This window comes from Corvus moneduloides, chromosome 12 (genome assembly GCF_009650955.1).
Source record: "Corvus moneduloides isolate bCorMon1 chromosome 12, bCorMon1.pri, whole genome shotgun sequence".
Classification (NCBI taxonomy): Eukaryota; Metazoa; Chordata; class Aves; order Passeriformes; family Corvidae; genus Corvus; species Corvus moneduloides.
The window spans coordinates 17,045,653-17,117,741 of record NC_045487.1 but is presented as its reverse complement, the minus strand read 5'-3'; positions in this window follow the sequence as shown (position 1 = coordinate 17,117,741).

Sequence of the window (72,089 nt, the reverse complement as noted above, 5' to 3'; positions counted from 1 at the left end):
TATCAGCCCTAATATGTGTTACACTACAAGCATATAGTTCTGATACGAAATATTTTTAACATCAAAACTAAATAATGCAGTGTTTCTGCATTTTTTGGCAGCAACACTATGTTTTTATAGCATTTTCAGCATCATGTTCAGAGAGAATTTTGAAGCAGAAACAATTTTTTAAAATTATAGGATATGAATCAGTATCAGCCCAACTACACATAAACACATCAGAGGAGCTGAACTAGCAGCTTTCTCTTGTATTAAAAAGGAGGAAATCCAGCAGGATGAAGCTGGATACACCACCCCCTTTTCACTGCTGCTCACACTCATGTTTACTTTCCATCAGGCACTGCTGACAGACTCAACACTTTTGGTTTTGAGGCAGAATTTCGACTCAGAACAATGACTTCCATCCATGGAGCAGCTGATTTGGGCCATAAGTGCGTTGCTCACGAGGGGAAATTAATCATTACCAGAGAACACTCCACCACAATGTTCACTCAGCTATAAAGCTGCTCCACTGGAGATGGGCTGGCATTTTCCAAGTCCTCATTAATACCAGTCAGAACAGAAATGCTTTTCAGCTTCTCCTATTTCAAATATATTTATTCTGAAATTATGAAAAGTACCTTTGAAGCAGCAATTGTGTGAAGTGAGTGACCAGAACAACTTAAATGGAGAAGTATCATCATTTTGATTTATTACATTTCAAAACACCGTACCTTGGGCAATACCTCACATGAGGATGTTACTGCACATTAATTTTGAGAATGTTAGGATCTGCCCACCACTATTTCAGCAGTAAATGCCATGGCAATAAAGAATAATCGCTGCAGTAGTCACACTATTATAGTTAGAGCTCTGTTGGAGTTTCCATTATAAGTTGTAAATGCTCTTTTTGAAGGATTTGCAACTTGGTGCTTTTGAATTCACATTGGGCTGCAACTTCACACGGGGAAGGATTAGTGTATATAATTGCTTCGGTTTTGTGTGATGTTTGGGTATACTGGCTGACAGAAAAATAGACCAGCTCATTGAAACACCAGCCTTGCCTGCACACTGCTTTTTGCCCTAACTTTTAGATTACAGTGCAATTTTACCCGAGCATAATTACACTGGAACAGCCTCTCAGTAGCTCCAATGTAAAGGTGTTACACCAGTACTGCTGATTTCTTTAAATTTAGTGGAATGAACTGGGTTTTATGTCATGCCATTACATTCTTAAATCCTAATTATAGATCTTTTTCTACTGTATTTTAGCTATGCTGGCTTCTACATAAGCAGGATTAGAATAAAGCAGAACCCATGGAGAAAAGCCCTAAGATGCTGCATTTGTTTACAGTAAGGAACCAAACTGATACCTTTTCTCAAGTTGTTTCATCATGAAAAAAATTATGCTTTTATAGCTTCATGTTTTCATTGGTTTATTTTAGAGGGTTATTTGGGAAAAGCAGCTTTTCGTATTTTTACTTTTCTTCATTTTCCATTTGCAGTGCTGTAGTCCTAAAGCTTGAGAGTGTTCTGCTGAGAATTACTTGTGCCTTAACAGAGCTTCAGCACTTTGAGTGATATATTAAATTGTTGGTACTTAAAATCACACGGGGTCCTGCAATGTGAAAGAACTCTGTATAATATTTGGCAATGAGGATCAGCAGGTATTGGAAACAATGAAAAATACCAGTAACTGGCCCAGGGATTCACATTTCTCTTAATGGTTCAACTGTTAATAATTCCAAGTAAAGTGAAAAACATTAATAGAAGAGTTTGTAGCAGAATTGCTGTGAAACAAAAAGGATTCAGAAGTACCCTGTGATTATGAAAGTCCAGACATAGAAACAAATAATGAGAAAGAAATGGGTGAAAAGATTCTAATTTTTGGTAAATTGCACCAAAATAGGAGAAGAGCGGTATCATTACTGTATGAACAGAACTCCAGCTTCAGTGCAAAACTTGTCACATCTAATACATTCAGCTCGAAACCTGATGCAGGGAATCATGACCCCACATCCCTACTGCCACACTAGACTCCTCTCACCCAAAAGAACATAATTAATTAATTTCAGCTGGAGGATGTTCTGCAGTTTCATAATTAATAACATGCACATCCACCACATTAACCCACTGCAACTGAAACTGTATGTAAAGTGATTAGTAAAGGTAAATTAAGATTTCCTTCCAAGAATGGGCCGGTATCAGTTGTAGTCAACTTTTAAAAGATCAAAACTACGTCAAAACTTATTTATGGACTGAAACACAAAGAGCAGTGCATGGATTGCCAATAGATATGTAGCATTTAAAACTAGATAAAAATGATATAGAAAAAATAAACATAATATTAATCTGTTATACTGCATTCTGTATCTGATATGGCTGAAGCAGCATGGTGTGATTTTCTATAGAATTTAGTGTACTGAGCTTTATACACTAAGGAGACCTGAACCGAAAAAAAACCCCAAAAAACCCAAGAAAACAAACCACAACCAAAAAATCAAAACTCCCAGACCAAACACCGCCAGTGAATTTTGCTGTGCCTTCAGGTGGGCCACAGTTTGTTGGTTCATTACCTTTCCCATGTACAACAGGAGAGGGCCTGGGAATCCAGACATTTCTCAGCAAAGCTATAATTGCTTTTGCCAGACTCATTGGAGACAGTGCCAGTTTTCCTGTTGGACTCCCTGGGAGCAGGAAGGGGGATCATCAGCCTTGAACTGGCAGAGGAGATGAGCATCTCCTCTGAAACTGCTTTTATTGAGAGACCTGATTCACAAATTCCATAATTCAACGTCCCTCCCACCTACCTCCTCACAATCACACCAGGTTATATTAGCACATACTAAGCTTTAAGAGGCAAGCCTTCAGCAAATTGCTGGTGTAATTGGAAAAGAAAAAAAAAAAAGAGGTTTTAGGGACTAAAGTGTTAACAAAAGGTGAATCATTAGAAAGCTGAGAGAGCTGCAAGATCCTATTCTGTTAAAAAAGTTACCAGATGAGCCTGGTCTACTGCAGGATTGCAGAAGAAAAATTGATGTATTAGCAGTAGAGGCTAGAAATGAGACACAAATAGGAAACAATCATTTTTAACCAGAGGTAAGAAAGTATAGGGTATATGAGATCATTTTATTGAGTTCCGTTATTCTGACTAAAATATTAATTTGGGGACCTACAGTGCTAGAGAAGCATTGTGCTGGAAAATGCCTGTCTACGACTTTTCAAAGTTCATCCTCAAGGAGAAAACTGATTCTCTGTGCATCATTCTTGGAGAAATGAAGCTGCCTAAAGCATTTTATGTTCCCACCATTAACACCCCATATGCTTATACTGGCACATGTTCAAACTGTCACTCTCTGTTGTACATGCTGCTCACAGAAGAAAAATTATTAAAAAGGCATTTAACATATTTTAGCTTTGACCATATTTTAGCAGGTGTAATAAAAATTAAGAGAAAGTTGCAGGTACCATAATGTTCCTAAAACTTAGCAAATATTCTGCTCAAGAGCGGCTGCTCTACAGTATCTCCAGGATAGCTCTGTTTTGAAAATCAACCTCCAGTATGCGTAGTTTGTCACACTGTGAATGCTGCCTACCCGACTGTGCATGTTCCTGCTTCTTCTGGTGCTCTTTTGGAAATATCAAAACATATCACAGGTGAAAAATATGAAAAGAGGAGACTTTACACTTAGAAGTCAAAAAAAAATATTTTTTTTTTAAATTCAGATCCCAAAATGTACACGTTTGATTTGGGTTAAACACATTAAGAAGTTATTAAATCTATTTACAAATGTCTAAAGATTGTTCTAAAAGCAGAAATTTTTCAACATTAAAACTCATTTTAGAACATTGAACATTTTTCTTCATATACTTCCAAATTCTTCCCCTTACTACCATCAACATGGTTATCTGAATGCAATCTACTGCCCGTGTTCTTTCCTCCACAAAATTCCATGAATATTTATGCATAGCTAGTCCTAGATTCGTACTAAAAAATCTTTGTTTTCTCATGTTGTCACAGCTTACCATAGAGCCATGCATTGCATATGTACCACTGCTGTGTCTGAACAGATAATAAACCTATGATACTTTAAAGAAGGTTTGAATATTTCAGATGTAACCAAAATCTAAAGCTGTGGTATTTAACTAAACATTATGAAAGAGCACTGAAGCCCTTCCTACATGAAGAAAAAAACAAAGGAAGGGCTTGTGCTTGCGGAGATACACAGGACAATCCCAAGGAGAGGGAAATTAGAATGAAAGGTTCTGCCTCGAATCTCACTCAAAACACTGGGATATTCCAAAACTCCTCTTCTTATCTGCAAAGCAGGTGGTGTTTTAACAGTCTCTGTATTCCCCACTGGTGTGTTTTCCACGTATAGCTTCCAATGATAAATTGCATTTCATTGACAGAGTTATTTCACAAAGCAGAGCACTAAAGGAAGATTTCTGAACAAGATGAGCCCGTATAAACATTCTGCCTTCATGGCACTCGTGTGGAGCCTCTCTCTGCTCATCATTTTGTTTATCCACATTCTGTACGTGGCAATCCATCAGCGAATGTTGCACAGGAAGACTTCAAAACAGAAACAGCAGTACCCTATTTACTGCAGAGTCAAACTTTGGCAAATAAACCCCACCAGGCTTCTCTTGGAAAAGCTATCAGAATTACTTCTGTTTTCTTGCTTGAGATGAAAAGCCCCCTATTGGCTGCCAATATTTGTATATTTTTACATTTGGATTATCCGTGCGGGATTCAGTAGGCAGAGTTGGTCCAGGAGAAATAACAGATTTGTGTGCCCAGAAACACACATTTGGAGCACTGATAGCCTTTTTCTACACTACTGTGGGAACTTTCCTGAGAAAGGAGGCCCTAAAAATGCTGTAAAGATTTCGTAAGTATGATGCTCCCTATGGAAGGGTAAAAGCTGCAAAGATTGGGAAGGTCTGTATATCTGTATTCCGTGGTTTCAAAGGATCCGGTCACATCCTGCTGTGTCTGAGGCTGTGTTCATTGTCTGCCTTTCAAGATGGCATTGCAGGGGCTTCCCAGCAAACATTCCCTACATCACACCAGCGCTGCTGTCTGCCCTTCAATCAGCCCAGGCAGGGAAAGGTGCTGCTGGAGATGCAAGTGCTTTACAAGAGCTTTAACTCTCAGCATTGCTCTGCTAAGCCCTCCTCTGACAGACTGTGGGGCACAGAGTGGAGAACAGGGGCTGAGTAGGACACTTGATGCTCCTCTGATCTGTTTGTGTCCCTGCTTCAGCTAAGTTTGCTCATATTTGATGTTTTAGTGGCAGGGAGGATCATGCTGCACTCAGAGGCAGATAAGCTACCTGGCTCATGTTGCTGGAAAGGCCCAGGAGGAAAGTGGGAAAAAATTACCAATAAAAATCCAGCAAAACAGCTGAATTTTCATTCTGATTTGATGTTAATTAACTCCAGTCTTACAAGATTGGGCTAACTAGACAGGTGAGCAGTAATTTACCCTGTGCTCATTTGAAGGATCAGGATATCAAAGTCCTTGCTGTGAGGTTTTCCCTTATATAAATTATCACACTGGTTCTGAAAGGCCAGCTCATGTCAGTAAGAATTGATAGGTCTGGCCCTAAATTGATATTCTCCGAATGCTTTTGACATGATTAAGATTTTCACGTTATCGTTTGATCAATTGATTGATGCATACACACATATTTTCTTCCCAAGAGAAAATGAGATAATAAAGAATTACTGATGAATGAGTGATTACACATCTTTTTTGCACCAGGAATTTTTATCAAGCACTTAGAGATGAATATAAGCCAATAGTAGTAATAAACAGTCTTCATAAAAAGTATGTTGCTGCAAATGCACTTAACTTATCAACACTATCATATCTAATTTTAGCAATGCTATTTAGATTATTATACATACTCTGGACAACATATTACATTAGATCAGATGCTCAGAAAGACTTTTATAATAAATGGATGGCAGCAGAATTTCCATCTTAACATAAAGACTTATTGCTTGGCATTCAGATGGATTCTGTAATCCCAAGCTAATTGTTATACATTGAATTACCATATTTAATCATTAATGCTGCAGGGAGGCAGACATAAACAGATCATTGAGACTGGGATATGACTGTGGATTATTAACACTGCTATCTATTTTATTTTTCTAGATATGTCTTTCAGTGTTGGTGCAGTGTATGCTATACAGAAATAGTATTTTGTTTCCATGCTGCTGCAGGACAAGATACCACAGAACCCCAGGATGGGTGAGGCTGGAGGGGCCCCCAGGGGCTCCTCTGGTGCCACCTCCCTGCTCCAGCAGGGCCATCCCAGAGCACAGGGCACAGCAGTGTGTCCATGGGGCTCTGCAATATCCCCAGGGAGGAGACTGCACAGCCTCTCTGGCCAATCTGCTCAGGGCTGGGCCCTGCCCAGGGCAGAAGTTCTGCCTCCTGTGCAGGGGGAGCTCCCTGGGCTCAGGCCCTGCCCGTGGCTCTGGGGCCATTGCTGGGCCCCGGAGCAGAGCCCGGGCCCTGCTCGGAGCCCTCCCCGCACACAGGGACACCCAGGGCTGAGGGCCCCTCTCAGCTGGGGCTCCTCTCGAGGCTGAGCAGCCCCGGCTCCCTCAGCCTGTGCCGGGCACGGAGCTGCTCCAGGCCCTTCCTCAGCTGCGCAGCCCCCGCCGGCCCCGCTCCAGGAGCTCCCTGGCCCTGCTGTGCTGAGGATCCAGAGCTGGACACAGCACTCCAGAGGTGCCCCCGGGCTGGGCACAGGGGCAGGATCCCCTCCCTGACCTGCTGCCAAGGGTCTCCTGTGCCCTCTCTGTGCTGGTCACAGCAGGCACAAGAAGCCGAGTGGTCTGAGCTTGTGTCTCTCCTTCTCTGTCCTTACATGATTGCTGTCACATCTTCCCCTTTTTGTGCCAGGTGGGACACAGACCTGCCCAGGCCACATCCCTTCATCCATCATGAGCTGCTTGAAACACGGATTTTGAAAGAAACATTAAGATTCTAAGATTTTAGTTAAAGATAAGTTTTGCTAGAATTAGATAGAGGAAGTAGGTCCACCTGAGACTAATTAAGAGTTAATAAGAGTTATGTTAGAAACAAGCTTTTAAGTTGCAGATAATTAATTAACTGTCTTCCTATATTTGCTTAGCTGTGTTTATAATGAGAACCAGAAAACATTGATAGATAGATCTAAAGAAATCTAAAACAATTGCTAATTTTTCCCACCTGGATACTATTCAGAAGTCATAAGGAAGAAACTGGTTGTTCCCCAAGAGGCCATTTGTGTTGTCAAAACCCAGAGAGGTGGAACGTTCAAGTGATGAAGAACATTATTTCTTCATCTTCAAGACCACTCCTCAATTAATAATGACCACCAACCCAATTTAGAAAGTATACTCTGCATGCTTAATGACATTAAAGCTAATTTCCATATGAACCGGAGAATAGGAGGGGCCATCGTTATAAATATGTATTTGTATTTTGGATATTCATAACTTTTGTAGATAAATAGACTCTGTAACTGCCCATACTTTGACACTGCGTATTAGGAAGCTATTCCACGCAGCTGTCCGGCACCAATAAACATGCACTTTCTAACTTTAAACTGTTAGAGAGTTTTTGTCCATCTCAGTTGGATACTAGATTGATATTCATATTTTGGTAAATCGGCTGAAAGCTTTGAAAATCTCCCTCCTTGTACTGAATCTGCAATTTTAGTTCTAAATCACTGTGTACATGTGGCTGTAAGACTGCTGTCATGGGTTAGCAAAGCATAGTCCCAGAAGTGATGTTCTGCAAAGGGGTGCTTACAGCTTCCTCTGTGACCGGACAGAACCTATCAGCTGGCCAGTTTGAATATGGACAATTCTTTGAGCCACTTAAAGTTGTGACCGCCTCTGTGATCCACACTTAAGAATAGAAACCCTGAGGCAGAGGCTCTCTCTCGTTTCCGGTGCTGGGACAGGTGGCTGCGGGCCCCGTGCGGGGGACAGCAGGCCCAGCCCAGACCCTGCTTGGGCCAGGCCGGGCTGGGCCACGGCCATCCTGGAGCCGATGGGCCCTGTTCCACCCGCGGAACCCCCCCACAGCCCTGCTGTGGGCAGCCGGAGCGGCTCGGCTCCGCCCCCCTCCACTGTGATAAGAAACATTCCAGCTGCAAGGCCTAGGTGAGATTAACCCTTTTAGTGCTGTGAAGAACTGAAAACCTGAGGGAAGAGAGAGAGGAGATGCTTAAAGCTGAAATTCTGTTGTGAAGCTATGATACGTCAGAGTACCCATTGTAATTTCATGAAGATATGGGGGGTGGAGTGTTCAACTCGTGAGCAAAAGCACCTGCGCTGAGATAGGCAGATGCTGAAGCAGCTGTAATTTCATGAGAAGTTTGAACAGGGAGAGATGGAAGTGATGAGGACTTTTGCTCCAAACGGGAAAGGAGAAAACCTCAGTTCCTAGAGATGCTCCCAGAGATAGTCCTAAAGATGAAGATGAGGAAGACTCTTTGCTCCCAGGGAAGGAGAAGTGCCTCTGTTCTTAGAGATGAAATGCTCCCAGAGGTGGGTGAAGAGAACTTTTATTTCTGAACGGCTCAACCTTAAAATTGTACCCCAAAAACTTCAAGAGTGGACCCTTGAAAGCAGTTGTGGGAAAAAGCTGCAAGTTGGGGGAAGAGATTCACATGCGAGCAGAGAGACTCCTCTTCCTAAATGGACTGAACAATATTCGGAAGTGGGCGGCTGTCTCGTTGTGATAATGTGTTCATAGCATGAGCAAGAAGAGACTTCTCTTTCTAAATGGACTGAACAAGGTTATTATGGAAGTGGTAAACAGACTGAACATCTGAAGGGTTGTCTTTTTACATTGTCAGTGGGAGAAGGGAGGAAGGTGGGGGGAGGAGGAGAGTTCTGAAGTTGTGGTATATTTTTTTTCCTCTTTTAGGTCTGTTAATAAACTTCTTTATATTCTTTCAAGTTTGGTGCCTGCTTTGCGTTTCTCCTAATTCTTATCTCACAGAAGGTAAACAGTAATGAGTATCTTGGACCAAACCACTACAACTGCCCATTTTATTTGTTCAAGTTTTTTGATTATTTGCAGTTCTAGTTGATCTGAAGATTTTTCCACTCATATGCACACTAATTTTTTGTCACAACAGGATACATTTGCCTCATACCTGTTCAGTGGATTCAGATGTCTGTTCAATATATTTATCTCATGTAACTTCAGCAGATTTAAGACTTCTCACTCTGTTTTGAGGAAGTACTTGGCTTTTCCTATAAACCTGTAATTTTCAGTTTGAAGAAACACTTATACCTTCAGGGAGCATTGTATTCTTTTTTCCCAGTGCCTTTTCAATTTGTTTACTTTCTCAACTATCAACAAAAGCATGCTGAAGTATTGTAACCATCTCTTGTCATATCCAAAGAATGTATTTTTACCAAGCAAGAGCTTTAGTTTACTATGGAAATGTAATATGGTATAATTTATCTAATCTATGTTCAAAATCTCAGAAACATTATAGTAAAAATTTCCCTCAGAAAAAAAAAGAAGATTAAAGTAGAATTGCAATAAACTGTTCTTCATACATTTGTACTCCAAGAAGCCTCTTTTAAATCATCTAATAAATCCAGGGCCAACCATATCTTCATTTGCTCATTAGGTACTCAGTTTAAAAGAAGGAAAAAAATCAATACTTGTTCCTGTCTCATTTCTGAAGAATGGCACTGAGCCATTTGAGGTCTGGAATGCCTTCAAGTGAGTGACATGCTCAGATAAAGTTCAAAACCTCAATATCACTTCAGCTCATTTTGAACATCAGTCACAGGATTCTGATTTTTGATGGAATCAGAATTAAAGCAGAGGGAGAGAGGGAAGCACATACTGTGCCACAGAAGAATAGATAGTGTTCGGAGAGGGAAAAATTCTTGCCATTCTTTAGCAAAATTCTATCACCAAACAAAATCTTGATTGTTCTTAGAGTTCATTTTTACTCCTATAGCGATTTGGGTGGTAAGATTATAGATATAAGGTAGGTATAAAGATTGCATTTAGGTGAAATAGATGAGATCTATTAAAGATGCAAATCAGCTTCAAATACAGGAAGGTTTTAGATATGGCGCCCTGTGTAATATTCTAAGGATTTACTTTTACTGCTTTCAATTGCATACATTTTACTGTGTGAGTGCAGAGAGAAGAGGTAATATGCTTTACTGCTTTTCCAGAATCAGTGCTCTCTCAAACAGTTTCAGAAAAGCCCTATTCTGGTGCCTGGTTAAAAAAAAACATATTGACAAACAGAAAGGGCATTCAGGACTGGGGCCTTGGGAAGGCTGATCAATGAGAAAAGGCTTAAATAAATAAATATGTATGGCTTATTTTAAAGGTGACTTTTACAAAACTTCAAATCACATCACTGTTAAACCTGATTTTTAAGATGATTCTGGGAGATAATATAGCCTAACCAGTAAGAGCTGCTTAAAGAATTTAAAATTGAATTACCTAAGTATATAATTCCATACATTACAGAAGAATCTTTCTTGTTCAAATGATTAGAGAAGGACAAACTTGCTGTGAACAAATCACATAACAATATTATGCAGATATTTGCCAGTGTAAAATATAGGTCCTGAATGACTTAATAAGATTTCTAACATCGGACTTAATGCAAGCACCAAATGAATGGACCTAACCATTTAATCATTAACAGGGTATGGTGAGGGCCAAATTAGGGCACAATCAGGCCCAGTGCTTCTGCACTGTAGAGTTTGACTCTTTTCCAGGTGGGACAGTTCTTACGGGTATTGTCAGGAGGGCACTTCCAAAACTGAACTGCCAATATTATTGTGAAAAAGAGGATTTTTTTAAATTCTTCTCTTCAATACCTTGGTATTTTTTTGAGGAAATGTATGAGTTGGAAAATATGTCTAGGAAATTGTGCTCTAGCACTAGGGTCTTCTAATGGTCAAGAGAGGCATTAAAAATGGTTTACAGACTTTGGGTATCAGGATCATTCAGAAACCTGTTCTCTTTTTCCCACTCGTTTATAGCCACAATCCTCTCAGAAGGCAGAATTCTCATTCCCTCCCCAGCATCCAGTGGGTCTGGAAGCAGCAGCTTCCCAGCTTTGATGTTTCTTGGGTGGGAGGGAAAGGCTGTGGTGCTCCATAGGCACAGTGTCACCCTTTGCTGTCACCAACCCCATGACCTGGCATCACTTCACCATGGCCTGGCAGGTTACATGTGGGCACCCTCTGGGACAAACTGCCTCAAACTAACCCCTCTCAGCCCAGGCTTCCAAAAACTGCAGCTCAGATTTACTCTGCCCGTGCTAACTGTACTTTTTTCCTATAAATTTCTTGTCTGCAGAATTTGCTTCCTGCTGCAAATGAACCCTGGGGGAAGAAGCAGCATTTCCTATATGTACAGCTTTGACTAATGCTACCTTGGGTCCCAAATTCTAACTTGTCACCACCCTGCCTGCTGATGCAGGTGCTCAGCAGGCAGACACATGATGCCTCTTACAGAGGATTAAAATGCCTATCTCTGAGAGACAAAAAGGGAATACTTTAATGTTTAATATTAAATCATTCTTCTAACTGGAGCAAAGCTATAAAAACAACAATAATAACAGACTCCTAGAGGAGCTGAGATTCAGTCTTTATCTGACAGAGGAGAACATGCAATTATAAAGCTATCAAAGCCTTAAAAGTAGAAATATAATTAAGAATAAAAATATGCAGAGAAAAATAGTGATGTAAACAGTTCACATAGCTAAGATAACTGTGAAGTATTCTAATATCATAGAATAATATGAAGGAAAATACCCTGCCATAGTAAAAATGTGATCCCACAACTCCCAGTTTGCATACAAGAACACACAGAATCTCGGATGCTTCACTTCTGTTGTGTTGCTCTCTCCAGTCAACATCCCTCTAGGAAGAGACTTCACTAAGATTCACACAGAATTTTAACACCCACATTTAGAACAGGGGCTCAGACTCAAGGGCTGAGAAAAGGAGCACTTGCAAGGCTGATGTAGGGAGGTAAAGCCCGAAATCCTCTCTCAGCAGGCTGATGTGCTGTTAATAAGTCACGGGGTAAAGCATACTAGTAGGTGAAAAATTCTGCTGTGAAAATTGTAAAAGCAGTTCCATGTGGGCAATGCATCCACCCAAAGGAGTTCGGTTGCATCAGTCCTAGGACCAGCAGGATGGGAGAGGGCCAGCAGAAATTAGCTAATGTTTCTTTATTTATCAGGGAGCGTCACTTTCTCTTTCCTCAATTCTCTGTCCCTTACAGAATTCTCTGGTAACTCCTGTTGGGCACAGCTTTTCTTCAGTCTCAATTCATGTTCTCTTTAAGTTCTGTGACACCGAATCAAGTCACTTTTCTCCAGCCATCCCTTTATTCTTCCCACAGTTGTGTATCCTGCACTGCAATGCAGTAAAGTCTCCATCTCCTGCTTTGCAATCTTTTCAGGTCTCTAATGACTGAGCCTTTGTTTTCAGTGTCATTTCCAGGGCCTCGTGCCTTCAGGTTTAAATCTAGGAGTTCCTTTTCTTATCAATTATTGTATTGTTCCCCTCTAATTTAACAGAGCTATTGAAAATTGCCATTTTGCATGAATAGTAACCTTTTCACTTTTTCTTTCTCTTTTTTATTACTTTCAGCATTTTCCGCATCTCTTCCTTGACTGCTAAGTTCTGTCAGTATCCTGTGCCTTAACAAATGTTCTTGATAGCAAAAAATAACAAAAAATGGTGCCCTGCTCTCTTTATCCATCACTTTTATGCTCTGTTCATTCATCACATTTCTTCACTATCGAGGTTCTAACTATTTCTTTTTTCCTTTTCCAAAATAGTGAAAATTACCTTCTAATTTTCTTTTGGTCTTCCAGTGAATTTTTATTTTTTACTAAAGTTTGCGTCGCACACACTTTTTAAAACTTTAAATGAGAATTCTTTGTAGTTTTTCTCTATACTCTGTGCAGTGGAATTGCAACATGCACGTGTAAAAATAATTTCTTTTATAGGCTGCTACAATCTCACTTAATTGTACCCAACACTCAGGCTTTCCAGATTTGCTTCTCAGAACTTCAGGCCTTATACTTTTGGCCTTTACCGTGTAAAACAGACAGATGAATTTTCTTCTCCTTCCAATGGATTTGAGTATATTTAAAATCATCAGCTATGGCTTGGTGTCTATCTCTTGGGTTTGGGGATACAGAAGTTTGAGAGGGTAGAATTTGAGTAAGCCCCAAAGAAAATCTATAACCGCAGAAGGACAAAAAGCTCCTCCTTAATTATCCATATCAGCTAATGTGATGAGCTCACCTCTATGATTTTTCAGGTTTTTTCCTTTTCAGACTCATAAGGCATACAGTACTTGTTTTTTGTGTATGAAGTAGCTTTATAGCCTCCATCAGCTTTCTGAAAACCAAAATTTAATATCATGATTGTAATCTTGTATTTCTCTAATTATTTGAAGCTATCTGGAAACACTCCTTGGTTTATTTTAACACAACCACCTTGGTATTCAATGCTGATATACCAACAGTAATACACTTCCCAGGGTTTGCAAACACAGGTCAGTTAAACAATATTTTATTGAACAAAACCAGAGGGAAATGACTTATGCTGCCAGTTTTCCATATGAGAAAAGCTGATAGCAGCTGAGTAGGTGACATGAGAGTTTGCCATATTCAAAAATTTCAGGGATTCTAAGAAAGAAGCAGATAAAAATTTTGATGGAAGAAAATGCAATGGAGGGACACAAAGACTCAGGATAATTTTATAGCAAAGGCTTTCACTTCTTTTATAGGTAGAACAGAATACCTTGTCCACTTCCCCTTTCTCCTTCACTCTTCAAACAATAATTTTTAAGGAAAATTCTGGTTCAAAATGGTACCAAATGCACTTTTTCAGCAAAATTCCAAGTGACAAGGTTTCAGAAGGGCAACAGCAAGCTGTCAGTAAAAGGATAGGACAATTAGGAGGAAATGCTACTTCATGTCAGCTTCTGGTACAACTAATGACATTTTGCACTTAAAAAAGATGCAGCTGAATTCTGACTGACACTGGCTGTGTGACGCTGGCTGTAGATACAAGCTGGCATCATTCCACAGACTTCAGAAGAGCTGTGGCACCTAAACCCAGCAGGCAATGAGGCAACTGGTCATAAATTGTCCATGGGATTTTTTCATGGCTTGTAAAAAACTGTCCTGCTGCTATTTAGTCAAGATCTGTATGAGGGCAGTACCAGAAATTCCGTTCAGCTCTCACTGGCACTCAGACTCAGCAGTTTGACCAGGCTTATGGTTAAAGTGCTTGCAAGTCAGTTGTGATTTTCCTGAGAGTGTTAAGCATAAAAAAGAAGCAATAGTTGAGTCTAAAATCAAGAAATATGTCACTTAAACACCAGAAACCTGAACTTCAGGGGGATCTTGCTGTTTGACCTTGAAACTCTGTAGTCACCCCTGGATAAGGCCCCAAATTACAGCAGTCTTGACGAGCCTGACACCTCAACTCAGTTGAGACCCAGTCTAGATGCTAGTCCATATATTTTCTTTCCCCAGGAGCTGTTTATTTTTTTAACTTGTCTATGATTCCCAAACTGGAAACTGCTTCTAACAAGTGTCTTTGTTGTCCAAGCCAGGAGCTTCATTTTTTAGCTTACCTAAGTTTAATTATGAGCCTCTTTAGCCTAAGTGCGATCCCTGGCTGGAGGGCTGGTGAGTTCTTGAGCCTCACAGTTAAAGTACTCATTTACAAGTAGGTCTGTATTTACCTTCCTCCTCTACAGAAAATAGAGCTGAATTTTATATTCTACAAGAATTGCATTCAAAAACAGAAAGGAGAAGCAGGCCTTGGAGCAGGAACCAAATGTAATGAGCACCTTGAACACTGAATTGCCGAGTTATCCATCCTTTCTGACCTTGTGAGGTTTGAGCTTTTTTCCTGCACAAAGGTACTGCTCTGAGAGAACAGCAACATTCCCCACCTCCTGAGTAGCCTTGTTTCTTGCCAGCCTTGTGTTTTGGGCACTCATCTGGAAGATAAAAGGTTAGGTTTGAAGTTCAGACAAGAGGGAATTGAATCTGTGCTTGCCTTTTACAAGGCAAGCATTCTTCCCACTTGGCTATTGTGCAGGAAAGAAAGGCTCGGTGTCTGCTTCTTCAGCGGTGTTCTGAAAGGAAAGCAGGAGCCCTGCTCAAAGGAACTGTGCTTCTGATTTCAGCAAGGGCTGCTGCTGAGGACGTGAGGTTCTCAGAGACCACTCAGACCCACAGTAGATTAATATTTAGTCATTTAGCTTGCTCTTGGGTAGCTGGAGCTTGACTAAAGGAGGAAGCCTGTTCAGCCTCTTGGCTACTTCGGTCCCAGTGTGACAGATTTATCCCTCCCTCAGGCTGCAGAGGGGCTGATGAGGAAATAGGAGCCCTCTTCCCTAAGCCAAGCATTCCACTCAATTGACCAGGAGCTTGGATAACAGCCACTGCAGCACCAAGCCCTCACACCCCACCCTGTCCCTGCTTATGAGATCACAGCTCAGAATTGGGACTTTCTGAATTTTCTTGCTTGATTTGTTCTTCTGGGTTTTCTCTTGTTGTTTGGGGATTTTATAGTCCTTGCAATATAATTGTAAGTTTATTTTTCTTTCTAAAATAATGATTTAGGTTTACAAAAGGGAAGGTGTCTCCATCTGCTGTAGTTCAACATATACAAGATCCACAAAGGTTTTGGATAAAACCCCTCACTATGTCCAGAGATGTAGGAAACGGTAAAGGCACCTATGAGACAGAGGTATTTATATAAAATACTGAAAAGCACCTCCACCTCATGAATATTCCAGGAATCTTTGACCCTTTCAAAATTTCCTGTAGTGTTGAAAAAATGTCATTTTTTATGGGCTACTTCCTTTCGATACCTGCGATGCTTAAATGGCAGCTAGAAAAGCATAGCAACACATGCAGCACTAACTACTGATGGCACTGATGACAGAAATAGGCAAATACCTGACTTATTCATTTATTCTTCAACTTTTCTAGTCTAAGGTATCCAAATATATTCAGATGTTCTCAGCACTTCTGAAGTAGAGCTTAGAGATAACATGAAGTAATGACTACTGCCTAAAGAGCTGGAAAATATTTATTTTAACTGCAGGAAAAGTTCAGATTATGCTGTTAGATTGAAAAAGATCTTATTTGGACAACCATGCAGAGTTGTCAGTTAAAATAAATGTTTGAATTAAGTGAAGAAATTTCCTTGGTAATTACGGCTTGAAGGAGACACACTGCATTTGTGAATGGCTGAGATCCATGCTCCCAGACAAAGGAGGGAAAATGCTTACTCAGTTTCCCTAAAATCTGACAATAGAAATACAAATATACTGGCAAAATGGAACTTCTCTTTTGCTTTAAGTCTTCCACAAAAAAAAAAAAAAGTCTTCCTTGCAATGAGGATAACAACGTGCAAAGACACCTGAACACGCAGCTCAGACATAGACCCTTGGTACTTCCTACAAAATCCTGGCCAGACTTTGTAATACATAAGCATCAGTTCCAAAAGAACATCAGAAAAGCAAAAGCTTTATGTGCTGTTCTGGAATCCAGGAAAAAAAATGCATCGCCTTAGGCATTGTATTTAAATGAGCCTTCCAAGATCCTCATGAATGTTAGCTCAGACAGAATTTATCTACCAGGAGGAAACCAGAGATTCAGATTCACTGCCAACTTTCTTAATAAACATGAGCCACTGGCATTGTCCAAAATAGAGCAGATAAGCAGAAGTTGCACATCCCACTCATTACTATGCTATATTAAAGCTTAGCACAGTTGAGGGAACAACATTTCAGAAGTTATTTACTGTGATGTGAACAATTTAGTTTATAAACAAGTGAGCAATAAATGTCCTTATCCGGGGGATTAAAAAAAAAGTTAGCTTTTACAAAAAAGTCAAAATACATTTTTTCAAGCACTGATTACCAGAGAAATGTCAGTGTTTTGAGTGTGTTTAGTCGGGTTATTTATTTGTTCCTATTTCAATTAGCTAGTGCTCTGTATGCATGTTACAGAAAGGCTGCTGCTTTTAGACAACACAGTGTCTGACCAGTATTCCAGCTGATGTGGAAAAAAAGCACTTCGATGCAGTAGAAATGTTAAAATTTGCTTGGGTTTTACCCTTTTCATAGCACCAGTTTTCAGCTTGTGGCAGCACCAGGATACCAGGATTAATTGCAATCTTTTCCTAAAGCAGCAATTTTTACCTTAGCCACTCTGAGCTCAGAGTACTGATCTTGGAGAGAGACTCAGACCCTGAAGGTCCTGTTGGGTTCCCTGCCAAGGTGTTAGGACAGGCTGGGCACGGAAACCCTGTGAATCTTAGTGGAGAGGTGCAGCCAGATTCCCCAGAGGGACCCATGTGCCCCTCACTCACTCCAGGTGGAGAAGGGCCCCACTGCCAGGTCCTTTGGAAGGAGGAATCATTTTTGTTGGTGACTGCTATGAAATCCAAGGCTTTGGAATCGTTTGCAGGTAGCCTTTTAACACCCAGGTGACTGTGAAACACCTGTGTAATTTGGGAACATTGTCTTCAGGTCTGTTAGACCCCAAAAATCACCTTCCACAGAACCACAGAATCACTGAGGTTGGAAAAGACCTCCAAGGTGCTCAAATCCAACTCTGACCAAACACCACCATTTCCCTCCTCAGCCTAAACCCAGGGCTCAGCCTGCAGAGGGTGACAAGGCCTTTCCCTACTGATCCACAGCCTGTACTCCCAGAATTTGGAGGTGTTTTGGAAGAGACAGGCATTTCAAACCTCCCTGTACAGCTTTAATTAGCATGGTTGGCTGCACAGATATGTTAATGGTAGTTTTCTTCACAGAGATCCGGATACTAGGTTGTAATAATATCAACATTTTAAAAAACCTGTTATATTGGCTCAGTATTTGCACCTCACCCAACCAGTGAAACATCCTACCAACCCTGCATTTTCCTCTACAGTTTAGTGAAGTGTCGAGGTATGCGTTTTCAAATATATTATGGTTTTTTGACCATGAAAACTTCCAGGAAAGCAGCACTTCTTTGATTTAAACATTTTTACACATCAAAATAAACCAGCAGTGTTTATTTTTGTACCCAGCAAGCTGAGAGGGTGGAGTTTCAGGAGGCAGTTATTTAGGAGACCTGAAATAACTTGAAGAAATGTTAAGCAAATGATATATTTTGGCAATAAAAGTGTATTTGTGCCTCAGTGAAAGTCCTGAAAATATTATTTTTCTGATCTTCACTTCTGCAGAGTCTCTTAATTTTTCATGGAAGACATATTTGAAGTCTTTAAAGTCGTTGAGCTATTTATTTTTCTTAGAGGGGACTCTAATGTGGATCATCATATCACTGCTAGTTCTATTTTTTTTTCCCTAAATGAGAAAACAAATGACAAAAAGAACTGAGACAAATCTGAAATTTTGTGAAAATTCAGTAGGCTTTACTTTTTTCCTATTTCTTTCCTTCACTGAATATCTTTTTCATCTACCCACTAATCTAACTTTCTTTACATTTTGTTTTTAGTTAAATAAACATTAAGCATACTTGCCTACAGTAACCTCTCTTGTTTTATTCTCTTTGCTCTCCTTTCCTGTACAATAAGCCCATTAATTTTTAATACTTTATTTTCTGAGTTTTCTCTTTTGTTATTTGATTCTTAATGAATTCTCTCTTAAGCTTACAATATCAGTGCTTATTTTTTATGGATGTATTGTACAGAAACATTTTTACTGTGATTTGATTTTTCATCAGAAGACCTTGAAGTTCACTTTATTTAGAAGGAATGACAAAAAAAAAAAATCCTTGGGAGATAATCCACTCAAAATAAATATAGGTACTTCAGGAGAGGGGAAAGAAACCCAAACCCAAACCCAAAGAACAACAATGACAGTAAACTGGGAAAATATTTTTTGAAATAAAATAAATCTATTGTAAAAGACAGCTTACATTAAACTGGGCATTCTTTTGTGTTTTGGTTTATTTTTCTTGTTGGATTCCAAGATAAATTGCTTAATTTTTTTTTTAAGCCAAAGTTTTCATGGCAATTGTGTCAATCAAAGGAAAGTTATTTTCTACATTTATAGTTACACCAGTAAAAGAGGTGACTTGATCAGTGGGACTACAGAGCATCACTCCTATATCTGCTCAGTTTATACTCAGTTAGGAATGTAATTAATAAGAGCTATAAGGAGGAACAGGCTTCCAGGCAGTTCAGGAAACACTGATGAGAGAGCTGGTACTGCGACACAGATGGGTAAGTCAAAAGTCTGGGGTGCTCCTTTGGTGCCTGGTCTCCCCAGTCCCCTTTTTCCATGGTTTCTGGCTGTGTGCACTGAAGTGGGGATGAAAGAAGACACAGTCAAGTATTTTGATACAAAGATCAGATTTGGGGAAATTTTAACATTGATGCACTTTTAAACTTCTGTAATTATTGCAAAATCCTAAATATGAAATACAACAGTGATTCCAGATGCTACCTGGTAGAAAATGTTTCTTAAATAAATATTTACTCCTGTTTTTTAAATGACAGTGCTCTGATAAAAATTCCAGCCCAGGCAGAGTAGGTTTGATTTTATATGATCTTGGACAAGTTGCTTAGCTATTCTTAGCTTCTGTGCTTTCCCAGCTAAGTGGGGGATTGTCAGGATGAATTCATTGATTCGGATCACCAAAAGGAGGCTCTATAGTCAGATTTTAGGCAGATTCAGAGTAGTTTTCAGAAGAGTAACAATAATGGTAAAATATTTTAGCAGTGTTTCACAGCATGACTGGACCAGGAAATAAACAACCAATGAATAAGAAAGAGCTGGGAAACACTTGAAGAAGCTTAAAGTTTTAAACCAGAAACTTACCTGCTGATTTATACCAGTTCTTCCAGAACTCTTGAGCATAAATTGAGAACTTCCTGCCTGTTTTCTGAATAATGGGGCAGAAAAAATCCATGCCGTTAACAATTAATATCATGGTTTTTAATTTTTGTCAAGGTCAGCATTTTTTTTAATACTTGTATGGAATAGGTACTTACCTGATTTTGTAAAACAGTATCGGGCATTTCAGAGATGTTCTGGTGGAAACAAAACTTCTACATCTTTCTTACTAGAAATCAGGAAAACATTGATGTTTTCATTTGGTGAAACTGTTATTTTGACTGGAATGGAGTAGTGTCCTCCTGAGTATCAGTCTGGGTTCTGGATGAAAAAGGACGCAGAAAGCTCAAGAACTCAGTTGGAAGGGCTCCATCCTTTTGGAGCTCTAGCTAGAAACTCTCCCCGGGTCACACCTTGCTCAGAGCACAGAGCCAGCTCTGTCACACCAGAGCACATCTGTGCCCTTCCCACCCCTCCACCCGCCTGCCTCTGGATTTTCTGTTTGCAGCACAATTCCACGTGAGGAGAATTCTGTTTGGATTTGAGTACAACAGCACTAGGCAAGGGCTGGTGGGAGTAATTTCACCAGTGAAGCAGGAGATAGCTGTGCATCCTCTGAGTCTTATTTATAACACACCACTTGTGTTCTTTGTACTCACTCTGAAGAGTCAGGATAAAAATTGGGTTATTTATACAAACCTGGCCCGAAGGGAGAATATTTGAAGAGACTGTTCCATTCCTCTGGTTCAGCAGTCATTCTTTGTCACTTCTTAATTTCTGGGAGTTAATTGTAACCAATGCAGTCTAGATATGAGAGAGACAGGAATCTGGACTGAGTAAATAAACCTCTTCCTCTAAACCTGGGTTTCTCTTGAATATTAGGTTTTGTTGTCTCCTAAGAAAGCCTCTAAAACTTGTGCTGAATTGCATATAAAGATTGAAATAGATACTTCTGTGTAAATACATCTGGCTGTTCTGTGTGCACAAGTGTGACTTTTCACACTTAATGTGGGTCTTGTTTGTTTTCTCACAAAGGAGAAAGCTCGTCCTAGATATCAAAAAATTGGTTTAAAACTTGAGTGAGCTGAGCACTAATCTCAGCCTGGCTAAAACTTTCCATGTAGCTGGAAGTCACATCAGGGCTGCTGTGCCATAGCTTCAGTCTGGTCAGCCCATTCTTGTTCTTACTCCCCTGTGCCTCACAGGAGTCATTTTTAGCTGAAAATTTCCAGCTGCCTCTGCAAACCCTTTGTGCCAACTCATGCTTTCCGTAGGAGCCTTCCTGAGCCATTTCTCATTCCTACCTACTCACACCTACTCACACTGCAGATTTTTACCATCAGAGAGTCCATGCAGTAAGAAATTATCAAAACTTTTCTTCATGCCTCGTAAGCACTAATGAAGATGTGCTCCTTTCAGAATCTGCTTTTTGTTAACGCCAGAGAGTGTGGAATTTAATGCTTGTGTAGCTGACATTTCATACAATTTACGTTCTATTGCTGGAAATGTTTCTTACCTCTTGGGTAAACATTATCAGGAATATACCGTGTTTTTCCTCCAGACAAGGTCATGGATGAGAAATGAACAGAAATGCTGTCAGGCCCTGAATCCATGTAACAGTTTTGACTAGTTGTTTTCTAACATGCTGCTTTGCCACACAACAAGACAACTCCTTTGCCAAATAGGAGAGAGTGTAACAGTTGTTACCTTTCAACAACTCTTCATTTCTGATCAAAAGATAAGGAGGTAATTTTTTGAAATCTGTTAATCCAAAGAAGCTTAGCTGCTAATAGTTCCCAGAATCCTTTCGCTGTGTGTGCCGTGTTCAGTCTTTGCAATGATCAAAAGTGAGGGAACTTTGCTGATCAAAACTGAAGGAACACGTTATTTTGACACTTAGAGATAAACTTTGCTTTCTGTGCTGATGAGGATTCAGAAATTGTACATCACCCTACAACAATTCAGTAAGTCTGCTAAGGAATGCAAATCCTCCACCTTGTAAAACATCCATGGGGAGAGAGGACGTGGCATTCCCCTTCGGGAGGAGAGCTGGAATTCAAATGCTGTAAATTATGTTTAGCCAGACAGTAAGTAAGAAAAATATTTAATGTTTGCACTTAATGTGAAAAAATAGAAATGTGAACCTTGCCTCTGGTAAATAGTAGCTCTTGACACAATAAATCTCCTGGTCACAGGCAGAGTTCATGTTTGCCTTTTAATTTTTGCTGAGGAGTGGGGTAGATTGAAATAATCACTGAGGAATGACTTCATGTTTGCAGAAAAGAGGACTTCTCTTCAGCCACTTCAAGGAGAGCAGTAGGTCTGTGCCTGCTGTAGTTGGAATTTGTTCAGTGTCATACCAGCCAAAGACATCCTCAGTAACACCTCTGTCCACGTATCACTAAGATTTTTCTCCATTTACCTACAGAGCCCTGCCACAAGTGCTGCTCTACACTTACATGGTTATGTTCATACACAACATACGGGATATTAAATTCATTTTTTTTAATTCCCACAAACCCACTGGAAATATTTGACAGAAAATGCCTGCATGAAAAAAGCCTGTGACATTCCAGGCGTATGAGGAAACCAACCCTGACCTTTCCCTTTGTATTGGTCGATGAAGTTGAAGAGCAGCTCCATTTATATCAGATCTCCTGTAGATACCAACTGTGCACTGTCTTATGGAGCTTCTGTGCTGAAAGACCAGTTAATTTGGGCAAATTTCTGAAGTTGTTCTGGCACCAACATATATTGGCTTCTGTTCACCTTTGGATTTATTTGTCTGTCTTGGAGGAGAGAATAAAGGTCCCTCACAACATGAAGGTTACTATCGTAGCTTGCTGGTGGACTTTTAGCTTCTAAACACCAGAGGGGTTTGTTCTCATTTGTTCTGGTGGATAGATGGATCTGACAGAGAAGAGAAGAGAAGAGAAGAGAAGAGAAGAGAAGAGAAGAGAAGAGAAGAGAAGAGAAGAGAAGAGAAGAGAAGAGAAGAGAAGAGAAGAGAAGAGAAGAGAAGAGAAGAGAAGAGAAGAGGGTTTTGCTTTTTAGTGTATTTTTTTCTGGATCATCAAGTACAACTGGCAACATGTTTATGTCAGAGTTTTTATTTCTAGGAAACTGCATGTGTGGGCTGACCAGAGCTGTTCATGAAATTACAGCTGTTTCATACAGCCATTTCTGCAAAATATTAAAAAAAAAATAATAAAACTACTATGCCCTCATCTACATGTTTGAATCATCTATCACTTACTTCATCATGGCAACTCCTCTAAATTAACTGTCCTCATTTCTGCTCTGAGGACTTGCTGTTGTGGATATTTTGCCAACATCCAGCAGAGCTACACTTAGGAGTGACTGTAGAGCTGTCTGTAATTTTGCCTCTAGTAGTTCAGCACTATCATGTTCTCTCCTGCCTCCTGTCCCTCTGCTCTTTCCAGTCCTGTAATCACATTCTCTTGATTTTCAGCTGTGTGTGCCTGGAACGATCCTTCTGATCTCCTATGCAGGCACCCTCTCTCTTCCTTTGAATTCCTTGCTGAAACGTTTCTTCAGACAATTATTTCTACCCTTTATTTATAATCAGTGATCTCTCCTGAACTGTTGCCTCTTGTCTTGTCTTGTTTTTATCTCATATCAGATTATAAGATCTTTGAGTAAGGGAATATGTCTTGCTATGTCTTTGTAAAACGCTTTATAAACTTACAGTGACAGCCACAATAATTCCTGGTACATTTCCACTCAGATCAAGGAATTACTACTTACTGATTCTGGGCAGCACACGCTCCCATGGGCTAGTGAATTCAGGTTTATCAGGGCAGTAGACTATCCTGAAAATTAAAATTTGCTATTGTGATCATCAGAAGTGGTGTGACTGTTCTTTGCATTAATTCACTGCCACTCCTGCTGACCTGAATACGTCTGTCAGCGGCTCCGATCGAGCAGGGTGCACTGCCTGCTCCGACAGCAGCGCTGGGGAGCAGCACAGGAGGAAGGAGAGGAGGCTACTGCCTCTGCATCATTGTTAGACTTGCCTTTTCTTTTCTTTTTTCCCTGCCTTCTCATTGTACTTGAAAAATAATTTGTGTCAGATGTTGAGAAAGGCAAGGCTTCCATCTCTAGCTCTGTGGCGAGGGAGCAACATGGAAGCAACCAGAACTTCCTTCTGAGGCATCATTTTCTTTACAAAAATGCAGAAAGGGCAATTGTTCTCTGGGAATGAAAAGTTGAAGAGCCTGCCATACAGTTTTAATGGCTGTATATGCTGCTTGTTTTATACTATTTATCAGAAATTCCAAGCTCATTTCTGTGCCTTGCCAGAGCGCATTCAAGTCAGAGTTTCACTACAGTTCCAAGGAGGAAAGCTAATAAATTACAATAAAACATTATATTGTACCTCCAAGTTGTCAGTGACTGAATGCTTAAATTGCAGTAACTAGCAAGTGATATTTTTCTTGGTGGAAAACAAAGGAATTTTTCTCCCCGGTATTGCAGTATGAGGTTTACACCAAATCATGGGATTCATTCAGTACTATAAATATAATCTGCTTGTAATACATATTAGAGTCCTCATTAAACTTTTAAGAACAGCTACAATATTTGCTGTGGAAACAGCCCTCTCCCCTCTAATGTTCATCCTTTATCCATCAGCAGAAAGCAGAGCTGAATCTCTTCGTAAAATGAATACATCCCTTTCCTGTCCCTCCCTTGTCACCATTCTTAGTTTGCTACTCAGAAATAGATCTGGGTCACTAATTTAGGAAACTCTGCATGTGCTACTGATTTCCAAAAGGCTTTGTAAATTTTAATAGAGACAAGGGTACCTTCTCCCTCACATTTGGCCCCATGGAAAGTATTCATATCAAGTATTTCCTTGCAAACCCATTAGTAGTGATTTGCAATAGTCCAATTTAGAGGTCGCTTAAGCATGAAAACAGTGTACAAGAAAGTGTATAATGAAACAATATCAGTAATAGCATATTTAAATGAACAATGTCAGTGATAGCATATTTTAAATGTTTCATTAAGTCTGAATTGTTATATTGTAGTACTGCTGTGAAATAGCTGCTGTTTTCTTTAAGGTTCCTTTTATATCTGTATTACTGAGGCACAGAAACCAAAAGATGATGAAAGTCAAAATATTTTTATTAATCATGTGTTTTAGAACATTTGTATACTGGATGACTTGGTTTATATGTCTTTATATAGTCAATAATCCTAGATTAGATCCAATTAGTATAAATTCAGTGTGTTTTTTATGGAGGCAGTGTGAGGATGAACATTTTGTAGTCTTGCATATTAAATTAAAACAATTAAAATACTTCTTTATTGCTTTCAGAAAACTATTATCCCAGCGGCATAGATTGTCATGGTCCTGATTTGAAGGCATGAAACAAACAAAAATTTCCATCATAACCTATCAATTAATTTTGCTCTTGCTAAGCAAAGCTGTCCAGTTCACTGGGCTGTGCTTTCTGTACTGCTGAGTGGCACCAGGTCAGCCACTCCCTGCAGAAAACTCGGGAGAGGGATGTGCTTCAGACACATTGCTGTCCTCAGGGCACTTTGTGGTAGGAGAGGAGTGAGTACGCATTTTGGACAGCTCTTCCCAAACCCATTACATGGAGGCCTTCCGTTCTTTCTAATTTTTCCTTAGCTGAAGTGAGCTAGTGAGACAGCACCAGGCCCAGAGTTAAACCCAAAATATTCTTGGCCTAGGTGACACTGCCTTGTTTACAACGATATCCAAGTTAACAGTGTGTTAGCTGGATTTAATTGTTGAACAGCATAAATTGATCTCATTCCATCAACACAATGTAGCCATGGTAGCTCCCACCAGCTGAAGATCTGGTCTTTCATTCTGCAATGAAACTGCAGATTATTCAAGAACACTGCACTACTGAGACCTGGTTAAAAATTGTGTGGGTGGTTGTTTCAGGGGGTTTTCCCCCTTTTCTCCGGCAGAGTCCAGTGCAACAAACCCCCTGAAAACTGACTTGCCTTTTGGAAGCAGCAGTTTTGAATCCGTGAGCTTCTGAAAACTGGAATGGTTTTGGCTGAAAACTGTTTCCAAGGGAAAATAAAACAACTCCAAAGCTCTGGACTACATATATTTGTATTATTATCTTCTAAGCAATAAATCCAAGGTAGATGGGAAGACATGCACTCCCAGAACCAGCAGAGAGGTAGAACCTTGTTCTGGTTACCTGGACTGGCTCTGGACCCACAGTGATGTTTATAGGGCTCCTCACCATTTGAGTTCCTGGCTGATGCCAGTGGTGGCTCAGGCAGTTCTGTCCTCACCCCTCATGCAATGACAGAGCTTTAGAAAGAGAACAGAAAACCTACAGGAAGTAATGGAGATTTTGCTATATCATCTGATAAAAATATGTGTTGCTTTACTGTCAGTTTACACTTTGCTGGCCCCAGATTCCACCTCATCAGATCAATTTTGCTTTCAACTGCCAGGACAGAGTAATCCCATAAGAATTGTCTCGACTGCACGAGCTCTCTTTTCTGACCATCTATTGCAGACAATCAATCAGTTCAATCTGCCTGAATTGCTCTGATTTTACTTCTCTCTGGAGCTCTGCATTTCCTTCCCAAGGAAACCACTGGGATGCAATACCAGGAGGTTTGTGTGTGAAGCCAGAGTGTTCCTGCTCAGCCTTTAGTGTCACCAGTTAGAGCTGTACTTTGTCTTTATTTCTTACATAGTCAACTAAGCTTTAAAATACTAGCAGGTTTCCACCAAGAAAAAGAAATAATTAAATCAGCTGATACCTATCAATATACATTTCAACAGTCATTTCAGACTGCAAGATTCATCTTGTCCTTAAATCAATATTTGTGTGAAATATGAGCTTTCTAGAGGCTCTAAATCAAATAGGAGTATCACCCACCCAGTGTCTTTAATTTTTAAAGAATTAGCTTCTGTGATTATGTGGCCTAAATGTAAAGTTTAAAAATATTCTTATAGATGTTTCTTGTGGGTTTTAGTCCAGAAAATTGACTGGCATAGAAGAATAAAAGTATCTAACACTACAGCATTTTGGAGCTGTTTGCTTCATTGGACATGCCTTTTATCGTGCATCTCTGACAAGCAAGGTTAAAAAAAAGCAATACTGGAACTGTAAAACACCTCTCCTCTCATTCACACCTAATTATACTGCCTGCTCATTGTACTCGGTATCTCAGGGGATATTATTGGTGATTTATCATCACCCCATTGACAGTGCTGGGGCATTACTGCAGAAAAGAAGCCAAATTCAACCTTCAGGTTATGCCTCTTGAAATTGTGTGCTGGTTAGGATCCATCTAATGGACCTGTTTATGACACAATAATTCCTTTCCATTTGGGCTGCATCTGCTCGACTTATCAAATATTTTTTGAGGACTTAGTGCTTTATGTGGTTGAGTCCCCAGGAGCAGAAACACAGAACAGCACTGCCAGCTGAAGGTTACCATAGGGAGATACTAAAAAAATAGGATGTTTTTGTCTTCTGAGGGTGAAAGGAAATAATGGCAGTGACAGGCTGGAAGAGGATGGATATATTTGTAAACTGTGACAATAAAAGTTAACACTATAGCAGGAATAAATCAAGCATTCAAGCAGCAGCTCTGGCAAATACACTCCAGCAGTACTGCACTAGCAGAGTGAGCTTTCATATGACAATAACCATGCCAAATTTAGAGGCTAAGGATGCTTTTGTTCCACCTGCCTGTACAAGACTAAAATATAATATTTATTGCTTGTATTGAACTGCTTCTGCACATCTGCAGTAGGAAACTTCTCGATGCACTTTTGTAAATAATAGATTGTCTAAAGAGGCACAGCAGAGGTGGAAGGCGTGATATGAATATGTATCCTTCAGAAATGGATAAATCAAGTTAACGTTTTAAGGAAAGCTGGCACAAAATAAGTGCTACAGCCTGTAGCTAAAACCTCACTTTTTCCAGATTATCTGGTTTTTGTTTGGGTAAAGTTTGAAGGCTGTGTACAATTTTCTAAGATTTTCAGAGCACCTGGCTTAGCTGCTCCCAGTCCGGAAATCCCAGGCGTATTTCCAGGGACTCTGACAGCACAGCTCTGCAGCACAGTCTGAAAGTTCAGAAAGCAGGCACCACGTTTGTGTGTACACACTGCACAGATGGTCTGCATCTCCCTGCTAACTCGGATGCATCCCGAGGCAGCAGCGGGAGCGCGCATGCCCGGGCCATCTGTGCGGGGCACCCGCGGAGCATCCCACACTTTCCAGGAACACTGCACTCAGTGTGCAAACACGTGCTCAGCACAAGGGCATGTTTCTGTCAGGCAAGTCCTCCACAGAAAGAGGGTTTGAGTATCTAAGTGAGGTAGTGAGTTTTCCTAGGAGATGGAGGCAGAGAAATTAAGTCCAAGCTGAGGTCCCACACACAAATGCATGATTTGTACCACAAAGGCAGGCTCATTTCCAAGGTCAGAATGGACTCAATCATTTTCCCTCTTACATTAGACCTTTCCCTTATCATTCTTATGGCTCTTACTTTGCCACTGCGTAGTTACAAAATCCTGTTTGTTTATTTCTTTCCTTTTCTTTGTCGTCTGCCCTGCTTTGATCTGGTTCCTCCTGAACAGAGCGCGGGTGTCCTTTCTAATCAGACCTTGCAAAGCCTTGTGCAACTTGGCTGAGACTTCACACTCAAGGCCCTTCACCTCAAAATGTCTGATCAGAGTAAATAGCAAGGAGACAACACTTGCTAGATATGTATGTCCTGCCGCTAATGATGGTGGGGAGCTATTATATGGAGGGTCCTCTCTCCGATGCCCTTGATACATATATGGCAGGAGTCATTTTCACTGCCAGCTTATCTTTCCAGTGTCAGACTTTCAGCTTTAATAGGCTCATTAATCATCTGTGTCACTCACTTTCCGTTCCTTCCCTGAAGCTGCTCAGCAAAAGTTCTGCTGCTGTGTTCTGCCAGCACCTCGGTGTTTTGACAAGGGGATGTAAATGCCACTGTCGAGCGGCTGCTGAACCAGAGAAAGGTTTAATTGCGTTCAATAAGCATCACAGTCTTTGGATGCTTATGAAGAGCAATAATGTGTTTGCCTCAGAGATGGACCCAGGGGAAAGCAGGTTGTGTTTATCATCTGGATCAGGCCTCGTCTTGGCCTGGCTGTTTGGGTTATTTCTCCCTGAGCACCTTTCATTTCCCTTGAGATAGCTGCCTGCACTATTTCATCCCAGTTTGACTACACTCATATAGGGTAGAGTCTGACTCCCTCAAGATTGATGTTCATGGATTTCGACCTTTAATTTTCTGTACTGTCTTCGCATTTGACCTAATAAAAATATATTTACTGATTCTCAGTTTTCTTTTCACATTTGTAATCAATCATACTCAATGTATTACTTAATCCTAAGTCTGGTATTACTGACTCACTTTGTGGTGGAGCCATATGCTAATAGTCTTATGTTAGAGCAGAAATCAAATCAGCAGTGTTAACATTTCCAGCTTCAACATTTTTGGGAGGTTTTAAGAATACCAATATTTTTACCACTTTTTTTGAACTATTTTAATCTCATTTAATCTTGTTTTACACCATAGCTGTTTACAATTCCATTTTTGGGGGCTTTTTGGTTAATATTCTATTGCACCTTTATTTTTTAATATTTTGTAAACATCTGATGAAGAATAAAAACCTTCTGAGCTTCACAGTCACCTTCTCAATTCTCCTTCTAATGCTTCTTCCTAACTCTGAAGCACGAAGCTTCAAAACAAAGAGACTATGACACTGAAAAATATCCCACTAGAAATCACTGGTTGATTTTAAATCATCAGGTCCTCGGAATTAGTGCCCACACATGCTGAAATCTGAATGAGGACTGAAGGTCCTTAAGTCAGGCCTTGCAGTATCCACATTTTAGTTACTAATCCCAGGCCTGGAGTACAGGTTTAAATGCCTCAGTTCACAGGCATAACCTCACACAGAACACAGGATGAGAGAGAGCTTTGGGTCCTATCCAAAACAGCCACCACAAATTTCAGACACCTGGAGAAACCCGGATAACCCTGAGCACAGGGAGTTTATTAAAAGCTTTAGGGAGTTGCCTTAATTTAGGATCCAGTGCCCAGAAACTTCTTGTGAATAAAGATACCTGTACCTCTTTCCTTCCCTGTATCCCTCCTCCCTCTCCAGAGAGATAATAGCAGGAGGAGCCTTCCCACACACTCCCTGAGTTGTAAAAGCAACCACATAAACACACTGCTTACTTGGCAGAGGTCTGCCAAGCTCCTGCTCTGAGCGCCCAAATACCACCCGAGGGTACTCAGGGTGGTGACACCCTGGAAAAATAGGTATCTGAATAGATAATGCTTCAAAATGCAGCAGCTTAAGGACAAAGAAAATGAATGTCACAGCTTTTAGAGCACTTCTTTAGAAGACAAAAGTCCCCATTAAATTTCTAGTTAAGGCTAAGCCTCAGCTGAAGGAGTGAAAAGAACCAGAGCAGCCACAATCCATCCAGCTCTTACATCCTTGTACTAAACAGGGTTCTAGGCCCTGCAGGTTCTGAGTTTAAGCTCTCATTGCAGTAAGATCAGCAGGAAAAAGCCTCAAAGTCCTGGCTTAGTTAACTGATCTGTTCTAACTAGAAACCCAGTTAATCGGCCTTTGGAAAACAACACCAGCCTACTCCACTTGGCCTCAAGAGAAGTGCTGAATTCTGTGTTATCCCAGCTCATTCATCTTCCACAGGATTTTTAATTCATGGCTTCTAAAGGTGTCATTTGGTTCTGTCAAAAGCATCCTAAACTCCCTGCATTTTGAGTGGGTTGATGTTTCTGCTGAAGCTGATGAGTTTTTGAAAATGTAAGCAATGCTCACTGTCTGTACATGAATTCAAATAAGTATCAGCAGCATAAAACTGAAGTGTCAAACACTTCCAAGCAGTGAATGCTTCATTTCAGCCATAAATATGTATTGTCAAAGGTCATTAACTTTTCTATTGTAATAGATTAAGCAGTTTTCTCTATACTCTGGTAGCTGACACCATCTTTTTAATCTCTGTGGGGTACTGAAGTCCTTGTAGGAAGATTTAGGGAACTACTGAATGACTAGGGTGGTCCATAGGCACTTCCATCTTTAGGCAAGGGGTTTTGTACTTCATTTCTTAAAAAAGTGCTTCACCACCATGAGATGCAAGAGCTGTGGGCTGCTGTTTCCCAGTGTTCTCCAACTTTCAAACACTTAAATACTCCCTTCCCATTCATCTTTCTTTTCATGGTTGTTGACAGATTTAAGAACTACCACTTTTCCTAAAAAAAAAAAAAAGATAAGTGACTTTGTTCAGTGCCCAGAATCATCTACTGTGGATATGGGTTTGCTGAGAAAATGTGTGACAACAGAGGCTCAGGGATAAGCAAGACCCTGAACAAATACGAGAAATTTCAACAGATTTGTTAAGGAAAATAGAGTTACATACACAAGACACCCTGTGGATAACGGGTATGTGTAATAAACATGAGTTATAATGGTCTTGGTTCCATACATGAGAAAGCAAATATAAAGAAAAAGCTAATTAAAACCAAAAAAAGATAATTAAAACCAAACCAGTCAGATCCAGGCTCTTCTCATCAGCCTTCAGTCTTTTCCTAAACCAGCACTAATTCAGGGATTTCTTGGGGAGAGCTGAGAGTTTAAAGTACTCAAGACAGATTCCCTCTTCTGATGCCTTCCACCATGTTCACAAAGAATTGGGACTCCCGGGATGTACAGTTCACAGAGCATATTTTCCACTAGTGGGAGAATTTAGAAGCATGAGAAGAAGACACAGTGACTATTCAATGGACAGTCAAGAAAGAGAAGAACTAATCAGGGGAAAAAAAATCCGGCTTGGTTCCGGTTTTGTATCATTGTTAGCCAGCTGGCAAAAGAGCAGCTGGAAGAATAAGATGAATATTACTAGAAGGTGTCCTAATAAATATTCCTTTGATTTATTTTTTATTCAAGCTAAGTCTTTTACAGTTCCATGAACTATTTTGTTTGACTGAGCTTGACATGGCCTGTGTGGTTAATGATGTATATTTTCATCAAAGGTGCCTCTTAATATGTGCTGTGATTGGAAGAATTGAGACAGCACCGTGTGTTTTCTCAAATTCTTAAGCAGGAGGGATGTGAGCTTCCCCATAACCACTCCAAATTCATTCCATATGTTTTACAAGCCATTTACAGTAGCCAATAAATGCCTGCCATGGTGGGAATGTAACAGTTGGCCAGTTTTTGATGCTTTACAACAAAAGGCCCTTTACTTTATAAATATCCTCAGTGAGAGGTGGCAAGACTGGCAACACCAGGGTGGAATAATTCACCTTATTTAATTACACTGGCAGCAGAAATTTGAGCTGTAGTGAAGCTGGTGTCTCAATTTTGACAGGACAAATTTAAAAGACCCAGCAGATGCTGGCATCAGGGTAAATTTCTGGTAAATTTAAACCAATCCTTAGAGTAGCTGGAGCTTGGTTTAGCACACAACACCTCTTTTTTTTTTTTTTTTAATTATCATTTGAATTCCAAATGAAATGGTAGTGAGGCAAGTGCCATACCAGTTTCCTCCCATTCTGAAATGGCAAATATTTACATTTCTGTTAAAGGCAGTGTGTAAAAAAATAAAATAAAATAAAAATAAAATAAAGTGGTATTCTTTCAGCTGGCCATTCCTGCTAGACTCTTCCCCTGGAAAAGCAGAACCGTGGTGCTAATCAGATAATCTTGGGGAATAACCGGAGCAACGTGTCAGCCATGAGAGGAACTAAAATGAACAGCTGCAATTGGATTATGCATTCTTCTCATTATCCAGATTCGAATGGCTGATGAACACTGTGTGCGCGATGAAAGGAATGTCAGTGCTGCATATAAAGCAGCAAATCAAAGTGTCTGCGGCTCAGATAATGCCGGGCCGTGCCTGCAGGCGCAGCCCCGGGCCAGGGGTGCTCGGGAAGCTGCGGCTCCTCCAGCAGCCCGGGGACACCTCGTGTCTCCCAGCCACGCTCCTCCCGGGCCTCGCTGCTGCTCCTCTGCTCCGGGGAAGGGAATAAATGATTGCAGCTGACATCCCTCTTCATGCCTGGCCAGCTCTTCTGATCATTAGTAAGCAGTGGTGTGGAGCCAATTCTATGCCCACTCTCTGCCAATTCCTTCGCAGGGGGAAATATCTGGAAAGCGGAGTCGGAATGTTGCACTGCTGCTGGATCCAAGCTCGGGCAGGCATTAGCCAGTGGAGGAGAAACTCTTCTTGGCTGGATAAAGAAATAACATCTCGAGCAGCAGAGAGGAGAGGGCATGCCATTGCCATGTGCACGGGTGTTCATATCTCGATAGAGCTGCAAACTCTGTGAAGTGAGACAGTAACCTGATAGTGCTGTTCTGAGGAGGACTGGGAGAAAAATCTTAATTTATCTCCCGAGATTATCACCTGTGTATCAATGTGGGTAATCCAGACGGCTGAGGGAGTTTTTAGTCACTCTGCCTTCCCTTAGGGTACAGCTGTGAACTTGGATCTGTTGGTGTTTGACAGAGAGATATCATTACAACTTCTCGTCATTGAGATCATCCTTGATGAGTATTTACTAGGGCTGACTGAAAAGTACTCCTGAGAAAAGCACAAATTCTGTTCTAACCTCAGGAGCAAAAGCAAACAGTTATCGTTGCAAGACTCAGTTTATTTCCTATTAAAAAAAAATTGTACAAAAGTCCTCAGCAACAATAATGGGCAAGGAATAAAGTCTCTTTGGTTTGCTTTGTTAGTTTGATGTAGAGAGAGACAGCAATTAAAGCAGGTTTCTGCTATGGTAAAGAGCAACCCCTATTTCTAGCTACCTAAATATATTGAATACAGAATAAATACACCTAAATACAGAAACAAAATAGCTGGTTTTCTTCTTTTGCTCAACAGGAAAGTGCTGAAACTTCAGGAGTGTTTTGTGCTGAAATTGGGAGTAACACACTAATACACTGCAGCCAACAGAAGTCTTTCCTTTCGGATAAGAAGACACAAAATGAGAGACGTGTAATCTGTGCATAGAGAAAAAAATGCCCTAAAAATTGACATAAAAATTAAATAACATTACATTTGCCTTACCACAAATCATCTGAGAGTTCTGCACGTGCACCTGGTGCATAAGCTCACCCAGTCACATGAAAAATGCCACCTAGATATCAAAAAGTCACCTTTCCTTCAGAAAAAGTCAGGAAAATGACCTCATATTATGAGCAAGTAATAAATAGGAATTTCCTAATAAATTCAGCAGTTTTCTATTGTTAGATAATATGAGAATTTGGGGTTGTTCCCAGATTTTACCTGCACATATTTATGATATTGAAGGCTACACCCCCATTGGTTTAGTTGTTACTAACTGCTACTGGTCATCCTTTCAAGAAATAGTAAATTTATGCTTTCTTTGAACTCTATTGCCTGCAAGTAGAAGAACTGCTGGGTTTTCTGGACTCGAAAATATAATGTGTGCTCCACATCCCATGGAAGTCAGCTGAAATGGAGGTCTTTTGATGAAGCATTGTGCTCCTGCTCTCCCTTGTTTATTATTTTCTGATACTCAGTAGAAAAAGGCAGCCGGCCCGGAAACACTCATTTGTTGTTGATCTGTAAAATGGTGCCATCCTATCCTTTATATTCTCCTCAATATGCAGATCAATATTCAGATGATTCTGTCAGGTTTGGGCTGTTTATTAAAGCCAACAGAAGTAGCTCAACACTTTACTGCCAAGTGACTCACTGCTATACAGAAACAACATACAGGAGCAAGGAGCTACACTGAGAGCTGGGTGGTTTGACTCATAAGTGAACTGCATAAGAATACATCTCTTACGGCACTTCTTTCTTGCTAAGACATCCAGTTCTTTTTGGCTTGAATTCTTTTCCTCACTGAATGATGTCTCAGGCCCAAATCTTTCTGCTACAGACAAACATCACTGCAGTGAGCAGAGCTGAGCCCGTCTCAAGTCTTTAGACTGATTAAATATTTGGTAACTTAAGTTAATAATGAGAAACCTGTTCTGGGTTAGAGCTTAGTATCAAACACATGGACATGGTCAGGCAGAAGTTTCTCCACGGGATGAAAGGAGAAGAAACACCTTTCTGTACTGGTGCCAGTTATAATCCTGGTGTACATAAAAAAGCAACATAAGGAAATAAACTTCCAAAACTTGCAGAGATTTACACAGAGAAATATCCACATGCAAGAAGTATTCTCTTTATGAGGCCCAGGAGACACTTTTATGGGTAAGCATTCGTTAAGCAAATTGCCAGCTACTTTATCCAGGTGCACAGAGCAGCCACATAAAAGAGGGGAATTGGTTTCTGGAAGCAGAACAGAGCTGCTGAAGCCATGCCAAACAAGGAAGGGGCAACCCCATCCGGCAGAGTAAGCAAGTGATGCCATGGATCCATAAGCAAGTAACTAAGCCACCCACACGCTGCGGAGTGTGCCAGGAAGACAGATGGTGCTACTTGTGAAATATCTTCAGATGTTCCTCAGAGTTTACAGCTTATATTTTATGGTGGAAATAAATGAAAAAAAAAAAAAAGTAGTCTTTTATTCCTTAGATTTTATTGGCTGCAAATGTTACGTTATGTCCTTTTAAATCAGACTACAGAAAGATCTGCTCTTAATTAAACTCTTTAAAGAATTGGTGGTTTTTAACTTGTCTGTGGAGATTTGATCTCCATCCTCATAATTCAATCTCAAAGGCTTAATCCCCATTTATTTTAGTTAATCATTTGTGTAGGCAAATGCCCAATTAAGAACTCTCCATACCTTTTGGGCCTACTCAGGCTCAAAATACCTGTGCTAAATAAAAACACTTTTACAAAAACTGTGGAGTTTTAAACTGCCTTAATGGTGTTTGACATCCTGCCTCTAAAAGAAGATATTGTGGCATTTATACTTTAGGTGTCACTGGAGCAGCTACCTGTGCTTTCCTTCCCAGTTTGGGGATAAGAGTAAACAGGGCAGTGGGGTCCGCAGATCACTTTGAACTTGGAAATTTGAGGATATTTTCTCAACTGTAATGAACTGAGTTTCTTTACTTCCACTTTTTGATGCTGTACAGTTCTCTTTAAAACAGTTTAGCTATCAGGTCACTGGCATTCACATGACTAAGTTTTATAAGCGCAAGAGAAAATAAGTGACCTTTTGATATCGCCTGGTTGTTGGGTTTTTTTCAGAAAATGCAATATTTAGTAAGTAGACAACTATCAAGAGTACAATTCAAAAGAGGATTTCATCCGGACAGGCTCTCAACTGCAACAGAAATGCTCACTTTGCTTGCCAGACAATCAGTAGAAACTTACAGGAATCCCCCAAAACAGCAAGTACCAAAAGGCAGGTGAAATAAACTTGTGTCCTGCCTCGGAGCAGGTCATGCCCACACTTGTGTCCATGGAGAGGCAGCCCCTGAGCTGGGCTCCAGGGTGCAGGTCAGGAGCTGGTGCCAGTCCAAGGAGAGGTGCAGAGTAACCCACAGCTCAATGACAGAACTGCTGAGGCCCCTCTCTGAGCGCTGGGGACACAGAAAGGGCTGTGCTGGAGCTCTCTCAGCACTCACCAGCGCTTGTAGGTGATCTGAAGGACTGGCCAGAGCTGACAATAAACCATTATGGATTCCAAACTGTTTTCCTTGTTTTCATTCACATTTTTTCACATAATAATCTCTCCCCATCTCACCTTTTGTCAGCGCTGAATTCAAGTCATTAACAGCATTCAGCAGAGGAAAAAAGGGCACAGGCTCATCATTTAACTTCATCCTGGCATTATCATTCTGTATGAGTTATTTTGGTTTAGAAACCTGCACACATTCATCACAATCACACTCATTTTTCCACCAAAGATGAGGTCTACAGTCAGCTACTATTTTACAGCCTGTGTGCACTAAACCTGTGTCTTCTCTGTGCTAAAGTTATGGTTTTTAATCTCATAATCTCTGATGAACAGTCTGAAAGCTTTATGTCAGCAGACTTAGATGAAAAATATGTATATAAAGATACTCCCATTTTGTGTCGTTTTGTTACTGTTCCTTTTTAAATCAGCTCAAGATCTCTTAGATTCCCCCATAATGAGCAGTTATAGATATATTTAAGAGCTGCAAACTGACATTTCAAAGTTCAGCTCAGTCATCTTTTAAGCCATCCAAGGAACATCTTTTTCTCTGATTCCCATTTTGGAGAGTCTGTTGGGTTTTTTAAACAGTACTTTTTTTGTTGTTGTTGTTTGTTTTGAAGGCATTGTAATTTGAAAAGCAACAGTACCATGAATATTGTTCTATTTTATGTTTATGGGAAGACTGACATGAAAGGAGCAATCTGCTTTTGCGTTTCCTTCCCACTGGAGCCCACTGGAGTCTCCTCCCTGAGAGTCTCCAGTGATCAACTTCCACAGCACAAGGATGTCCTGGCCTTCCTTCCCACACACTTTAGTCCCACTTTGCCTGAGCAATCAGAGTGAAAAATTAAGAATGAAACAAACCAATGAACAAATTAAAAATACAGTCATCCAGCAAGTATTTTTAAAGGGCTAGTCCCAAGGCCCAATTCCTATTTTACGGTTATTTAGCCTATCTCCCCAGAGCTCAGCCATCTGAAAGGAGGCTGGGGGAACCATCCAGCTGTTTCCAGTCCTCAGCTACCACGGGGATTTGTTTTTTGTCCTCCTTTTCACCAGGCAACTGAGCTAAACTCTCACCAGGCTTGATGCCTGTAGCAAGACAGAGTTAATTAGTCCTCCTCATTAACCTGTTCTGAGCCAATGCAGCACTGAGAGGACCACGTCTCCATAGGCTTTTATCTGTCTGACCACCAAAAATCTGTGCAAGTTCCACCGAGACAAATCTCTTGGCAGTGCTTGCACCTCCCTTGCCATGCTCAGCCAGCCCTGGAGGTGCTGCTCAGAGGGTACAAACACCACTCTTTGGAATATTGGGTGCTGGTTACACCTCCTTCAAAGGAGGCAGAATTGCTGGAGGCTCAGGATCCATACCCAGTGCCTGCTTATTAATTTATCTTCATGAAAGACTGGTGTTAGGAAGCACTTACTCTGCTAGGAGATAAATCCACTGTCCTGAGCGCTTGTGGGCATCCACGGTGCTGTTTCACTTTCAGGAGAAAAAGTATTCAAACCACAAGGCAGATTTAGACACATTTCAGCCTTCACTCTCTCCCCTCCCATTGCAATTCAGTCAGCTCTGTCCTGTATATCTTTGTGTATCTTCTTTTCTAAATAGCATATGGAACCTTATTCACCAGCCTGTGTATGACCCTACTTTGTTTGCCATGTGCTTCAGTCTAAAATAGCCTGGAATAATCCCTTACACTTGAGGTGCAATGATTAGGACTGTGTATGAGCCCTGCCAAAGAGTGCAACACAGAGTCCCTCTCCTGTGCAAGGTCACATATGTGCACACACAGTTTGCCTCTGTGAATTCTTCAATATGTTAACCAAGGAAACATTTCAGCTAATTACTTCAGACAGAATCGCTTGGAAAAATCAAATATTCCTTATTGCAGGAGAGTGAGTGGCTCTATGGAGGTCTAGATGTTGACAAGCCAAAATAATGTTGTATCTTTAAATGGTACTGGAAAGGGCAAAAGGAGATGCCACTTCATCTGCAGAAAGAGATATGAAAGATTTCCCGTGATCTGACTGGCACCAGAGCCAGGGTGAAAGGACACTCAGTCATTTTTCAAGGCAGGAATAAATCAGCTGCATTCTGCTTACATTTATTACCTACCTGCACACAGCCAAACCTTCCCAGAACCGGGCTTGCTTTTGCTCTCTATTGCCATGGCCATCAATTCATTTGTTCCCTCATGAACTCCCTCACATTTGAGGCCCTTTTTACCGCTTCCTTATAGAAATTATTGGCTAATTACTGCCTGAATGACTGTATTGATTTCAGGAACTGTCTAAGCAAAAACCCAACAAGAGCCTGAGGAACGTGGAGTTTCTTCAATGCCCTGAGTGTCCACACAGTATTTCCTCAGCCTTTTTTCCCCCAATAAAAGCTGTTACCTCTGAGTTATTTGGAGGTATGAGCAGTATCACCTGTTTTCAATGCAGCTTCTACAAGGCAAGATGCAAGAAGCTACTCCCAGTACCAGCCGCTCTGATGGCGCATCCTTTTATCCGAAATCAAAACAATACATTCAGAAAAAGGCTATTAAATGTAAACCCCACCAAGGGCTGCATTTGTCTGCTGTGACCTCATTATTCCACTGAAGTAACTGGCTTGAAGAACAGACAGTGAGACTGCTCCTAGAAGCAGTGAAAACCACCCAAAAATCTGCAAAAGAAATGAGGTTTGTTAAAGCTTTAAAGAAGTAAAAAATACTCCATATATCCTAAAAGGCTAAATGCTGTTTCCATGAAAAATCTCAGTTAATTTTCACTAAAAGCAGCTCCAAATCTTTAAAAGTAGGGAGAGAATATCTGTTTCAGCAGACACATACTTTCAGTAGATTACTTCTCTCTGTCTCAGAGATATAACTTTTATTTTGGCAACATCTTGTAATGCATGGTGATGAAAAATAATTTTACCTTTCAGTTTTAGTCACAGAACATTATAACTGTGTCTTGAGATAACTTTAGAACATAATGTCTTTTTTCAGGCCTTTGGTAACACAAGTTACAAAGATTCGGATGTGGAATTTATTTTATTATATTTTGTAATTATGCAAATGATGTGGCACATCAGCATTAATCATACTAGATGAAGCTATCTGTTTCAGTTTGAAATACTGAATAATTATTCATTAAGAATGATGGGCAAAGAAGCTTAAATCAAATAAACTTGCACTTTAGAGAAGCAGCTTGCAAAAATATTCTATGGGAGGGTTGATTTTATTTATTTTGGGGAAGTGTGTAGGCACAAATATTTAAAACCAGACATTATTGGTGAGAAATGTTGTGAAAATGTCCTTCAAATCAATTCATATTTATAAATCCAGTATCTGGAGTTACGAAGAGGAAGCCTAAGTGTAAATATCACTTATTTTTTATACATTTAAAAAAAGCAGACGAATTGGCGTGCGTCTCCTTTCCTAGCAAAGAAGCTGCTTGTAATTCATTTGTGCCTGAAGCAGGCTCCTAAGCGGGCGCTCTGCAGAGCAGCGCTGCTCTGGAGCAGGGCTGCTTTCTGCCAGAGAGGCTCTCAGCGTGAGCGGGCTCGGAGCTGCGCTCGGCAGCGCTCAGCCCCTCAGGTCACCGCGATCTGAGGCGCTCGCTGGGCCAGCTCTGGTTTGTGTGTCTCTCTCAAAATGAACTCTGGTGCTCAGTTCAAATGGTTCAGCAGCAAATTGATCTCACCGAGTTCACACGAGCCCAAACTCCTGCAAGAATTTCTTCCTTTCCTTAGACCCTGTGCCTTCTTCATTAACTTTGATATAGGCTCCCTGCCTCACTTCTGCTGTTTCTTGTGCTTATCTTTTTACAGGGTAGTCAGCAGCTTCACCCTTTCAGCAGCTTATCCAAGCTTACACTGTAAAAGCTGCTCTCATCCCCAGCTAGGAAGAATAGCTCTGTATCAAAGGTGAGGCTCAATGCAGTCAACTTCCACAGGCCAGTCAAGCTCACAGAGCTGGGAACTAGTGCTGCTGGTGGTGACAGGGACCTTGGCTAGGCTGGAAGTCTCTGCAAGCCTCTTCCAGGCAACATGCTGTTTGTGTTGACAAATAAATTGTTTTTTGGCTGTAAGGCTCCTAAGCACTATCTTGCTCCCTGAATTAGGAATATTTCCATTTCCCTATCCTCTGAATAGGGAAATTAAATATTGGAGATCAGGGAAAGGTTCTGCTTCCCCCAGAGGGTGCTGGGCACTGCCCAGGCTCCCCAGGGAATGGGCACGGCCCGAGGCTGCCAGAGCTCCAGGAGCGTTTGGGCAGCGCTGCCAGGGGTGCCCAGGGTGGGGTTGGTGGGGTGTCTGGGCTGGGCAAGGGGCTGCATCAATGATCCCTATGGGACTCTTCCAATGAAGGACATTCTCTGATTCTGTGAACAAAATAACCTGCATCAGCAATGGGGTGGGTTTTACCCTTTAGAGGTCATTTGTTTTAAGGAGGAATTCCCTGTTTTTCTAGATGGTGGAAGAGTCACTTTGGCTGACACTTACAGGTCTAACAGAAGCAGTTTTGTAGTTAATAAGAGAAGACCCTTCAAAATAAGGTTCACCTCATTCAAACACAGATGGCTGGCACTGAGGGGAGTGAATGCCACTCCCTTTCCCCAGGCCAAGGGGGACAGGGATTTAATTTCGGTTAGATGTGTAAAGTCAGCTCAGGCAATTTGTACCCAGTTATTCTGCTGGTGTTGTGGGGGGCACAGCCATGCTCAGACCCCTCTGAGTGTTCCACTGCCTTGGAATAAACTTCAGCAAGCTGCTCCGCAGAGAGCTCCAACATGAGCTGTATTTAGACCCAGATCAATCGCCCTCTTGGTTTAAGGTGGCTTCTTTGACTTTGCACTGAAATGGAGCAGAGGAGATGGGCTTAAACTGCTCTGAGCAGGGAAGCAGCAAGAGGTAGCACAGCCCTTGTGCAGCAGCTCTTTCTGGGACATTGCTCCTCTGGCATTTTCCAGGCTGGGTTAGGGCAGCTGGAGTAAACTTCCACATCCCCTGGTTTCATACCTGCATTACAAACTGCAGGCCAGAGACAAATTCTCCACAGGCTGTACAAACAGATACAAAACTGTCGGGACCAGGAGGAGTCTGGGGACTCTGCAAGGGAGGAATAGTGAGGGGAATGTCACCATGGCTGAGAAATACAAGAGGGATGAAAGCTGGAGGCCAAAGGGAGAAACAGAGCTGAAAAATGATCAGACTGAGGTACAAACATTGTGTGAACTCTGTGTTTCTCTTCTAATCAACTGCTTGATTTTTTTCTCTTCTTCCTCTGCCAACATTAACCTTTCCCTGTGGACAGGGCTCTTTTGAGTTTATTTTTCTGGGTTTGTTTGGGTTTTGATTTTGTGGTTTTTTATTATTTGGATCCATGTTTTCCATTTGCAGACTTTGGAAACCCACCCCATTTATCTGTGCTAAATAATGCAGGACCCTACAGGACCCAACTTCAGTTACTTGACTTCTCTTTTAATACTGCAAACAAATGTGATTAAATAATAAATTTGATTGTCTACTTAGAGAGTGTTTGTCTCTTCAAGTCTAATGCTAATTTCTTGCTTTCTTAAATCTTTCTTGCTTTTAATGTGACAAGTGTCATGGGAAATTGCTCACTAAACCAGAAGCATAGTTAATAAAAATCTTTCCACACACTCAACACCAACTGCTTTAAATCTATGCAAGCAAAAAATTAGGAGCTATCATTCAGACTTGTGTTTCAAACACATAAGGGAGTTTTCTAAGGAAAGTTTCCTGATCTTAAACATAACACAGGCTGTAGTTCTCTCTTTCACTACCCAGGGTTCAGAAGTAATAGAATTTTAATGCAGCTAAGTTAGTGCAAAGATTACAGAAACATTTTCAGTGGTAAGACAAGGGGTTTACTTCTGGTATGTTGGGAAAAAAATGGGATCAATAAAAGCCTTTACAATGCATTACTGTGAAGAAAAAAATAATTTGTGTAGAAGTTACTGTGAGCTTTAGACTAATGGTCATAACCATAAATTATGTTGAAAAACAGATAAAATTAAATAAAGACTTGCAAAGTATAAATTTGCTGCTGGCAATCTAAAAAGGATTCTCTTGTTACTTGCCCATGGGATTTGGGGTTCTATCAAGGAAGCTTTCCTACTTGTCATACATCATTTCAAAGAGACATATATAGCCTGGAAACTGCTTTAAGGCAGCTGCAAGCAAGTGTCACTTTGAGTTAAATGCATTATTAAACTGTTGGGAAATTTCACATCATGGGTCATTTATCTATGCTAAATGGGTCAAAAGCCTCTACACATGCCTAGATAAATGAGAGAGAAGAGCAAAATTCTCCCTTGGGAAGTAATACGTTGACAACCTCTTAGAGTTCATGTTGTTATTTTTAGTAGATAAGAGGAAAAACGACTTGCTAAGTACACTAATTCATAAACCCAGGTGCCAAGCACCCACAAGAAAAGGTTACCAAACATTCCCATGCTTTGACCATGCTTTGTGAAAGATGTCAGCAAAATTAGGTGTAACATGCTTTGGGTCTCTGTCTTTAACGTCTGATTTTATGGTCCCAAAAGATGCCCACTGAACAAAGTGTATAGAGAATCAAGGAATCACAGGATGGATTGGGCTGAGAGGGACCTTAAAGACCACCCTGCCATGGGCAGGGACACCTTCCACTATCCCAGGTTGCTCCAAACTCCAGCCAGCCTCACCAGTTTAGATGTTTTGGGAAGCAGTACTGGGTGCACTTTGGACAAGGCTGCAGGGAACGAAAACAGAGCCATGCAAAGTTTCTAAAACTTTGATGTGCTGCTAATATGTGATGTAATTTAGTCACATAGAAGCCTTTGGTTTCATAAATTCTGCCCCTGGCGTGTTGCTGGGCATTCCCAGACACCATGAGGTGCATCATCAAGCAAATTGGAAGCCAACCTGGTAGCCAGTTTTAGGAAATTAGCAGCGGTGTAAATCCACATGAGAGGAGAAGTGATCTAGAAACTGTTCTTCACATTGCATTGGCATTCCTTCGTGTTGAAAGATTATGTTTTCCATTTCCTTGCACATTTTCCCATCAAGGAGGCCAGTCAGAAAAAATACTTGAGCAAGCAATGGCAAAGGGAGGGCTGTCCTTTTGATTAGAAGTAATTTTGCTGTCTCGGTCGCTGAGAGAGGGGGAAAATGATTTGGTGTTGGTATCAGTTCCTAGCTCTGAGCCAGCTGGGCTCATGTGGAGCTGTTCCTGGCTGAGAGGCACCGAATGCTCAGCCTCCTCCTCTGCAGAGGGGTGGGCAGAAAAGTCTCCTCCTCAGCCAGAAAGTTATGGGATATTTTATCAAATACCTTCTAGGTTTTGGGGAAGGATACTTCGCTTTAACACAAGAAGCTGATTTATGCCGATGTTAATGACTAAATATGTAGGTATCCAACACATGAGGTTTTTAAAAATATATTTTAAAAAGATTTTTTATTTTTCAGTGAAGAAAGGTTTTCTTGTTTTGAAGTTTAGTTGATTTATGGGTGAAAAAATTCAAAGGCTGAAAAGCATAAAGGATCTGTGTATAGCCAAAATCATTACTGCTTTTAGTTGGTTCAACATGTAAAAAGGGACCTTAGCCTCCCAAAAGGCACTGAGCATTTCAGTTTTACTAATCAATACTGACTCAGGACAGAGATGAACTATTTTATTGCACTACCAACCTAGAAAACATTCAGCCCGTAGCACTTATTTTAACTTTAAAAATCAAATGGAATTAAAAGTTACATCAATGTAACCTGTCTCTTTAACTATTTTTTCAAAATGTATAGTTTTAAAAAATATTTTCATACAAGACAGACTCATTAAAACTTTAGCACATTACAAATTGGTGGATCAAAGAAAGCAAAGCATAGCAAGATGTTTGGCTGATGAACCAAGCAAAGCAAAGCTGATCTGCTAAAGCCAGCTGACACTGCTGGCAGTATCCCAAAATGTACAAACACATAACCCGACCTATCAGTGCATTTTATTAAGATGTCACTGAGAACAAAATTAAAACATCTAATTAAAATTTTTCTCAGACACAAAATTAATGTATATATCAAAGGCATGACATGGGTTCTCAATTAATTAATTAAGCTACTTTCAAGTACAAAATCTCTGTGCTCAGGTGTTCTGCCTATGGAAAGTTTCTGACCAGGTCCCCAGCTAGCCCGATAAGCTTTTAAGCTAAATTATTTTAATACTGTAAGAATAACTTATATCCCCATTAATTTCTTACTTTACTCCTCTTTATAAATTTGCCACAATGAGATTAGAAACAGACATTATAAAACAGCTCTATAGATCAGAGAATATTCCTGATGGTGTTCATGATGCAATGTGAGTATGGGTTCAGTGTACAGGATTTAGCTGGTTTTGTTTGTGTACAATGTTTGTTGTCATAACCTACATCAGGCCATTTACAGGATCAACAATGGCTCTAAATTAAATAAGCCAGATTTATTTAATTTGCTCTATAATAACAATATTACATTATTTTAGCCAAATGCCGATGTCAAACTGAACAGAAATAAGAGGAAAGCAGTAATTAGTCTAGGTTAAAATATATCCTCAAAGGATATTAAATATGCAAGAGCTCATCCATGAAAATTAGACTGCAAGAGGTTACACCATGTATTGGCTTATTTTGTTACATATCAAATTATCTCTCATGAATAAATATATCTAATAATGTTTAACTCTATAATTTAATAGTGCCCTATTAAAAATACTTTCTAAATCAACCAGGCTGTGTATTTGATTTTCCATGATTATCAGATTTTAAGTACACAATAATTAAATGTGCAATTTGTACTGACTCCTGCAAGTGCATTTAGAGACACTACGCCCTTCTATCCCTCTTGTAGGTAACTTTAATAAATATGGGTGCCAGGACCTAATCCTTCAGTGGGATAATATAAGTTAAAAACCACAACAAGATGTGAAGTTTCTTAATAGAAAAAAAAAAAAAAAAGTTAGTTTAGTGCTTTTTGTGTATTTAAAGCAAAAGAAACAATCCCTGAACTACAAGGGTAAGTTCGATGTGCTTTGCAACATGAGCACTGCTGTGCTCCCTTTCCCACAGATACCAGACCACAGATTCCTTAAGGGATTTGGAACACATGCCACCCGGTGTAAAATGCTCCCCTTGCCTGTCATTAGGCAGCCACAGGATTTCCCTGTCAAACAGCTCTGAATGTGAGTGACCTGCAGACCCTCACAGTTCCCCCGTGTGGCATTTGCTGCCCCGGAGCACCGAGGGACCCAGTGAGAGGTGAACCTGTTAATAGGTGCTGGGAAAGTGCAGGTGAGCTACAAGTCCCTGCATGCAGCCTTAACCCAGAGCCAGCCCTGCTCCCCCAGAGGAGCGATGATGCTCCAGTTGCCATGGTGAACTCTACTCAAAGATTGGAGCTCTTGCTCCCCTTTTTCCCTGGGAGGGTGAAGATTTTGCAGAGTTTTTGTTCCCTTTTTCCATGGGCCCTGCCCAGCACCAAGCCCAAGCCACGATGCTGAGCTGAGAAAAGGTTTGGTGCTATTTGCTAATTCTAGAAATTCATGAAGATAAATTAATCTCCTTCCTACCATGTGTCCTCCACCTTAAGAAATGAAGATGAAGAGGGGAGCAATCAGCTAATTAACCCTCTTCTCCAGGCACAAAGAGCTACATTACAATGTGACATTGCTCTGCCCTTTTCTTTTTGAGAGTTTTCCTGGCCTATCAGAGTCTGCTCTATGAAAAGGCCCTCTGCATCTGCTCTTGCAACCTGCTAATTACAATACTGTAATTAAACGCACACAGAAGCAATTACCTCCATATATCACCATGTCTGACAAGCACAGAGCATTTTCCAGTTGCACCATACTCAGCTCCCCTCTCAGAAAGGTGGAGAGTTGGGTTTGGCTCACCTGGTTTGACTGCTGCCTGAGGATAGTGAAAATCCAAAATGCTGTCTGACCTGCAGCTCTGTGAAAGGAGAGCACACACCCATGCACAGAAACAGGCTCAAGGCTCCAGGAGCAGGAGCTGCAGCCCCGCTGAAGTTACCACAGTTGGATGGATCCAAGAGGCCAAAGTGACTCCAATGCTGGGGTTGCTCCATCTCCCCCTTGAAACAACTTGATTGTCTCTCAGCTGCTGTTGCTTGTTCCTGAGTCTCTGCAAAGATTCAAAGTCACAACAGTATCCTGGGTTTTCCTTGGTTTTTCGATTCTTCATCCGTTTTCTGGTTTCAGCATTCCCAACATCCTCTTCTCTATGACAACAATAGACCTTGAGTAGCCCTCATGGAGAGCAGAGCTGAAGGTTTTGTTTTGCCTGGTAAGGAACAAATAAACAGATTTTTTGCGAATGATTCAGCCTTTGCTGTTTGCTCTACAGAACACTTTGAGCCTGCGGCTGAGCCACGCTTAGTGGAGGTCCACACCCAAAGCTCTCAGAGCTGGGCTCAGCTGTGGGATACAGAGGAAGTTGTGTAAATCACAGGCTGGCACAGTAAGAAAAGGCACAAAACAGTCCAGCCAGGGTAGGGGACAGGTATCTGTAGGAAAGCAGGAGAAAGTAGAGGACTTGATGGCACCCCCAGACACCACCCCATCCTGCTTTTCTATTCTGCTCTGGTGTCACATCATTATCTGAAGGAAGAAGAAGAAAAAAGCTGTTGTAAAATGTCAGTGCCTTTGAATTATAGACAAAACGCAGACACATCAAAATGTATTTTCCTTTTCAATACCTTTTCTTAAATGAAATATAATGGCCAGCTCTAGGCTAGGTGCTGCCATGGGTTGCCAATGGGAAGTGAGAAACAACAGCAACAAATCCATCTTTCTTCCTGAAGTACTGCTTGCAGCATGAGGCAGCACTAATCAAAGACAAATCACAAAGGTTTGGATTTCTTCTGTTCAGGACTAATACCTAGGGGCAAGGTGGAGAAGAGAACTGTTTGATACTGAGCAGCTATGCTCCCTTCACTCTTTACCACCTCATTTAATGAAAGCTCAGAAGGTTTATTCTGTAAGAAATTAGGAATACTATTAAAACATAGAGAATCCTATTATTTAATGGCACTTCTGGAGCAGCATAGAAGATCTGGGAGAGTTTATACCCAAATCCACTGATATGCATAAAAAGTGATTTTCTTCCCGGTGCTGAAACAAAGAGTTACACCTATGAGCAAATGTCTATGGGACCCCAGAACAAAATAAGAGGAAACAAAGAGCAGGAATACTCCAAGAATGGAGCAGGCTGCACACAGCATTTCTTTGAAGTATAATTACAGCCCCACTGAAGCATGACTGGAGCCTCCTGTATTTGCAGCAACTGCAATCAGTGTAATCATTCTGCCATTTCATTTCCCCTCACACATTCTGTTAAGGCATTAGGACTGCTGGGTAGACTGCTGGAATGATACAGTTAATCCTGTCCATTTATTTCCTTCATGCTGATAAATTGTGTTGTTATTCTGCTATATTCATACTTCTTTTCTCTGACTTTAAGGCTGAAGCAGCCCATTTCAAAGTGCTGCAAGAAAGCTGTTTGTAAAAGAAGAATAGAAGGTTTTACCAGATTTTGTTAGATTTTCAAAACCTTTACAGGGCCTCTCATATCGGCTGTTAATTAGCAGTATTGGGACCAAATGAAAATAACAGATAACTCCCTCTTGTAAAATTATTCCTTCCAGTTGTTATTATTTAGTCACAGTGAAGGTAGTGGGGAAAAAAAGGAAACAGAAAAAGACACCAAGAAGCCTAATCTTACTGCCATTTTACCCTTTCCTGAGTGAGTGCCCTGCTTCCAGTTTTCTTTCTCTAAGCAGGTGCATTAGCAAAATAAAATAATGTAATGGGAATTGCCTTGAAGGTGTAGAAGGTAATTAAAATAATATACATAGCTAAGTGAAGCAAGGGCAGGGTGCAACATCTGCTCTAGCACACAAAGCCCTTGGAAAGAAGACACAAACTGATTTAGAATACTTTATGTTGCTGGTTTTTCTTGATAATTATACCTGTCCTTTCTTTCAGATGGTCCTTCAACCCAGTTTGCATACACCATGGACTGAATTAAAATCACTCCAGTGAAAGGGCAGTGATTTTCTTGCTGATAAGAGCTGGTGCTGATGTCATTTTTCACTTATTTAACTATTTCTGAATGCTGTATTTGCCTAATTTTTAAGGAAACATTTTCTGCGGTTCTTCCTCTACCAGGCCATTTAAAAACGTTGTGGAAAATGGTAGAGTGAGTGTTTAACAAAAATTCTTCACCTTGACATCTATCTAGAAATTTAAACAACTATTTAATAAGCAGACTCATAAGAAGGAAATCTATATAACAAAATAATAATGCTCTTCTAATCACTTAAGAGCCTAGAGTAGGTATCGAGGTAATCACATTCATTTTAAATTTATATGCTATGCATATCCTCGCAAGCATTTTGAAAGAAAGTGGTGCAGAAGACACAGGTGCCTAAATTAATAAACATTAGAAAATCAGCAAGAGATTTAACTACACTGGTTATTGTTTTCAATTATTAAATAATTAGTTTGAACATCTTTGTACACCTGGCCCCGAATCCTGGGATTCAGTTACCTTGAATGGCTCTGGGCTGCTATTTGATCACTTAATACTAAATCTGCAAAGTGCTGGGCATTGGGAAGAATATCTGGTGGAGGACATGGGGATTCCCCAGAAGTTTTGTGGAAAAGTTCACTAATCAGAATGTTTTCATTTGCGGAGTCAAGACTATAATTAATAATGCAAAAGCTTTATTAAGATTTTTGTTTTTTTAAGAAAACAGGTGGCAGGCAGCAGACGGAATCCCAGCATCTCAGTATTCTAACAAAGAAGTGTTTACCTTTCCAGGAGAGATATATTTGAGAGAATAATTTCAGAAATGTCACGTGCTCCTCCAACTTTCCTACCTTTTTTGCTCTCCATAATGACCAACTCAAGTATCCTGTCTGCTTCAGTTTGAAGTGCACTGAATTTATCTTTTACTGCAGCTCCAGTAGATGCCTTCTGAGAATTTCTATGCAATAGAAAATTCAGAAAATCTTTATTTGAATTAAAGTCCTCCAAGACACTCTTAAGCAATACACTCAACCTACTGGTGATATATCTTGAATTCTGTTACTCATTAAAGCAACATGCTGAAACAGTTTGCTGTAAAATTTCAGATTAAAAAAGGATTTAATTAAAAGTTTTGGGAAAAGTTTCACATTAAATGTCAAAGTGTTTGGCATGATGTTTATGGCATGAAATCATTTTCCTGGAGAAATTGAGGAATGAAAGAAATATTCCTATTACATTCTCTTTTAATAGGTCCAGTAGGATAAATAGGATAACTAAATAAATCCAGACTTAGGAGTCCAGTATCTCACTTATTTTTTCAGAAAGACACAGAATAGCCAAGTGCCATTTTGCACTCATCTCTAAATAATGTATATAATTCCATCAGAAGTTTCAGTAGGTCAAAACATCTTTTTCTTTCCAGCTTTTGAACATTCATTGATTGCAAACCCTGTAATTTCACTAGCAAAATACAGAGCCAGATTTTCTTTTCCTCTGCCTAAAAGCTCACTCCAAGCAAACTGCTGTCCCTCTTCCTAAGGAGGAAGGAAAACAACAGGGGTGGGTAGTGTTTAGTGTTTTCTGAACCTTGAAAAGGACTAATTGATGTGTAACTGATTTTCCAGGTCGAAACACAATAATGTAGCCCAGGCTGGCAGAGGAGAGGTCACTGAATCTCTCTACATTTCTGTTTCTTGTGGCTCTCAGTGACACAGAACAGGGGCAATATTGGTGACAATCACTGACATCCTCAGATAATCCACTTAAGGGAAATTTCTACAACAACATCACACATTCCTGGGGTTTGTTGCATCGTTTTAAGAGGGCCTGAGACAGCCACGGATATTTCAGACCTAAACTTTCTACAGCACATATTTCTGAACATAACTTCTCCCAGGAATGCTGATCATATTCATGAGATGTTAATTCTTGTGAATTATATAATCTGTTACTTGGTTAAGTATTACATGTATTTTCATATCCAAATTGATTATTTGCATTAATTGAGAGAAAATTTACATGAGAATTTTTTTTCATCAGCTTGACTGGTTATGGAGTCCCTGTGACCATTTGGAGTCATGATTGAGTTGGGGCTGAGAACACCACCCAGAGGGCTGCATTTGGAAACTTTGGCTTAATGCAAAGCCAATGAAAGCTTTCATGTGCTGGCTTAAAATGTACCTTGCAGGTCCATTTGTACGACTGGAGATGCCACAGGGATTGCACACAACCTATGGATTTGGGAATTCATTCTCTCTGCTGTGCCACACAGTACCTGTCAAAAATGGTGATGATAATAAAAGCAAATTAGTACTAAAAGGCACTTAGAAAACTTGACTTGTAAGATTGCCTTGCAGGAATATTTCTGACCATCTTAGGGTCACACAGCCAGGGCAGATCAATGGCAGAGATCTGTGGCTCTATTCAGGTATATGTGAGCAAACCTTTGTGAAATATTTGCCATATTAATGGATGTAAATCGGACAAGCATTAAACATTAATATCCTAAAGAAGATTCCTTTTCTGCTCTCAAGTGACAGACAATACCTGTAGGGTTATTTAAGGAACACCTGGGTTCTGGGAGAGGGTGGTGAGGGAAGCAGTCAGAATACTTGACACAGGCAGTGCAATAAATATATAGATTATTGAATTTGTACATGTGAAAGCAACCTAAATATTAAAAAAATTAATCACCAATAAGTTTTTGGTATCATACACTGCCTTTATGGTACTTGAAATCAGCTACATAAAGTGGTCAGGCAGTCCTGTGCCACCAGAGGATTATATTTATATTGGCCATAGAGATAATAAAAAATATGGGAGGATTATGCTTCATTTTGCTTGGGAGTGCCTTTTGAAATGGAGTACTGGACTTCCCTGTGATATGCATGTTCCCTCCACCTAGCCAGGACACCTGGCAGAGGATGGGATGTGCCTTCCTGGCCCTGAATCAGCTTCTTTGCAGCTTTTCCCCTTGCCAGGGTGTGTCCTCCCTGCCACTGCCAAAGCCCCTACTCCCCTTTCCTCAGGTGGAATGTCTCTCCCACACAAAGGGAGACACGATACCTCACTCCTCCTGAAGGAAAAATGATACTTCCCCAATATTACGGTTTTAAACCAAAAAGCACTTCACAGAAATGTCTCTTTTACCTGCAGCACTAAATGGTTTCAATTAGGAAAGTCTACAAGCGTGGCTGAACCTCTTTGCAGCAATAAATACTGCCCTGAAAAAAATCCTCAGAGGTAATCAGTGGTCCTTACCGTGAGCCTGCAGCTCCCCTCAGGTGCTCAGCCCTTTGCCTCGGATGTGCCACATCAGCCACCCAAGCACAGCCAGCCTCCTCATGCCTCACTGCTTTATAACAACCTCCAAGGAACTTCTGGGGCCATTTTATACCAATACAACATTGGTCCTCCTTCCCAGAAGTGCTGCCCATTTAGTGCAGAATGACTGCACAGGTAGGAGCCCTTTACAGTCACACAGGAGGGATCATTGTGCTGATGAAAGGGAGATTTTGTGTGTCTGGGTCTGGCCATTAATTAGGATGATGGAGGTGAGGATGTATTTTCTGCTGTCTGTAGACACTGGTTTTGCCAGACTCCAGATTGTCCTTTACAAGTAGAATTGAGGCGTTGGGGTTTTTCAAATGCGTTCTTCGGAAAACATTTTGGGACAGGGTTTTTAACTGGAGTGTGCAGAGAGGAGGTGTTTGCTGCCAAACTGGGAAGCACATGGCAGCAAGACACTGCCATTAGAATTAGATCAGGCTCAGGTTCAAGCTGTATTTTCTTCCTCTGAAGTTTATTCCAAATTCTGAAAAGAAACTTCTTGTTTTGATAAGAATGGAAGAGAAAAGGGTAAGGACTTGTTGACCCTAATGTCTTCCATGGCGTTAATCTGATGCTGGAGCAACCCCACTCCTTTGAGGCTGACACCAGAAACCCTACACTGCCCTAATTTTATATAGAACTCTACACCAATCTAATTAAAATGTGTATGAGGATAAGTCAGAGAGATCCCAGACCTTAATATTTTAATGTGGAAAATGTGATATAAAGATTAAATGTTTTAAAGATGAAATACAACTATGATCTAGTGAACAACCTTTTTTATTCATGACATTTTCATTTTGCAGGTTATTCCTTTCATTTCTGTTCTTTTTGTGCCTTTGAATTTAGGATACAACATCATCTTATGCAACCTCTCCCTTAAAGGGCTTCTCCTGTAGTTATAATCACCCCAAATAAACTTCAATAAATGACTTAATTTCTTAAAATACTTTGAGATACAATGGCCTCAGAATAGGAAAATACAACTAAATGATCACTCCATGTCACACAGTTTGTATCAAACATGGATCATCTGAGAAGATTCAAGGGAACAGACTGGGATCCTGTCCATTTTCACATGGAAGTGCTACAAGGGAATCTGAATACCATGGGAGTTTACAGTATGTGCAAATCCAGATGGTGGGAGCAAAAAAATCAAGATAAGGGTGTAAGTAAATGGATTCACCTACAGGTTTGGTTACAGGTTTGGTTAGTGGAGTCCTGTCTCCTCTGGGATTAATAAATGAGGTCACTTCTCTTTTTTCCGTCTTCTATCCCAAATTGACTTGCTGTTTTGGTTTGCTACCTCAGCAGAATCAAATACGATCCAATTTGCTCAGTGCAAGGGCGGTTGTACCAATCAGAGAGTGGGGCTGATATACCAACATTCTCCCCTATCACCTCTCTCCAGCATTTTCCTGGGTGAGATTTTGCCTCCCCCATTTCCACAGCACACTTCCCTTGCCAGGTGAGCTGTGAGAGTGAGGGAAAAGAGGAGCTTCAGTATTTTTTTGTGTCGATTTTGCTGCACCTGCCTCAAGCTGTACCTTAAGTATAAGAAAGGCAGCTGTGACATGAGAGCTGTTATGGTAAATGCTAGAGACTGCTGGAGGAAGGGATGACACCAGTGTGTCACAGCATAGCCTGGAGGAAACAGGCTGTGGAAATTGCATCTAAAGCCAGTTGTGATCCCTTCAGTAGTAGGCTGCTGACAGCATCCACTGACAGAGAGTGAGAGAAGATGCAGAAAGGAAACAGCAGTCCCTCTTCTTTATATACAGTCCTGCTGGATGTTTGAGCTTCCTGATAGATTCAGGGGAAGAACAGAAGTGTGGGAATTTGTGGTGCTTCCTATGACTAAAATAAACTCTTTGTGTGTCTCTGCACCTGTAACACGAGGGTCGTGACTCTGCCACTTTGAACTTGTCAAAGCAGCAGTGAGCATTGGCCAGAAAACAGGGAAACTGGAAGTAACTGGAATAAAACAAAAGTCTCAGACTGCTTGTCACCCTATCATGGGGAAAGTCATCCCACCAGGACAAAAACTCTTTTTGGTTGGAGTAGTAGCAGTGGGCACTAATATCACTGGGAGCTCTCGTGTAGCTTCTGACAATGAGTTCCTTAGAAGGATTTCCTCCCTTTGAAGTGCCTGCCTTGCCTGCACAGCAGACAGCTGCTTTCTGCCTGCTGTCTTGCCTGTCTGCTCCCCTACGTGCTGCTCTGTTGAAACACCCTGTGTTATTACAGTCACTTGCAGCACCTGGCTGCAGGAGTGAATCAAAGTGTTGTGAAGGCAGCATATCAATTTGGGTTTGTGCCATGTAGCAGTTACTTGGCGGCTAAGTGGGATCATTTCAAAGATGTTTTTTCTTCCTTTTCCTTATTTCTCTGTGCCCAGATCACTGCTTGAGCTGCCTTCCCCCTAAACACTATGTGCTCATCTTTTGTGACTGTCTAAAATAGAAAAACCTCTGCTCTTGTCAAAAGGATAAGCTGAAACAGTCACTTATCTCTGGCTGAGGGATTGCACACTGGAGTGCTCCACCAGCACTTCCCAGTTGCCACAGCCCCTCTCCCAGCTGGGCAAGCAGCAGCCAGCAGTGGACACTGCAGAGGGTGGCTGACCCCCCAGCTGTCACAGCCCAGAGCAAGCAGGTGATCAAAGAATCCATTTGAAATTGTTGGTACTTAGAGAATCTCTCTAAGTAAAGAAAAGGTTGAGTTATGGTGTGGTTGATTTCATGCTGCTGCAGGAAGAGCTGTGTTCATAGAGAGAATGGTGAAGGCTTGGAAGGGACCTTAAGAACATTTAATTTTCTTCTTTGCTTTTCCCCTGCTCTGAGCTGGCTAGTTACAGATCTGCACACACCTCAGAAGTGAAATTGCACTTCTCACAGCCCATGATATCTGCATGGAGACTGCATGGATCTCACAAGTGCAGCGGTGCAGGTTTGCCTGCAAGTTAACAAGATTTTAGTAAATTCAGAAGACTGGAATGTCCCCAAGCACAAGCCAAATTAATTCATATTTTAAAAGATTTCTGTCTACAGTCACAGGAGTAAATGCCACATAAACCCCAGTCCTGCTCCCATCAGAGACAATGGGAATTAAGCCACTAACTTCAAAGAGCAGTGCTCTCCCTGTAGAGTGTATTTCATGCTTCTGCAGTCTTGGCTAGATTAGTGCAAATTAAACATTGGGTTAAGTTGCCAGAACCCATAAGCTCTCCATTAGGCTCTGGAGGATTTGGCTAATTTTAGTCAAATACTTACCTATTTTACAGAAGCCATGCAGAATTCCTCCGTGGGCTAAGCCCACTGAGCTCTGATAGAATGCCACTAATGAATTTGGCCTCACAGCTGCTGTCTCTGTGCAGGGCTCGGAATGCATTGCAGCTTCACGCACCTGATCGAATCTTAACAAACACCTGTTTTATACCAGAGCACACCAAATAATTTCATGAGGGCTGGAAACAAGTGGCTTTCAGAAGTGCTAAGGGATCTAATCATATGACAGGCCTCCCTTGCCTGCAGGGCCACCGTGGATAGGGCTGCAGCAGCCTCCTCCCCGTGCTGCTCACTGTCCTACATCCTGTGAGTGGCCAACTGCCCCAGGGAGCTACAAGCTACATTTTTCAATCATCTCTGCTTTATGTTAAATACACTTACAAGCAGCCAAGCAGCATCCCCAGAGGGTCTTACTGCAACAGAGGGATGTTAACAATATACTTCTGCCTTTTTTTTCTGCTTTTTTTTTTCTTTCAAATATGCTTCCACTATAGCCATCCCTGAATAATCTCCTAATTAGTGAGGAGGCCTTGAGTTTAGCTTCACAGACTGCAGAGATGGAGACCTGAGGTGTCATTTCCAAGCTCCACGGTGTAGGATTTTAGGGCCAGCCTGGACAGAGCCTTGCCTGATTTTCAAGCCTCATTTCTCCCCTGGCTGAGCACAGGGAATCCCATCACTGCTGTGTGTCTCCATTCCCATCTATCCAGGATAAAGGGTTCTGACATGTGATAGGAAGCACCAGAGCTCATTTCCAGGTTTGTACAATGGCTGGAACCACTGCCTTTGCAGTCCCTGCCAGGACTTCAGGGTGTTCATACAGATACAAACATCAGACTAATTAGTCACTTTTAAACTTATGACTCAGGCATTTACTGAAAGCATGTGTTCAGATAAAGGTAATACAGAGCAAAAAATAATACAGCAACATCCTTTGGGAAGGCAGAAAAGGTCAAGTACAGTGCTGCTCTTCGCTGAGGAAGTAATACACAGAATTTGTATGTGGAAACTTGACCACTGAAGCAGTTAATTGCCAGTGGAACATCTTGCTGTACACATCTTCTGAGGTACTTTAATTATGCAAACACACCTTGTTGTCACACAGATATAAATAATGTTTAAGGCTCGTGTTTCTTTGAAGTATGTTCTGTGGGGATTATGTGGGCTTTCTTCATTATGATTCCCCTGTCGGGAGAATACCATGTAATAAACAGAGCACATCAGCAGAGGGGTTTTTTGCAGGTGGGTTCCCCCCCTTAAATCATTTTTAAAAGGCTTCTGGCTCTATTTCTGACTCTTGTTGAGAAATTGGGTACTTCAGCAAATTGCTCCGTTGACAAAAAGGAAAAAAAATGTTGCTTCAAAACAAACAATTATGATGACTTTGAAGCATAACATGAAATGTCTCATTGATTTCGTCCCAGAGGACTGGTGTAAAGAATGGATAACCAAAGATGCAATGAAGCACGTAATATTAGTGAATGCACCATTTCTTGGGCAGTATTGTTTTAAATTCATTTGCTCATCTTTGCCCTCTGTGATCACCTGCTATCAACAGGGGAAACACACACGAGCAATCTAAATACTTGATTGCTTGTAAGAGAAAAAATTTCTTCCTATTCAAAGATAAAGTGGCTGAGTAGTGGCAGGAAAATGTACCATTCCTTTCCCACAGTCTCTAAGTGGAGCATTAGAGACAGAGATTATAATTTCAACCTGTGGCGCTTGAATTCCTGGCCACAAGAATTCAGCATTTGTTTTTCTCCTGGAGAATAAACTTTACATTTAAACTCTGATTAGACCATAGAACTGGCATCAAGAAGCATTTTCCCCTTTTCTCCTCCTTATATTCATAATGTGAAGTGCATTCTGAAGGGGCATTGTGCAAAAGGCACTGGCAAAGCCCAATTCTGGAGACAGCCACTCACTCTGCTGCATTCTGTTCACACAACCCAGCATTCAAGAACTAGGACTTTTGAGTGTTAAAGCCAGAAAAGGGAGCAGTAAATGATCAATTGTAGCAAATGTTCTGCAGTCATTTCTTCAAACACAAGTGATGCAGTATTTTGTCCCTGAGCTGAAATATCAATTCCCTATTAGGCTAGAAAAAAACTCAGTACAGCTGTTGTTCTACTTTTGGATATGGCTCTTTTCTAACAGATCAACTTATCTTCAGCCAAGGTATTTGCTTCTGTGATGGAGAATCTGTGTCCTCTAGGTTTCCTTTCAGCAAAGAAAATTTAAATTGCTTAAAAAATGACATTATTCAGATGGCAAAAATCGTTGAAAACAATCAAACAGGTGCTGTCAGTCTGAAAGTTTGATTCCTAATAGATTTGGAACTGAAATTCTCTCATTCGTGTTTCTCTCTCTAGCTATGTCTGAAATCAGTTTCCACCACTGAAGTGGAACAGATCATTTATTGTCATGGGTTTCTCAGCATCTTTTCAGTGCTCAAATATTTCTACATATATTTCCACTTAGCTTCCCTGCTTTGGGATTCTGATCCCTCTGTGAACCAAGCCTCAGTCCCTTGGATGCAGTGATTGGATCCATTTTTTGACTGCAAGGATTCATTTTTTGACTGGAAGGATTCTGTTGAGTGACTGCAGCTATTCCTTTACTCCAAAGATTGAACCACAGTGTGCCACAACCCCTGCCAGACACAGTGGGAAACAGCATTTTTGTGTTACAACACACACAAATATAACAAGCCTGTCCTGTTAGGAATCCACCAGTTATGGGATGTCGTTGCCTAAACACTCTGGAAGATTTCAGCCTCTGTGTTTTCGTGTTTCTGGGTTCCTGGTTGCTCTGTACAACTGCATTAAGTGTGCAGGGAAAATAACCATTTGCTGGGGGAGTGACTTGACAGTGCTGTTTTCAGAGGTGCAGACTGACAGCAGATATATCTATTCAGCTCTGCTGGGCAGCAGGGCTCAGCGGTGAGCTAAATTAGCCCACAACATGTTATTCTAGCCAGACTTCCCAACAACCTGCTGTAAGTCTAACACACACTCACATGGCATATTCAAAGGAGAAAATGAAATTTCAGCAAGTTTTTCTTCCTGGGTCGATTATTCCTCCAATATTTCAGATCCTGCTCTATGGCAATTAAATCACAGCACCTCATTCCGTGCTCAAATCTACCTGTCCTTGCCTCCACAGGTTTACTTGAGCTTCTATAATGAATGAGAATAAAAAAGAAATAATAAATGAGACTGTGTAGCTCAAGAATATGCAAGACTGGTAGTTCAAAATAATTGTGATAAGTATTTGTAAAAATGCAATAATTCAAGTGTATAAATGAAGGGAATTAAATACCATGGTAAATTTACATAAAACAATGTTTAAAGCAGAAATTGGAATAAATATAATATGGATAAGTAGTAATCCTTTTCCTTCTTAACTAGGCCATTAATAAAAATTTTCAAAGACAGACTGCAAAATATCTTTAAAAATGGAAGGTCATATTAGAGACTAGAAAAGACTGATCCAGGAAAAACAAAAAACTGAGCCTAGCTTTGCCTCCAGCTCTGCATCCTGAGTGCTTTGGTTCCTATTGGAAGCCTACCTTTCCTAGGAGTCACTGTATCCTGAGACATAATGGTGATATCCATTTGCTCTGGTCTTTTTTTCTTCCAGCATTTTCAAATTGTTGGGTTTTTTTTCAAACTAACATTCACTGTGGAGCAGCATAAAATATTTGGCCATTGGTTTTTCTCAAGAGTGCAGCAGAAAAAGCTTTAGAAATAGAAAGAAAATAAGCTATTCAGTTTGGTCCTTTGAAATTAAGCCACTTGCAATTCATAAAGAAGCTATTGGAGATGACATAGCTGACATTTTTTGCCTTGTATAAAGCTGCAAAGATAGCTGCTTTACAAAGACAATCATTCCTAAGAGTGGGAGCATTATTAGGTTTTCTCTGCTGATCTTCAAGGTGTAAATGACAGGTAACTTAAATACTCTGCCAAGTGCAAAATTTCTTTGCAAAACATCTCAAAACCACGATTTCCTGTTTTACATAAGACTTCACAATCCATATTATTTCTAATCCTCTAACACGTATTCTTCTGTTTTCTCTGTACCTGCAGGATTTCTCATGAGCAATGCATATGGCTTTAAGTATTAAAAAAGTAAATGGTGTCTTGAATAGCAGAATTAAATTCAGAAGCTTCCTGCACTGATAGGAAATCACCCCTAAGATATATTCCTGCAGGCAGTTGTTCTGCTAATTCCTGGGTACAGACAAATATCGATCTAATCCCAAAAGTAACAACTGTCAGTAGAGTGAGATTTCTGCGACCCACATCGTGTGTCTGTAGCTCTGACAAGACAGGAGAGGAGCTCTCCAGCAGGGAACAGAATCATACTACTGTTTTCTGACATTCCCTTTGATTTCTTGCTGCCAGCCCCGTTGATCAGCAGGTGAGTATTAATATAAACCACCCAGCTGAAGCAGGTTCAGAATCTCAACACTGTGAAGACAGATGGGGGAAGACAGAGTGGGTCAGATGACTTAAATATGCCTTTTTCTTCTCATGGGGAACCTCTCCAGGCATAAAGGATGACTCCATGCTCTCTCCTTGTATAACAGTGGCCCAATGACAGATTTCAGGCAAGATCAAACATACATTTATCAAACCAGCCCTTTGCCAGTGTACCATTCTGGTCTGGGATTAGGATGCTCACCTACAGGTAGGGCAAATAGTAGGAACGGGTGCTTCCATCTTAGCTAGGCAGTGTTTGGATCAGTTTCCCAGAGCAGATAACCCAGTCTGGAAGGCCCCAAGGTGCCATCACTAGGATATAGTCTGAATATTTGACTGCTTGATTAGGCAGCTGAGGTACCCCAAATCTGAAGGATTAGCTTTTCAGAGCATCCAAAGCATATCTGACTCTGTCTGAAAGGAAAAATCTTCCCAGATGAGAATGAGATGAGGAGGAAGGACATTCCACACTCCCTAACTTCAGGGATCTGTGAAGGCAGGACCTCAGGTTCCTGTTGCAGCCAGCAAAAACTTCAGAAGCAGCTGTGCTGGAAGCTCAACTACCCTTGTCAAGAATTCTCAGAAGCCAGTCAGGGCACCTGCAAACCCAAACTCGGCTGTGTAAATCTGCCTCTTGTCTCCCTGTGCCCACAGAAAAGGGATCCACTTTGGGATCAAATCCGTGAAAGGCTTCTGTGCTCTTTGGAGCTCACCAGCTGATGGAAGTTCAAACGGAGCCACGCATTGTGTGATATCATTTCATTTTGGATGTAATATGAGGTGAAATTGAATCTTTCACATGGTAACACTTTCAGTCACACCAGGAGCCTTGTCTGTGGCTGTGGCACTGATGGGACAGTGGGTGACAGCACTGGGGAGGGCTCTGGGAAGTTTTCAGCAAAACTGCCAGATCCAGGATTCCTTATTACTTTCCTGTGCTTCACTCAATGAGATCTACTGATTTACAAGGAGGTTTAGGACTTGAGGGAGAGGGATCAATAGCTTTTTAGTGAATACTAAGTGTTATTTGTGACAACTCAGAATATAAAAGAGCCCCACGCTGTCCAGCTCTCACAGAGAGCAAGAAGAGCAAGACTCTGTGCCTTGAAGGATGAAAAACTGGTGGCAGAATTCCATTTGTATTTGACTCAGTGGTTCAACTGGGTGATTGTGCACCACTGGGCAAAAGGCACAGTCCAGGGAGACCAGACACTGCGCTGGAGAAGGCACAGCTTTACTTAGGTCTGGCGTGCTTGTTCCAGGATTCCCCAGGCCAGGCTCAGTGAGCAGCACTGAGCTCCACACAGTAAGTGAGGACACAATCAGACAAACTCCTGGGAAGGAGCTCATTGCCCAAGCAACAACTCAATGCCTGTGCACAGCACAGCCAGGCTCTGTGCAGGTGGAATTTGGGAGATGCATCAGATTTAGAGTGTGCACATGAATAGCCTTGTGCAGCCTGGGTGCACAGTCGCAGCTCCCTGATAAGAACGAGGCTTTCTGCAGCCACACCACAGATTTCAATTATGCTCTGGGTCGGTCTGGTGCTCTGCAGAGGTATCTGACCTGCTTTACAAGTACTTCGTGCTACACAGCAGATTCTTGGTAGCCCAACACACTTTGGACCCAGTGAATCAGAGCATAGATTTGATTTATGAATGAGATGTAGAAATGCTGCACTAAGTGCCTGCTAGGAATGCAGTGCTGTGGGGACATCTGGTTAAAAACAGTTTTGTTTTGTTCAAAAGGGCTAAATCCTCCTTACATACACAGAATTCATGTTCCCCACAGGAATAAAGGAAGGAAACAAACTCAGGTTTTCCCTTCCTGGGTGCAGAGATATTAATTAAAATAGATTAATTTAATTAACAAGAGCCACATCTTCCTTAGGAGGATTTGAGCAGCATTCCTCAGTAGCTTGTGATTCAGTAAAAACATATTTGGCAAACAAAAAAATTGAATTGCAGTGATAGATACTAAAAAGGGAAAAATATCTTGTTATGAAAAAGAGAATTATTTGCAGTTAAGCCCATCTGTTTCTTGTGCTCATGGAGTTTAGATTAAAGTAATTTATTTCTGTCTACTAATTAGGACTATTTATTACTGACTTCAAAATTTTTGAATTATAATTCTCACAACACTTATTTTAATATGGTATCAGCATAAATAAAGGGTGACTCTTGGGAATCTCTGGAAAACAGGGAGTAACATCAAATCCTAATGAAAGTGGTGACAGTTCCTGTGCTTTAGAGACACTCTCAGCAAGTTGTAGAATCAGATGGTGTCAGCTGAATTCTCGTTCCTCAGAAAATTGCCAAGCACAGTGCACTGGGGAGAACTAATCCAGCAATCATAACTGGGAGATCAGACAAACAGGAAACCTGAAAATTCCTGCAAAGTTTGTTCCACAAGTATTAACAGCGAGCATAGAAATATTTATCCCCAAAATCTAATTAGAAATTAGCAATTCAGCTGAAGACTATGTAGAAATGAAAAAGATGATCAAATATTCACTAAATTGCTGTAATGAGTTTTGGAACAGAGCAATTACAGACAAACCCAGAACATTTTATGTGGAAAGCAGAGAGGAAGACAAATACTCAACTGAAATCTTTTAGCAGCATTAGAGGTGTTTGAGCCATGCCTGCACTGTGGTGCTTCTCAGAGTTGTGACAAGCTAGTCAATGGATAATGAAAATAATCTCTCACACATCTATGAGGAGCCCTGATGCAGTGAGTTAGGTGGAAGTGACATCACTAGAGGGAAGTACACAAACAGAAAAAATATAAAATAATAAAATAAAATACTCTTTGAAGTAATTTTTCCCAAATTTTCTGGCTCCCGGAGCCCAACAAAAAGGTATCTGATTGAGGGAGACACACCAAGGGAAGCCAAAAAGTAAGACACAGTTTTCAAAGTAGAGCATGAACACGGGCCTGAAGAAAATAGAGAGGTGCAGTTAAAAGAACACAACATTACATGAACTGAGATACAAAATTATTCACAAAAAAATCCATTATAACAAAATATTTGTGAACCAAAGTGTTATTTTTATTACATCCTGTTACTAGCACTAACTGGTCTTCAAACGAGGATAAAATTTCCTAAAATCTGTTGGGTTTTAAGTGAAGAAAAATCTTTAAGCTTTTAAAAATAAGTAAAGGAGTAGTAAATAAGGGGGATTAGAATATCTTTTTGTCAACAGTTGTGTTTTATAAAGATTCTAGTTCTGTCAGATTGGCCTACTTCTGCAGGGACTTAAATGAGCCATTTCCTATTGGCAATATGTCATTAGCATCATCCTAATCATTCCCATCTAATCTCATCTAATTCTCTAAGGACTTTTTCCTTGGGAGTAATTGCAAGTCTCATTCCACCAAGTGGAAATACTGAATCAGGATAAACTGTTATCCTACAGCCCTCCAAATAACTCTTGCATCATTTCTTTTTTGATTAGGCTTAGCTTGAACAAATATCCCTGTTTATAGAAATGCATGTACACAACCTCTACAAATTACTAAACAAGATGCTTATTAGAGGCACAATTACCATTATTAAAATAAACAGCTATTTTCTATTTTCCCTCAAAGAGAGAGAGCTAGTGTCATTTGTCACCAAACCTGTTATAGCCTAGAGTGTACTTTTTAGCCATTATTTTTGATCCCAAATAGAACTGGTAATCTGCAGGTATTAATCTCAACATTGAAGAGCATCACTCTGCAAGGTAAGAAATGAACAGGCTGGCAGAAAAATGAATTTTGGTCAGGTGGCAAGTGTGTGAAAGCTCTGAGGTGGCTCTTACCCAGCATTAGATACCTCTTTGGGGGTAAGGATTCATAACTGCCCATGCAGAGAGGACATCAGCATTCAGAAATGTGTGACAAGCTCACAGGAATTCAAGGAGGAAGGAGCAGAGAGGGTTAGGTTAGAACCTGCAGGAAATCTCAGAGCAACTCATGGAAAATTTAGATCTGAAAGCTGTCTTAGTGAGGGACCCTTCAGAAAGTGTAACATCAGGCACAGGAAGCAGATTAAAGATACCACACCCAGCACCTCCTACACATCCATCTTATTTACCTTGTGCTCAGCAGCTTTCAAGATCCCTGAAGAAACCAGGGGATTTCAGATGTGTGGCTGCAGCAATCCCCAGAACAGGTGTCATGACACACTTACCAAAAATGGTCTTCCCAAACCAAACCCTCCACACGTGTTGTTTCACGCAGTAACTCCACACGTGCCCTCACTGAGCAGCTCAGGTTGGCAGTGCAGGGCTCCACAAGAACTGGGATCTTCCACTGGAAACCACGAGCCAGGTGCTCCCTGTTAGCAAAGGAGTGCAGAAAAATGTGATATTTTATGGTAAAATACCTATTCCTAACCACATGCCAGTTTTATCCAAGGGCACACTCATGTGAAGAGCATTCTCGGGCAGTTTCCACATGGTGCTGTGTGGGCTGACTGAAAACTGTGTGAGAATTACTTCAGTGCAGCTGAAGTCAACCACAACTGACAGTGTGAGCTCCCAAGCACTCACCCAAGCACACTTTCAACCAGTCTGCACACAGCAGAGCTCTTCTGATTCAAGCAGTGAGCACGTTGCTTTGTAGACGAGGTACAATAATGAGTTAAAACAATTGATCAGCTTCACTAAAGAGTCCCACGTGCCTTTAAAGAGCTTCTCCTTGTAGTGACTGGTTTCCCTCTCCTAAAGGATGCTGGAGCTCTGATCATGAGCCAGCCTTTGCCCATGGTGACAAAGGGACTTGCTTTGAAGCCACTCTCTGTAAATCATGGAGATGAGGGTGTGAGCCTTCTGACAGCACCTTGACATGGTCTCCATACTGAATTTCTACCAAACACTTTCTAACTATAAAATTAGCAATCCCTGCTCTCCTGACATCCTGTTGAACATCTGTTTCCCAGTCTGGACAGAGGCTCTCAAATCCCAGTTCATTTGCTTTGGGGCTGGTTTTGTCTGGTCTCTCCACAAAGGATGAATAACCTTCACTGAACTACTTCAGCTATGAAACACAAGCCAGAGATGCCTTTGATTTCACAGTATATCTGAAAAGTTCCACTTTATGGATAAGAGGCCTTGAATTTATATCATAATTTTCTTGCCTTAGGAAGAGCGTGTTCTGCTACGGTTTTGACCGTGAGACAAGTCCTATTACCAGAGAAGATGGATTTTCCAGGCTTTTGCTTCATGAGGGGAAGAGACAGAGCCCTCATGGTTAAGTTGAGTGATTTGGTCCTTGTTCCATACCAAGAATGCAAGGAAAGTTTAGTGCCCACAATCCTTGGCAAGTCTCTACCTGGCAGCACTTTTATCCAGTGCTTTAGATATTTCTGTGCACGTGATGTGGCAAAGGACAGGAAGTGATGCAAATTGGATTTAAGTACAAGCAGAGGTTTAAACTCCTCTCCCATTCAGGATCAAAACTTTCAGCTGACTCATGACATGACTTGTCAAAGGCCATACAATGATTCAGCTGCAGAACCTGCCAGTCCAACAGCAAAGCCAACCTTTATCCTCTGCTTCAAATTGCAGTGGCTACAGAACTTCTCTTGAAGGCAAAGAGCCAGCCCACCTGCAGTTAACTGCAGACACTGATGTGCCCAGGGCAGACATTCACATAGCCTCCTAATTAAAATCCAAGAGACTTATGAATGTCTCATTAGTCATTAAAGCTACTGCCTCCTACCTATTCCATGATTTCTGTTTCCTTGAACATGACATTCAAGGAAAACTGTATAAGAATATTGGCAGCACTCAGCATAAATACTCAAGACATAGAACCACAGAATGATTTGGGTTGGAAGAGACCTTAAAGATCATTTTATCCCACCCCCTGCCATTGGCAGGGACGCCTTCCACTGTCCCAGGCTGCTCCAAGCCCCAATGTCCAGCCTGGCCTTGGACACTGCCAGGGATCCAGGGGCAGCCCCAGCTGCTCTGGGCACCCTGTGCCAGGGCCTGCCCACCCTCCCAGGGAAGGATTTCTGAGTAAAATAATTCTGCAAATACTATAATGGGAAGGGTGAAAAGACACAAAAATCTGATGGCACAAAACTAACACATTTTTGGATGGGGAAGAAGGAGTGCTGATGGTCCCACCTTTCAGTGTCCATGAGGGGTTCTGACATCATCCTTGTCTCTGCTCCTTTGAGCAAAGGCATTCCAGACAAGTTCCAAGCAACACTACACATTCCTCGGCTTCCTAGGAACATATCAGTGGCTGTACTGGGTCAGAAGTGCCTCTAACTCACGATTCCAGCTTCGATGGACAGATAAGAAAAGCACACAGTGATATTCCTCCAATACACTTTCCCAGCTGCAGGAAATTACAACTTGTGTTAAGAGTCCTAACATAAAGGAGTTTGTCTAGATATTCTTTAAACCCTGTTACAATTCTATTTTGCAGCAATGAGTTCCAGAGTTTAATTAATCTGCTTTTGCGACTGAGGATTTTTTATTATTGTTGTATTTGTCTCATTGTTTTGTTTTTTTGACTCCTACCATTGGATAAGTCCATTTGATACTGACTTCTTTTATCATGATAAAGTGAATACCGATTTTTGGTTCCCTCCCAAACACTCACAGATTCATCATTGCCTTCATTGAATTTTGGTGTCAGCATATTCTGAAATTGTTAATTTCACCTCTCCTTGGACACAAGGCATGGAGTTCTTTGTCAGCCATGTCTGTACCTGCACTTCTATTTCAGCTTCCTGGGATGGGGAAACAAAGTGCATTGAGGATGGAAACAGACCTTTCCTCTTGATCAACCAGAGGGAGCTTTTTCTGAGCTGAACACGTGCAAAGGTAGAATACAAGTCAATCTGGCCATTTCATTTCAATGCCTTCAAAGGGGTGGATTTCACCAACATTTTGAAAATGTGTTTCCTAAGCTTTGATAAATCTGCTAAGAACCCTTGAACTGTATTACCTTGAGAAAAGCCAGCATCTCACAGGATCAGGCTATAAAATGTTATCTATACCCAGTTACAATGACCCTTTTATTACACTGCCTTTAGACTTAGAAGAAAACAAAACAGAACCCTGGAGAGTTAATATTTTCAAAACCAGCCGCAGTTGAAGACAATCAGTGCAGCTTTTGATAAAACTGATCAAAGGAAAATTCTTGACAGCTTGGAAACATGAAATGCTATTACTTGCCCTCTTTTAGTTTTGCTCTTTCTTCTCAGAAGACCAGTATTTGTTTTGCATAGTGGCAAACCTTATTCCTGTGGTGTTTAACTTTTGCATAGGAGCCCTCTTTTCATTACACCAGAGTAACAGCAGTGTGAGATTAGCAAGATGTTCTTTGTCTTCTTCTGTAGTAAAACCTTTTTGTAATTTATCTTTCTTTTCTTTCTCTCCCTTTTACCTCTTGGCCACAATTTACACATCAGCGTCTTCTGCTATTGTCTTTATATTGGATGAGAATCCCCTTAAAATATTCCCACAGAGCTGCTATTTCTCCTCTTTTCATTACTTAAAATTGAAAGTGGTTAAGAGAATGTATTTGGCATCAGACTTACAAGGGAAAAAAAAAAAGAAATAGGAAAAAAAAGGTTTGGTGAATTGCTATGATCATCTCAAGGACAGTTTGTGTTGGGGCACCAAGGCCAGCAGAAGAGGGCAAATTCCTGATCCCTTTTAAATTGTGGTACTAATCAAGGGCTATAAAGGTCCCTGCAGACAAGTGACCAGGAGCAGCTTAGAACTGCTTCCCTTTAGGCTAAGTACAAAAGCTGCAGGGCGTGTGTCTCAACTCCCTGCCCTCTCACAGCAGGGGATGTGTCATTTGGCCATCTAACCCTCCAGAAAGGCCCACAGGATTTTAATCTCTCTTTCATAATCTCTAATTAGTCACCTCTCTCAGCACCTCTCCTGCCATTTGAAATCAGGATGCTTTGCAGATGCTGGCATGGAGATTAAACCAAGCATTCAGCTGGCAGCAGTCCACAGGCAGTGTAAAAAGCTTTTTGGGCACAGTTTCTGCTCTCTTACACCAGTGAAAAACTACAGGAAGTCTGAAGATCTCAGTGTCAAACCTTCCTCTATATTCAAGCATGCTGAGGCTGTAAAGCACAATGCAACCCTTCTAATCCCTGTAAACCAAAAGTTGACATAACTGATACAGAGATGCTTAACTGAGGGACCAGCTAATAGAGGTAATTTCTAGTCCATCAGATCCTTATATTACTTATTGCCCCCGGTTTAGTTTAGAATTGCTTTTTAAGCTTCCCTATTTAAGTTAGTAGCTCTAAAATGCAAGTTTCTGCATTCTCTTCATTGCTTCCTATTGAGCATTTGGGGCATAAAGAAGCAGCATTATCTCCTCATTTTAGTTTAGAATAGGGAGCAAAAATACCTTGCAGATTGTTTTTTTTTCACAGTGAGGACCTGAAAAGGCCACGTTCTACTCCCCATTTTCCCCATTCAGTAATGGAGCTGAAAGCCTTCCCTTTCCCACCCGGGATACTGTGCTTAGACCAGCTGGTGTTTGGTGTCTGGTTTCAAGAGGAAAAAAATATTTTCCAAATATCAAACATAATCATTCATGTACATTAATTCCCTGGGCAACACATCTGTGAGAGTTCTTTAGGTAACACCCTGCCTCTGAACACACTGGAGGAGGACCTGACTGGGCCCATTTCCTACACAAATGCTATTTATTTGGTTGGTTTTGGCAAGTAGCTGTTTCTGCTTACACCCCAAAGGGATGCAAGTCACACTTCTGACTGACTGGGGGAAAACCATCAGCATCAGTGGCATCCCTGAGAAAAATATTTTCCCTTTCCAAGGAAAAGGGCAGGTCTACCCAGCAGGCAGTGTGTTCTCCCCAGGGCCAAGGATGTGGAGAACTGTGCAAGACTTCATTTTCATTTCTCTTAAAAACTGATTCAAAAGAAAAAGTCTTACGATGTTTTTAATAGATGGATTTTTTTTTTTTCTATTGGAACTGGAATTTTTCATCAAAAATGCTTTTTTGGCAGCACTGTATCTTTCAATTGGAAAGCTTTCCACATGAAAAATCTGCGAAAAGTGTAAGGTAACAAATGCTGCACTGGTACCTTCCATGGTGATTTCATGACCAGCAATACCAGGGGAGGGGAATTTCCTAACAAAATATTCATTTTTATATGATGCTTATGATTAAGCTGGGTGCCTGAGCACATCCCATTTCCAGCATGTAAGGATGTGTGGATTCACTCCCTGCAAATACTTCCCGAAGAAATACCCTGCTTAGGAGGAAACAAGGAATGAGCTCTTTTGGTGACCTGTCAGAAAGAGCCAAGAAGGGCCTTTACAAACCTGGGACAAGCTTCTAGTGGGGTTTAGTCCCACTGAGTTCCCTTTTGTGTGTTTGAGACAACTGAAAAGTATTATCCAGGGAAGGTGCCCCAGACCCAAAAAGGACTTGAATTCATATAAATTACAGTTGGTCCAGTTCCTGTGCCCGCATGTTGGAAAAAAATGCAGCACAGCAGGGGGCCCAGAAACTTCTCTGATTCCAAGTGTTTGGATTTTTCTTCTTAAAAAATGATCTTTTAGGCCATTCCCACAACTTCCTTGCCACCAGATCTGTAGAATCACTGAAGAGCTTCCCACTGACATTGGCAGGACCTGGATCAAACTCTGAGAATTATTCCGTTCCAAAGGAGGTTGTCATTCCAAGGTAATTAATTTACAAAATGAATGGATTTAGATGCAATTTTCTCCCTCTTGAAATAGAGTAATCCTTTGGACCTATATGTTTTTATTTCCTACCAGAATCACCAAAATGGATTAGACTCTATTTGCCTTTCACTGTACCTGGCATTTGAACAAATCCCATCTTAATTCCTTTCTTACTTTGATAGTGGCTTTGGCAATTAGATTCATAGGCCACCTCCACTCTGGCATTTAAAGTCCTTTACTATGAAAAAAAATAAAATAAAACAAAACTCTTCCTTACCATTCTATAAACTTTACTGTTGAATAAACTTAATGACAGAATGCAGAGATGTAGATCCAAAGAGGAATATTTCATTCTGCAGGAACTAAATGAAACACAGAGAGTGAGAAAGCAATTTAATTACATGCAAGCTGACAAACTTCTGATGTCATGCTTAAAAACTCGTGGTGTCTTCATTTCTCATGCACATATTTATCCATGCTGTGGGCTGTACGTTACTCTCATTCTTCTGTTTGCTCCAAACACTGCCTGTACATCACATTGTGTTCTCTAAGCTTAGGAAGCAAGGACTTAAATTTACCTGCTGAAATTTTCAGGGAGGCTCAGGACACTTTCAATATATCTCTATGACCAAGGAACAAATAGCTCTTCCATTTTTTACCCCTTCCACCAACATCCTGCTAACATTATCTCTGCCTTGCCAGCTGTCAGCCTCATTCCAAACTCCTCATGTGTAGCAGTCTCTCTTACTGGTGTAAAACCCCAACCTCCTCCCCAGCTTCCCAAGAGCTGCTGCCCTTTAGCATCAGCCCTCTTAATGCTTGCTCTACTTGCCCTTCCTGCAACCTCCAAGATTTAGAAGTCTGTTTCTCTGTGGAACTGCCATTTTTGTGTAATCATTGGTTTAATCCCTTTAAGAGTCTTCAATCTCCTCCCTGGATAGGTATTGAACATCTCTGTGAAAAAGTCAGATTTTCAGATCCACTTTCCCTCTCTAATCTATAGCTGTTAAAGACATTCACTGCTTTGCCTTTCAGCCTTCTGCTTTTCTCGGACCAGAAATTGATGGAGGGGGCCTCTTCTATTTTTCACTTCTCCTGAGCATTGACTTTTTCTGATAAGGCTGGCTCTCCTCTCTAAACCAGGAGGTTGCATAGTCCTGTCACCCAGGTAAAGCCTAATCCTTCCCCTTTTGTGCAGCCCTGACTATTAGATTTTTAGCTGATTTAAGCCAGCATAGTTCCATTGAAGGTGAGTCCATGCACTGAAAAAGTGTCTGTGCTTCACTGCTGTCAAGAGGAGTTTGGATGGATAAGGTTTGGGGGAGTAAAAAATTATAGAGACCCATCTTTTAGACATTTTAGTAACCAGGCAAAGAATTCCTTTGCTGAAATGCTTGTGACAGGAAAAGGTGTGTTGAGACAGACTTTCAGAGGTCATTTTTTGTTTCAACTACATTTATTGGTTTTTTGGACTCACTTGCAATGAACCTGAGTGCATGAGCTTTACTTAACAGCAGTACTAATAAAATGTGATATTAAGTTAAAATATTCATATTCTCCCAGAGCAAAAGCTGGGCCACACACCTGACCACAGTCTATACAATACCAGGTGATTTGTTAAATCACCAGTCTAGAAGCAGAACTTGGACTCTGTGCTCAGTGTAATGAGACTCACATTGCCCATTTGTACTGATGTTTAACTCTGCCCTAAAATACCAGGACTATGTATTTTAGCAGAGCATTTGCACAATAGGATATTATAAAACAGCAGCAGAACCTCATAAGGCAACACTGTTTGACTTTGCCAGAATTATTTCTCTGCTGACAGTGTCTGGTGCAGTTTTCTACCAGGGTGGTGGGCACCAGTGGCTCACTGGGGTATGAGACAAATACCAAAGTCAGAGCAAGGCTAACCTGTCTAAAAACAGCTGCCTGTTAGATTGGCCCAGCCATTTCCTAAAGGTTCTTTAAGCCTAGGAAGGTTTGGGGGTTTTCCTTGCAACTCTCCCATCTCTAACTGACTTTGAGTCTCTTTAGTTCAGATGACCCTCAAGTTTCATCTCTGTTTAGTGTTAGTGAATCTCAGGAGCCACCCAAACCCCAGCAAAACCTGCTTGCCCCCATTACACCTTTGGTCACTGTTATAAACTCAAGGACTTTGCATAAGTTACTTCCAGTGTGGATCCTTGAGACTAAAATCAGGTTAGAAGGGTGTAATTAATCAGTGCTTCATACACCCATTTATAGATAGCAAAGCACAAAAGATGAGGAAAAAGACACTGGCATGTCTATGGGGTGCTCTTGGATATTTCAAGCAAAACAAGGGTAAAGGTGATTATGCCAGTGACTTATAAGATTGCTAATTTTGGTTCAATGCCTCTCATAAATCGTAAGGAATTTGCTGGATAATTTCTCCAAGCAGAATGAACCGCTGGCATGAGATAGTCCTTCCATGATATTTGCTAATACTCTTCTCTGTCAAACTATGAAGTTAAGTGTTTTCATTGTGGAGCTAAAGAAGCTTAACATTAAAACTTATGGAAATGGCTTTAATACTGAGATTTACTTCTAGAATTCTTTTGAAATGCAATATCCCCAGGTACTTTATAAAAAAGCTAGACTCCATTTTCAATAGCTTTTTCTGAGTTTTTAT